We start from the raw sequence: 72,089 nt of genomic DNA, 5'->3' as shown, positions 1-72,089 counted from the left end.
GAAGTTAACCAATAATGATTACATCTTAAATAAATAAAAACAAAAGTGGTTATATCTTAATTAAATAAAAATAAAAGTGATCATATTTTTTTTAATCAGTGATTAAAGTGGATAAAATACAAACATAAGTGATCATCTGTGTAGTTAACCCTAATTTAATTTATATGAATTTTGATAAATTATGTAGTACGTGTAATTTTTATCTAACATTTTCTATTATTTCCTATACTACATAGAGTACTTCAGATGTAAATTGTATAGTTAAATGAACTTTTTAAATGTTATAAAAATAGTTTAGAATGGAAACCGATGATTTTCCCGATATATCACCGGTGACCGGTAATATTACCGATCTAACACCGGTCAAACTATATTTTCCGATCTAACACCCTTAGTAGTAAAGCGCGCCCCCTACACCGCGCTATACGATGATTTGGCGCCACTTGGGGTATAGCGCGCCCCCTGCACCGCGCTATACGGTGAGCTGGCGCCACGTGGGTATAGTACGGCCCCTGCAGCGCGCTATACGCCACATAGGTGTATAGCGCGGATCAGGTACCGCGCTATACCTTTACTCCTAATAATTTTATATAGCGCGGGGCAAGTACCGCGTTTTGTATAACTTTCATCGCTATATATAACATTCTCCGCCGGTTAATTTCTCACATCTCTCCTCTCAACTTATAAATTAATACAACAATTCCGTCAACGAGTCAATAATTCTGGCAATCTTCTCATATTTTATTTAGAAATTCATGCGATTTTTCGTTATAAGGTAATTTTGTTATAATTTTTTTATTTATTGTTTATTATGATTATTTGAAAAAATTATTATACTAATTATTTTCAATTAATTTTTGTGTTTGTAAAATTGGAAAGCGGGAGCATACGTCGAAATAGTTTTGCGGTGCAGGTAATAATATTAAATTATATTATTTAATTTATTTACGTTGATGTGTAAAAATTTTATTGTGTTATATGTTCGTTCATATATAATTTATTAAATCAGGTTTGTTTCATTTTTTTCATATATAATAGTGCCGCACTTTTAAACTCAAATAATGATGCGACTTTCAGCTATTGTTTATTATGATGGTGAAATTCGAAAAGATGAAATCGGCGTTGTTTTCGTATCAAATGAGCGTATTAAAATATCATTCAAGAGAAACATAACTCTTGAGGAGCTTATAATGAAGATTTCGAGGAAGATTCATGTTGAAAGTAGTAGAAGAGTGTCGTCGTTGCAGTATAGATTTCTGTTGAAAACATTTTGATATTTCGATATAACAAATTAAGTTAAATGAATTTTAAGATTTTCCAAATGATTTTCTAAGTATATTCGATAGAATTATTTGAATATCAAAACATTACTCCAAATATTTCAAAGATCATTTTTAATCCTTACTCAAGTGTAAAATTAAGTTTTAATCTTAAAACAATTTCAAAATAATTTTACAAAGTATTTCGAACCATTTCAAAGCCAAAAATTCCAGATTGCTCAGAGGGAACCGATTCCCCCTGAATGGTTTGGCTCCGAGAATTCCAGTATGCTCGGAGGGAACCGATTCCCCCCATGGGGTACCGATTCCCCCCTTGTATAACGGTCGAAATATTTGAATTTTACACTTAGGGAACCGATTCCCCATAGGGGTACCGATTCCCCCCACGCTCCAAGCTGTTTTATTAATTGTTTTCACACTAAAACGGCTATATTATCTTCTCTGAATGGTTTGGCTCCGAGAATTCTAGTATGCTCGGAGGGAACCGATTCCCCCCAGGGGGTACCGATTCCCCATTGTATAACGGTCGAAATATTTGAATTTTACACTTAGGGAACCGATTCCCAATAGGGGGTACCGATTCCCCCCACGCTCCAAGCTGTTTTATTAATTGTTTTCACACTAAAACGGCTATATTATCTTCTCTAATAATCCCCAACATTCAAAAGTGATTCAAGGTGTATTTAAGCAAGCTTAGAAGCCATTGATCAATAACAAGAAACATTAAGCAATTAGAATCAAGAGAGAATCAAAGAGAAAGCATCAAACCTCAAGTTTGAGCATTTCAAGCCTATTTTTCATTCAATATTCATTTTGCTTTCAAGAACACTTATTGTGCTCAATTGTATTTATTCTTGAGTGTTCTTTCTTTGTTCTAGAATTGTGCAAACATATTTGCCTTGGGAGGTTTTTCTTGTAAGTTTGCAAATTTGTATTTCTCTTTGAGAAAAGAGTGTTATCAAGAATTGGGGTATATTCTTGAGGGAGTTGTAAGGTTATCTCTTTGGCCTCAAAAGAAAGAACAAATTAGTGAATTTGTTGGAAAATCCTTAGTGTGGATAGCTAAGGTAGTGGACGTAGACTTTGGTTGATAAAGTCGAACCACTCTAAATCGCTGTGCAATTTCTTTCAATTTTCTGCAAAAGCTTCCACCAAAATTTTTATTGCCAATTCACCCCCATCTTGGCCAATTCAGTCAATCGATTAACTCAACAATTGGCATAAGAGCCTAACTCATTTGAAGGTTTAATCACCTCTTGAGTTGATTCGGGAAGAGTTATATCGATAATCAAAGTCATCAATGGCCTCCGCTTCAAACTTCGACTCCGGTCTCGATTCGATGCCCGTCAACAAGCCTTCTTTCTTCAATGGAGCTAACTATGCCTATTGGAATAATAGAATGATGTACTTCATTCAAGCAAGTGACATGGGAGCATAGAATGCCGTAGAAGAAGGATACATCAAACCTCTCACTCATCCAAGGTTGTGGAGTGAATGAGAGACAAGAATGTTCCAGCTCAACTCCAAATCCATCCATATCATTTTTAGTGCTCTTGGACCAGATGAATACGGAAGAGTTTCATCGTGTACAACCGCCAAAGAAATATGGGACAAACTTCAAGTCACTCATGAAGGTACCGATGAGGTAAAGAAATCTAAAATTAGTATTCTAACGCATAGCTATGAAAATTTCAGGATGAACCCAAATGAAGATATCAAAGCTATGACGGATAGATTTTCAACGATTGTCAATGATCTCAAATCATATGGAGAGATCATTTCAAATGAAAAGCTTATGAGGAAGTTAGTCTACTCCCTCCCAAAATCGTGGCAATCAAAGGAGATGGCAATCATCGAGTCTAAGGACTTAACGTCCTTAACTCTTGAAGAGCTAATTGGGTCACTCCTCACTCATGAAATGATGCTCGAAGATGAGGTGGACCTCGACAAGATTGACGAGACACCAAAGGAGAAGGAGAAGAAGAAAAATATTGGAGTTGCTCTCAAATCCACAAAAGATGAGAGTGATTCGAATGACGATGACGAGGAAATGGCATTGTTTGCCAAATGGTTCAGAAAAATGATGAGACCTTATCGAGGAAGAAAATTCAAACGAAATGAAGGCCTCAAAAATGAACCGAAGGAGAAGGACCCAATCATTTGCTACAAATGCAAAAAGCCAAGGCATGTAAAATATGATTGCCCATAATTGAAGAAAAAGGGTCAATCAAAGAATAAGCACAGGGCTCATGTGGCTACATGAAGCGATGAAGAAAGTTCCGATGAAGAGGAACAAGAAGTAGCTAACTTGTGCTTGATGGCATTCGGGGAAGATTCTAAGGTAACCTCTAACTCATCCGATTTTGATGATTTATCCTATGATGAGTTATTAGAGGAATATAATGGGTTGGCTTCAGATTATGAGAAATTATTTTTAAAATATAAAAATGATGTTTCAAAATTGAAAAATAAAACAAACTCATATCCAAAACCAACAATGATCTTGAAAGTAAAATCAAAGATTTGCAAATCAAACTAGAAGAGTTTGAAAAGAAAAATTTAGATTTGCAAAATTTACTTTCAAAGATCAATGATGATCATCAAAAGAAAATTGATGATCTTAAAACTTCTTTTTGATAAAGTTGGAACAAAACATTTTGAAAAAGGTGGAAATTCAAAATCCAACTTTGTTAGAAAAAGTTTTAAAAACTACAATCATAGAGGTCCCCAAAGAACCTGTAATGGAAAAATCTTTAGAAGTATGTGGGTTCCTAAATAACTCATTACTACTAAAGATAAAAATATCCTACACAAATGGATACCTAAGGGGACTAGGATTTTGGAAACTAATGAATATGGACCCAAAAGAATTTGGGTACCAAAAATAAAAAATTAATCTATGTTTGTAGGGAAAGGAGCATTGCTACAAGGCACGGGAACAAATTCAAATTCATGGTACCTTGATAGTGACTTTTGGAGACAATTCAAAAGGTCACATTGAAGGTATTGGTACAATAGGTAATACCTCTTCCATACAAATTAAAAATGTTTTATATGTGAATGGATTAAAGCATAATCTATTGAGTATTAGTCAATTATGCGATAAAGGATTCAATGTCTTATTTGAAATTAATGGTTGTAAAGTCATTGACATTGCATCTAATCGGATTATGCTTGTTGGTCATAGAATAGGAAACATATACATGGTGCATTTAGATTCTTTTGATATGACTAATTTATGCCTAGTTGCTAAGGATGAGCATGATAGTTGGTTATGGCATAGGAGACTAGGACATGCTAGTATGAGTGTTTTGCAACGGTTAGTTCAAGGAGAATTGGTTCGAGGGCTGCCTAAACTAAAATTTGATAATGATAAAATCTGTGATTCTTGTGCTAAAGGAAAACAAAAGCGAGTTTCTTTTAAATCCATTAATGATGTATCAACTAGTAGAGTTTTACAATTGATCCATTTAGATCTTTTTGGGCTAACTAGAACTACTATCCTGGGTGGAAAACAATATGCATTTGTCTTGGTAGATGACTATTCTAGATATACTTGGGTTCTATTCTTAAGTACAAAAGATGAAGCATTAGAACATTTCATCACATTTTCAAAAATTATCCAAAATGAAAAATGTTACTTTATAACTAGTGTTAGGAGTGATCATGGAACTGAATTTGAAAATCTTGGATTTACTGAATTTTGTAACTCTAACGGTATTAGCCATAATTTTTCAGCACCTAGAACCCCTCAACAAAATGGAGTTGTTGAGAGGAAAAATCGAACTTTAGAAGAAATAGCTAGAACCATGCTTTGTGAAAATAATTTGCCAAAATATTTTTGGGCGGAAGCCACAAATACCGCTTGTTATGTTGTAAATCGAGTAATGATTAGGCCAATTTTAAAGAAAACTCCATATTAAATTTTCAAAAATAAAAAGCCTAACATTAGTTATTTTCATCCTTTTGTATGTAAATGTTTTGTTTTAAACAACGGTAAAGAAAACCTTGGCAAATTTGATGCTAAAAGTGATAAAGGAATTTTTCTGGGTTATTCCTTAAATTCTAAAGCTTATCGTGTATTTAATAAAAGAACTTTAGTTGTAGAAGATTATATACATGTTGTTTTCGATGATAATCCCCTTCCGAGGAAGGATTCTTGTGTGAATGATGATGTAGGTGTTATAAATACAAATGACGTTAGACATAACGTTGGAGAACCATCATCAAAGGAAGAAACGGAAAATGAGGAAACTTATGATCCTCTTGAGAATCCAACCATTGAAGAAAGGGAAGTATCTTATCCAAGAGAGTACAACTATGTCAAGGATGGTGAAATTATAGGTGATCTATCCAAAGGGGTAACTACTCGATCTTCTCTTAGAAATATTTGTAATTATGTTGCATTTATTTCATACATAGAGCCTAAGAACATCAAAGAAGCATTAAAAGAAGAACATTGGATTATGGCTATGCAAGAAGAATTAAATCAATTTGAGAGAAGTAAAGTATGGACATTAGTTGAAAGGCCTAATAATAAAACTATTGTATGTACTAGATGGGTATTTAGAAATAAGCTTGATGAAAGTGGTAATATAGTGAGAAACAAGGCTAGACTTTTTGCTCAAGGGTATACTCAAGAAGAGGGCATAAACTATGATGAAACATACGCTCCCGTAGCTAGGATGGAAGCAATTAGAATGTTACTAGCATTTGCATGTTTTCATGAATTTAAATTATATCAAATGGATGTTAAAAGTGCATTTTTAAATGGTTTTATAAAGGAAGAAGTGTATGTGGAACAACCTCCAGGTTTTGAAGATTCAAAATTTCCAGACCATGTTCTTAAATTGACAAAAGCTCTTTATGGCTTAAAACAAGCTCCTAGAGCTTGGTATGAAAGATTGTCAAATTTTTTAATTGAAAAAGGTTTTTCAAAAGGGAAGGTTGACACTACATTGTTTCTAAAGCATAAAGGTAAAGATTTATTAGTAGTTCAAATTTATGTTGATGATATAATATTTGGTTCTACTAATGATGTTCTTTGCCAAGAATTTTCTAAGCTAATACAAAGTGAATTCGAAATGAGCATGATGGGGGAGCTCTCATTTTTCTTGGGACTCCAAATCAAGCAAAGAAAAGATGGCATCTTCATCAATCAAGCTAAGTACGTCAAAGATATGCTCAAGAAGTTTGGACTGGAAAATGGGAAACCTCATGACACTCCAATGAGCTCTTCAACAAAGCTTGACTTAGATGAAGGAGGTAAATGTGTAGATGTCAAATTATATAGGTTAATGATTGGCTCTTTGCTTTATCTAACTGCAAGTAGACCGGACATTATGTTTAGTGTGTTGCTTATGTGCTAGATTTCAATCATGTCCTAAGGAATCACATTTACTAGCTGTTAAGAGAATCTTTAGATACCTTAAGGACACTCCTAGTTTAGGACTTTGGTATCCTAGAGACTCTAGCTTTAGCTTGCATGCTTTTTCTGATTCGGATTATGGAGGATGCAAATTAGATAGGAAAAACACCTCTGGTACTTGCCAATTCCTTGGAAATATGCTAATTTCTTGGTTTTCAAATAAACAAAATTGTGTTGCATTATCTACCACTGAAGCCGAATACATTTCAGCTGGTAGTTGTTGTGCACAAGTTTTATGGATAAAACAACAACTTTTTGACTATGGAATTGAAGTAGGTACCATTCCTATCAAGTGTGACAATACTAGTGCTATTTGTCTCACTAAAAATCCCATCCAACACTCTAGAACTAAGCACATTGAAATAAGACATCACTTCATTAGAGACCATGTCACTAAGGAAGATGTAGTTCTAGAATTTGTTGATACTTTGCACCAATTAGCGGATATCTTTACAAAACCCTTAGACAAGGAAAGATTTTGGACACTTAGGAGAGAATTAGGTTTGACCAACCTATCTTCACTTAGTGTTTAAAATAATTTTAGCACTTTTAATAATAAATGAAAAATGCTTATAATAGTAATTTTTGATTGCATTCATTGCTATTAGTTAGGGGGAGTTTATGATTCTTAATGAAAAATTAATTTTATGTTCAAATATCATTTAAAGATTAGTTTAATTATTTGAACATGATTAATTTTCAATATATGAGTTGCCAATACCACTAAAGGAAATTAATTTAGCATTTTGAGTGTTTAAAATCGGATTTTAGCATTTTGGTGCAGAGGGAATCGATCCCCCCTTTAGGGAACCGATTCCCCCTTTGAAGGGGAATCGATTCCCCCCACAGGGGAATTGATACCCCCCTGGGGTTCTGGTTATACACGGCAGAACCCTTCAAAATCCTCAAAAATCCTCTCATTTCTCTTCCGTCGTTCCCTCTCAACTCTCTCCCTATCTCCATTCTTGCCTTAAATCATCGATTTTAATCGGAATTCACTTCAAATATCATCTCCTAAACTTGCAATCATCATTAAAATCGTGCAAACAACATCAAAATCCACTCAATCTCATCCTTCAAGGTAAAATTTTCTAAACTCTCTATTTTATTGATTTTGAACATAGGACTTGTTTTAATTAGTTCTAGGGTGAACTTTAGATCGGGCATTGATTGTTTAGTGATTAGAAACTAGATATTACAACCAATTTCATTAAAAACACAAGAATTTTCCAATTTTTTTTTAAATTTTCGAAATTAAAAAAATGTTAATTTTCAAATTATTGTGTTTTGATTAAATTATGTTGTTGTTATGAAAACTATACATATATTGTTTCTCAAAACCATATTTTTTCAAAAGTTTTTCAAAAACTTTGCCCATTAGGATTGATTTAGAGAACCTTGAAATATTGAGGACTCAATTGAGTTTTGGGATTGATTGAATTGCATACATGTGTTTTCTAAATTGCAGGTTATCAATTCTATTCTGATTTCCTAAACCATGTCCAATCCTAAACGTGCTAGGTCATCATCTAGTCGTTCACACTGTCAACCAAATCCACCTCCGAATCCTCCTCCTATTCCAATTTCTAATCCTAATCCCATTGATCCTAACTTGACTATCCAAAATTCATGTTTCAATCATCCTGGTCCTAGAAATCATCGTTTTTGGCATTATCAATATTTCGACTCTTACAAAATCCGGGAAGAACGTATTCCTTCTTGTCAAGCTATGTTATCTATCAATTTTAAATATCTTCCTCTTTTACAAGAGTGGAAATTTGATAAACTCTTTGACCTTGAACCCATCGTTTATCATCAACTTGTTCGTATTTTCTATTCTAATGCCGTTTGTGTTAAAAACCAAACTGAAACCAAAACCATAGGAATTCGTTCCTACCTCCTAGGACAATTCTTATATATTGACTCGGCTTACATAGCCAATACATTCGGATTAGATAATGATGGTATTTCAAATGAAAAACAGGTTTTAGGATCTCGTTATAAAAGAAGGGATAGTGCAAGTGTCTTAGACCTTCATGAACGTTTTCTTCATCTAATGATTTCTTGGTGGTTTCGACCATCCGGAGGTCGTTATTCTACTCTTAGAGCCTTAGATCTTTGGTGGTTACATTGTTTCGAAAACAATATTAAAATTAACCTACCTCAGATTATTTTTGCTGAAATTGTTGAAACCGTAAATCTTGTTCCTAACAAGAAACTATGTTCATCCCTAGTTTACGGTTGCATTTTGAGTAATCTGTTTTCCAAAGCTGGGCTTAGAGTCGGTCTAGATGCCATTTTCCCCCTTAAGAAACAAATTAACCTTATCTCCTTAACGAGAGCGGGATGAATTAAGGATAAGGAAACCGATAAATGAGTTCGATCTTCTGCAAATACTCCGGGAGCTAGTTCTTCACAAGCTCCACCCGAAGCTGACGAAGATCTCGAGCTTGAGCAATTAATGCGAGACATCGATGAAGCCGAAGATGAGCCTGAGCAGCCCGAGGAGCAGCCGAAAGAGCAAGCACAACAAACGCATCAAATGCCTCCATATTTTCAATCCTTTATGGAGACATTCGATTTCCGATACGCTACCATGGATTCATGCTTTTCTTCTATAGAGTCCCACTTATCCACAATGGGAGCTCAACAATTAGAAATTATTCGGGAGATGTGTGCAAACAATGAAGCAACCAACGCGCGTATTAATGACCTCACTCACGATATGACCGCTATGCGAGCTCGTTTTCCTCCTCCTGATCCTGATATGTGATTCTATGTTTTGCTTTGAACTCCAAACTTATTGTTTTAACTTTTTGAATATTTTGGAATGTTTGAATTTGTGGATTGATTGACTTTGAATTTGTTTAGATTTATGAATGGTTAGAAATTATCTATTTGGTGTGATTAAATTTATTCATTATTGCATCATTTACTTCATGATTAGATATATGACCAATTTTGCCATTTCACATTAACTATGAATATTGATTATGAAACTAATGGCTAACGTTTCTCTTGCTTGTGATCTTAGCAGCTTAAAATATAATCAAATGGCTAAATGATTTCAAAACCTTGTTTAATTCTTTAAAATGTCTTTTTGATTTAACAAAAAGGGGGAGAAGTGTTAAATGTGTTAAATGGGAGAAGTGTTAAAGTAATGGGGAGTAATTTCAAAACTTGATTTCAAAATCTCAAAATCTTAAAATTACTAAAATGTTTTGTTATATCAGAAAGGGGGAGATTGTTGAAAACATTTTGATATTTCGATATAACAAATTAAGTTAAATGAATTTTAAGATTTTCCAAATGATTTTCTAAGTATATTCGATAGAATTATTCGAATATCAAAACATTACTCCAAATCTTTCAAAGATCATTTTTAATCCTTACTCAAGTGTAAAATTAAGTTTTAATCATAAAACAATTTCAAAATAATTTTACAAAGTATTTTGAACCATTTCAAAGCCAAAAATTCCAGATTGCTCAGAGGGAACCGATTCCCCCCAAGGGGGTACCGATTCCCCCCTGAATGGTTTGGCTCCGAGAATTCTAGTATGCTCGGAGGGAACCGATTCCCCCCAGGGGGTACCGATTCCCCATTGTATAACGGTCGAAATATTTGAATTTTACACTTAGGGAACCGATTCCCAATAGGGGGTACCGATTCCCCCCACGCTCCAAGCTGTTTTATTAATTGTTTTCACACTAAAACGGCTATATTATCTTCTCTAATAATCCCCAACATTCAAAAGTGATTCAAGGTGTATTTAAGCAAGCTTAGAAGCCATTGATCAATAACAAGAAACATTAAGCAATTAGAATCAAGAGAGAATCAAAGAGAAAGCATCAAACCTCAAGTTTGAGCATTTCAAGCCTATTTTTCATTCAATATTCATTTTTCTTTCAAGAACACTTATTGTGCTCAATTGTATTTATTCTTGAGTGTTCTTTCTCTGTTCTAGAATTGTGCAAACATATATTTCCTTGTGAGGTTTTTCTTGTAAGTTTGCAAATTTGTATTTCTCTTTGAGAAAAGAGTGTTCTCAAGAATTGGGGTATATTCTTGAGGGAGTTGTAAGGTTATCTCTTTGGCCTCAAAAGAAAGAACAAATTAGTGAATTTGTTGGAAAATCATTAGTGTGGATAGCTAAGGTAGTGGACGTAGACTTTGGTTGATAAAGTCGAACCACTCTAAATCGATGTGCAATTTCTTTCAATTTTCTGCAAAAGCTTCCACCAAAATTTTTATTGCCAATTCAGTCAATCGATTAACTCAACAATTTCCAACATCATTGTTGCCATTAACTTATACAACGTTTGAACTTTCGAACAATGATGATGTTGAAATGATGGTTGAAGCTCAAAGTAATTATTCAGACGCCGCTATTGAGATGTATGCATATTTTGTTCATGTGCGTGTTATTCGGGGTCAATCATTAAGCTCCCACTATGGGCTGACTGAACAAGTAGACAGCCCGACGACAGTAATGTGTAATGATTTTAATGCCATAATGGGGAGATATTCATCCGCAACTCCTTACGATATGTACCAAGGTAGATCGACGAACAATCCGTATGACAACATCGCGTCCAGTTCAAGGGGAATGCATTCATCTGCAAATCCCTTTGACCTTAATATGGAGATGTCATCGACGCAACCATCTGTGTAGTTTCCATTTGACGCGATGGCTTCAAGCTCTAGGGGGAGGCATTCGACTGCGAGCTTTTTCGATCCCAATGTCGATATGCCTTCCAGTTCAAGGGGAAGGCGTGCAAGTAGTAGGTTCTTTGACCTAAATGTGGAGAGCATGGAGGAACCATCATCTCCACCAGAAGAACCGCTTCGTGAGCCTGGTGCGGATGGTGCTGAGACTGGACTGTTCATTGACCCAGAATCACCGCAATTCAACTTCGATGATGATGAAGTTCCAGGAAATGTGGCACAAACTGACCCTCCTGCACACATGTATGAAGCTGATTATGGTGCAATGTACGGGCCAGAATTTACGGATATGCCTCATCTCGGTGACTATGGGTGTTACTCATCAATAAATAATGGTGAGTTATCTTTAGGCATAAAGTTTTCAAGCAAAGAAGAAGCGATGATGGCTATCAAAAATTACAATATTCGTAATTCTGTTTAGTCCAGAATAGACCGCTCCACGACCGAAAAATATGTATGCTACTGTGCCCAGCGCGAAAACGGATACAATTGGATGGTTCGCGTATCGAAGAGGAAGAGGAAAAACAACAGATGGGAACTAACAGTATACAACGGTCCTCACACATGTTGTGCTGGAGGGGTCAACCAAGATCATCCCAACTTGGACTCTGAAGTGATATGCCAAGCCATCATGCCCATGGTCAAAGCAAGCTCTCATATAGTTGTTACAGTATTGATTTCAGCTATACAATCGCAGTATGGGTACACTGTCTCCTATAAAAAGCTTGGTTGGCAAAACAAAATGTCATTGTCAAACTTCATGGCAAATGGGATGCATCTTACAACGAACTTCCAGGTTGGTTTAGGCTGGTGCGAACGTTGAATCCTGGGACAATTGTGGACTTCGAAACCTCCTATGCATACCATAATGATCGAGTTCTTCGCGATCGATGTCAATTCTACCGGGTTTTTTGGAGTTGCCCACAGTGCGTTAATGCTGTCAAATTCTGTGTGGTCCAGATCGACGGGACTTTCTTGTATGGAAAATACAAGCAAGTTTTATTATTGGCAGTTGTCCAAGATGGCAATCGCAACATTCTTCCAGTTGCTTTTGCTCTTGTCGAAGGAGAAGATACGACTTGGGCTTTTTTCCTCCGAAATTTACGTGCACATGTTATCACGAGGGAAAACATCTGTGTCATTTTAGATCGCGGAGCTGGGATCAAAGCATCAATGGAGTCTTTGGGTCCAATGTGACAACCACCCTTTGTAAACTGTCTTCCATTATATATCTGCTAAAGAATTATATTAGTAAAATATTAAATAAAGTAAAAATATAATAGTAAAAATATTATAAAATATACCTTAAAAAGAGAGTATTTGAGAGAAATTTAGAGAATTTGAGAGAATTTGGTGTGATAAAATTGATTGAGAATGTGATATTTATAGGGAGGAGGGGTCGGCAGTTAGGGGTATAACGCGCCCCCCGCACCGCGCTATACCCCACGTGTCAAATATACAGGTATAGCGCGCTGCAGGGGCCGCGCTATACCCACGTGGCGCCAGCTCACCGTATAGCGCGGTACAGGGGGCGCGCTATACCCCACGTGGCGCCAAATCATCGTATAACGCGGTGCAGGGGCGCACTTTACTGCTAAGGGTGTTAGATCGAGAAATATAATCTGACCGATGTTAGATCGGTAATATTACCGGTCACCGGTGATATATCGGGAAAATCGTCATGGAAACCCATTGTTTTATGAATATTAAAAAAATATTTTTTTAAATTAAAATATTGAACCGAAACAGTAATAAATGGTTCTCGCTTTGTCTCATAAAATAGGTCTATCATTAACCTTTTTAGTTAATCTTTTTAATCTTTAACTAGTTATTATTTAACTTTTATTATTAGTAAAATATATAAAAATATATTTTAAATGCCTTCAATCAAATAATTATATATATATATATATATATATATATATATATTATAAAATTTAATTTTCTAAAATATTTAAAATAATCTGTTCAGAATTTTAAAAGGTCAACAAGAGACATTTTTCACGAGATGAAAGAATTAAATATTTTAGTTTCTAAAAGATAAAATTTATTTAGACAGTCATAAGACCATGAGTTAAATTAATGTTATTTTTTTTAAAAAAAAAATTAATGTTATTTTGAATATTCAAAAAAATTTAATGTTGTTTTGATTATTTTAGTTTACTTGAATATTCAAATAATTTTTAATTTTATTTTGTAAAACTGTCTTTATGTTTTTAAATTTTGAAAATATTTTTTTTAAAAAAAGGAAAATATTTCGATACAACTCTCACTGGTCAGGTGGAAATTTGAAAAGGACATATCTAACACTAAGATAAAGACCAAACAAACGACCGACCAAAAAACGCACCGACCACTAAAATTTAGGGGCTCAAAACTGTTTGTCTCGTCTTCTCAATTCACCGAAAATTTTTAAAATGAAAAAATAAATTATTTAAGTGGAATGATTCATTCCTTGTGTTCAGCTTTTTGTAGGCTGAAGATCTTCCTAAATAAAAATTTGATCAATCATTTCGTCTTGGACCGTAGCCCATGCTCCTGCTTTTCATCAGACCTAATGTTGTGATTTCATTATACCATACGAATACGAAATATTATAATCATGCATACTTAATTAACCTATTAAATTATCATTTAATAACCTTTTCAAAGGAATACTTTTCATCAACGGTAACAACTTGTGCTCTGCATCTAACCCAAAACAGCTACTCAAATGTCGCAGAAAACGAAATATTACCTTGTAATATCAATTGTTTTTTAATGTTTTTTAACGCATTGGACCGGCAACAGCAGATAACACGAGAGGGAGTCAATCCGGTTTCCTATCCATCGTCGCACAGTGGCACGTTTATCCTCCGACATCTTCCGATGAAGATCATGGGTGTCCCTGAAATACCTCTCGAATGCACGAGGGAGGAATTGTGGGATCAAAAAGCATAGCATATTGATGGAGAAACACATTAGGTTTGCAGAAGCCAGCCACTTCCCGAACCATTCCCATGCAACATCCTACACAACTTCCAACGTCAGGCTTGAGATGCACGCCCAAATTAGCCTATATTTTCTATGCTTGAAACATAAAACAACAAAGTTGCCTATATTTTTGCAACAACTACAATCATTAATACATGATTTTATGTCAAAAAGATGTGATTTTAGAATATTGTGTTAGAAATTTAAGAGTGTTATCGTATTCCTAACATAAAATTTTATATTTCTTATCCTTTTAATGTAATTTCTTAAATTCGTATTTCTGACATAAAATTATGTATATGTTCGTGCTCATTTCGATAAATTTGTTCCATTCGGAAGTAAATGATGAAATTTTGGTTTAAAGAGTTACCTTGGATGGTGCATTCTTGGTCAGAGTTTTGTTGAGCCAAGCATCCTGCACCCAGTCAAGTAAAACAAAGATTCTTCTGCCGGTATACATCAATGGGACCAGTGCTCTAACCGGCGGCGAAAACAACGACAGCCCACTTATTACATTTTCCGTTAGTATTTGAAACGAAAGCAAGAACAAGTGGGGTGTCGCCGATTGAACGGCGTTATCGTCGGCCCTTGCAAACCCACCCAACACATAGGCCAACGGCAACAGAAGCCCTATGGTGGTTCCCAGAATCACATAAAGCTTGAACATTTTGCTTCCATTGAAGATCTCTTGCGACCCGTCGATTGATACTCGGCCGAGCGACGGGAAGGCGAAGCGCGAAAGGGCGATGAGGTGAGCGGAGATGAAAGCCGGGAAGACTAAATCGAGGAGCGGCCCATCACACCGATCACTACTAGTTGTTGCTGCTGCTGCAGGCGGTGGCGAAATTGTTGGTGGTCGGTTTTTTCGCCGGCCGGTGCTACGGTTCTATCTGGCTCGCTCCTTGGAGACACCAGACATTTGTGCTCTGTGTTTTGTTTGTTCAAAGTAAAAAGCAGACTGATGAAATTTACTAAATTATGAAATTTGTGAGAAACGGAGAAGATCTTGCAGTGGAACTACATTATGAAATTGTTGAAGAAGGGTGTATGTGGTTGTGGGTTTACACGTGGTGATATGACGTGCTATTTTTCTTACACGTGGACAGTTGTTACTTACGTGTCACTTACCCTGCTAAAAACAAAATTTTCTTCATGACTTATCTGTCGAGGGAACTTTGATGTATGTTTATTTTATAGTATAATTATGATATATTCATTTTTTTTTGGAAGTATCAATAATGTGGTGTCAAATATAGTTTAAACAATCATAAGTAAAACATAATATTGATCGATTAATAATAGTCTGATAAGTAAAAGTGTAAATAATTGAGGCAACGATATACATAAACGGATCATTCCAATGGCCCTGAGTACTAAACATAAAGGAGAAAAACTTGAAGAATATCTAAAACGGACAAATTAAAAAGCGATCTACTATTAACGGTAATCCATGGCATAGTTAGAAGAAGACCAATATAAATAAACCTACACTGGAAGTTCAAAAACATTGATAGTCATGATCCCTTTATCAGAAAAAGGGTCAAGATAAAACATCATTATTAAAATATATTAAACTATAATTGGAAACTAGTAAAAGTAGATAAAAATTAACATATACGAGGAACAACAACTAGTTAAGGTTGTTTGCGGCTAGTAAAGCTCAATCACTATAGTTTTTTTTCACCTCAGGCTTGTAATAGGGATGTGGTTGTCCTGCCTCCGATTAAGGTGTTTGATGAAGGGATCAAGGCTTGGCAGTTTTCGATGGTGGCTCAATTTCTGGGGTGGTTGCACCCTATTGCTGTTATTTTTAGGTCAGTTAAGCTATTTTGGGGTGAATTTGGGAAATTGGGGTTAAGTTGGCTGGGGAGAATCTGTTTGTTTTCTAATTTTCGAGTTTTAAAACTTGCGACTGAGTCATTTCTAATGGGTCATGGCACTTGCAAAATGAGCTGATTATACTCCGTAAATGGGAGCCAAATATGAAGACTCTAGATTTTAGCTTAGAGAAATTGCTTGTTTAGGTTCATCTGAGTAAAATTCCTTTGGAGCTTTTTACAGGTGTGGGGTTGAGTTACATTGCAAGTGTAGTAGGTACTCCGTTGTATATGGATAGATGTAGTAATCGACAAAAGCTTGCTTTTGCGAGGGTTTGTGTGAAAGTTTCTACAGATTTACAGGTTCCCAGATTTGTTAAGGTTTAATTGTGTGATGGTTCGTTTGCGTCGGTGGTTATGGATGTTCCTTGGCTTTCTCAGTGTTACTTCCATTGTAAGATGTTTGGTCATAATGACAAAGCCTATGAGCATTTAAAATTTGTACCACCATTGAAATGAATGCCTAAGGCGAGTAGTTCTTGGGTGGTGAATAAGGTGGAAGTTGGGGGGTCTAAGTCTCCTTTAGAGATGAAGGTGGGTCTTGAGAGTATGAGGGAGGATGTGAACGTGATTGACATTATCACTCATGTTCCTTCTATTCCCTGTGTTGATAAGATACCACCGATTGAGTATTGCTCTGCAATTTTGATGGTGGGGGTTGTGATGCTGAGAGTAGCAATGGAAAAGGGAGCTATGGAGGTTGTTGCTTGTATTAAGGTTTTTACGAGTGTTTTCTTAGTTGGGGATGGGTCCTCAAGTAATTAGTTTGATGGATTGGCTACGAGCATTGATGAGGAGTCGCGTAAAGTTCGTGAAGCAATTAAGGAAGTTGTTGCATTGGTTGATGGTTTAAAAAATGGTAAGAAAAATCTGAGAAAGGGTAAGAAGAATGGGTCGATTAGTATTAACCCTTATTCCTCATGATTTGTTATTTTTGGAATGTATGAGGGATAAACGACCCTCGTAAGCAATTGTGCATTGTTAATAGACTTAGAAAACTTGATGTGGATGTTGTTTGCTTGATTAAAACTCGGGTTAAAGTTGTGAATAAGCATGGTATTTGGGATAATTATTTTAATGGTTGGATTGGGTTTAGTAACTATGATTATGCGGTAAATGGGAGGATTTGGTTGCTTTGTAAGCCGCATTATGATGTTAGATTGGTGGAGGTGTTTGAGCACTGTATCACTTGTTCAGTTAAGTTGAGGGATAAGTGTTTCTTTTTTCAGGCGTCAATGGTTGTAATATGGATAGTGAGCATGTGCACATTTGGAATCATTTAGTTCGTCTAAAGGGTAGGTTAGGTGATAATCCTTGGATTATTGGTGGTGATTTTAACATTGCGTCCAAGAGTGATAAGAGCTCGACAGCTGTTGGTTCAACTTTGTTAAGGAATATGGAGGATTTTAATTAGTGTTTGGGTACTTTAGAGCCTGTTGATCATGCTTTTATTGGTCTGATTTTTACTTGGTCCAATCGTAAGAGGGACTCTTTTTTTGCACGTAAATTGGACAGGGTGATGGTTTCTCCTAGGTGGCTGGAATTATTTCCTTGTGCTGTGGTGGAATTCATGGCTAATTCCCATTTGGATCATTGTCTCGGAGTGGTGTGGCTGGAGAAGAGGTTTGTGTCTCCTCCTAAGCCGTTTAATTTTTTTAATTTCTGGACAAATGATGCATATTTCTTGAGGATTGTTATGGACAGTTGGCATGCTTCGATAAGGGTTGTTAATTCGATGTTTTTTCTGTAATCTTAAAAGTCTTAAATCTAGTCTTAGAGAGCTTAATTCTCGTTAGTATAGTGGTTTACCTGCTAAGGTTCAGGTTGTGTGCAGTAGATTGGAGTCGATCCAATTGGCGGTTTTGACTGGTAATGCTAGTGAGGATCTTCAGGTTGAGGAGCAAGCTATTTCGGTAGAGCTTGATCTCCTTGTGAATTCTGAGGAAAGTTTCTTTGGTCAAAAGTCTCGGACTTTATGGGTGCATGAGGGGGATCATAACTCCAAGTTTTTTCATTCTATGGTTCAGGTTCAGTAGAATAAATAGTGTATTAAAGTTCTTCTAGATCAGGGTCAGGTCTTGGATAATCATAACTTGATTTCGGCGGAAGTTTTTTTTTGAAAAACACTTGGGGAGGGCTAACCTTGGTGTGGTTGGTAGTTCGGTTGATTGGCTTAGGGACATTTTGGGTTGTTCGGTGGCTGATGAGGCTGTGAATGAGTTGATTCGACCAATGATTAGAGAAAAAGTTACGAGGTCTATGTTTGAACAGTATTCAGATAAAGCTCATGGCTCTGATGGCTACATTATGGGGGATTTTTCAAAGCTGTTTGGACAGTTGTTGGGGATGATGTTATTCGGGCGGTTCTCTATTTCTTTGAACATTCAGAGCTCTTGCTAGCTTTTAATGTCACTACAGTGGTGATGGTTCTGAAGGTTCCTAATTCTTGTCATATGCGTGATTTTCGGCCTATTTCTTGTTGTAATGTAATATATAAATATGTTACTCGCATTATTGTTAATAGGACGAAGGGTGTTCTTCCGAGTTTAGTTTCTTTGAGTCATAGTGCTTTTATTCCTAGTAGAAGCATTGTGGATAACACTTTGATGGCCCAGGAGCTTGTGAAGGGGTATAGTCGTGCTTTGCTCTTTCCCAGGTGTGTTATTAAAGTTGACTTGCAGAAGGCTTTCGACTCTTTAGATTGGAACTCGATTTTGTTGGTTTTGGAGGTTATGGGTTTTCATGAGGTGATGATCGGTTGGATTCGGTGTTATGTTACTTCTGTGTGGTTTTATATTATGATTAATAGTGGCTTCTCAGGGGTTTTTTTAGGGTGCTCGTGGGATACGATAGGGGGACTCCCCTTTCCCATTATCTTTTTGTGTTGGCTATGAATGTGTTATCCAAGATCCTTGATAGGAATGCTGCTTTATGAGTGATTTGGTATCATCTGAAATGTCGTAAGATTTACCTTACCAATCTTTGTTTTGTTGTCGATCTCCTTGTTTTCACTAGGGACCAAGGTTTTATTATGGGGATTTGAGGGGTTTTGGAGCATTTTTATAGTTTGTCGAGGTTGCTACTGAAATCTGGGAAGACTGAGATCTTTTCGTCAGGTATGGATAGTGTTGAGTTGGTAGCGGTTTGTGATGAGGTTGGTATTATTGCAGGTACATTGTTTGTGCATTATCTTGGGGTCCCCTTATCCCTATGAAGCTTTCGGTGAGAGATTGTGCCCCACTTATTGGGAAAATTGAGCAGCGTCTTCAGAGTTGGAATGCTAAACATCTCTCTTATGGTGGCAGATTACAACTGATTCAGTCTGTAATTTTTGGTGTTCAGAGTTTTTGGTGTAAGCAGTTGGTTTTGCCGGGTGTTGTGCTTGACAGGATCAATCAGCTTTGTGCTCAATTCTTTTGGAAATGGGAGGATAAGTCGATTAGAGGGGCTCGTGTTAGATTGGCTAAGATTTGTTGTCCTAAAAAGGAGGGTGGTTTAGGTTTGAAGGACATCTGGAGTCAGAGTCGGGCTTGCCTTTTTTATTTGATTAGAGGCTTTTGATCAATAAGGGTTCTATTTGGATTGCCTAGGTTGATCGATACATCCTAAAGGGCGTCTCCTTCTGGAAAGTGGAGAGCTCTTCTAGGGGCGGTTGGGTCTGGCATAGGCTTTTTTAGCTCAGGTCAACTGGTGTCGTGGTTGGGGATCTCTTGGATGAATTGAAGAGTTCTGTTTCAACTACTTGGAACTCTGTTCGTATTTAGGGGATAGAGTTGGGTGGGAGAAGTTGATTTGGCATTCGGGGTATATCCTAAAATTCTCTGTTATTGCTTGGATGGCGGTGTTAGATAGACTTCCACCAAGAGCCGTCTCATATCTTTTGGTTTGGCTATGGAAAGTTTTTGTCTTGTGTTTGTCTGAATCTGAAACTCGTGACCATTTATTCTTTAAGTGCTCTTATTCTAGATAGGTTTGGGTTAGGGTGTTAGAGGCTTGTGGTATTTTTCGACCGATCATGTCTTGGTCTCGGGAGCTTGAATGAGCATGTCATAACGTTAAGGTTAAGTCGCTTTCCTCTTTTATTTTTAGGCTTGGAATTGTTGTGTAGCTCTGTTGTGGAAGGAAAGAAATTTTAGAATCTTCAGGAGTCTTTTTACCGCCGAGGCTCAATTGTTAGATCGTCTTAAGGACTTAGTCCAATTGAGGGTGGATGGAATGGGTTGCACGAGGGTGGGGTCGCTTAGCCGGTTTTGTTGTAGGAATTGGGGGATGAGTATGGTTAGTGGTGATTAAGTTGTTATTGTATTCTTGTCCAGTTTTGGTTCTTTGGATATAATACAAGCATTTATTCAAAAAGAAAAAGAGGAACTACAGGATAAGGAGACGGTCGTGTAAGGCTACTACCGCTACTTGAGAGGGAGGTTTTCTAAATTTGAATAGTTTCAGAGTTTTGTTATTCGATTAGTCAATTTTACTCTAATTGAAATGTACATGTTATTTTCAGGTCCTTTTAGGAAATGGAATTAGTAATTGAATTGATTAATTCTATTTCAATAAAAGAGAAATCTTTCAGAGTTTACAAAGACCTCATACTCGGAGACATTTCTAATTTAGTCACCAATAATCTTCTTACCATTGGTCGATTCAAGATCTTAGCTATACTAACTCAAGGTAAATTAAATTTCAATTTAAGTGAGAAGGCTTCCATTCTTCAAGTGATTATAAAATAATCATTAAATTTTATCAAATTTTTACAAAGTGATTATTGAATTTATAAGACTGATATAAAGTTTATCACAAAATATAGGGATAATTTTATAACAGTTTTAAAAGTTTAATAATTATTTTATAATTTATAAAATTTAATGACTAAAAAGATCATTTTAACATAGTTTAGTTACCATTTGTATACTTTACCCATTGTTTATCTACTCAAGAAATTTACCTTGAGAGTTGTACCTTTTCTGGAAAAGAAAAAGAAAAACGTAATTCTGAACCTTCCTTCCTTCCGTGGTAAATTTCCAAACCCATAACACCTAACTGAAAAATCTCTACGTATTTCTTCCGTTTCTATTAAGAAGAAAACATTTTTATTTTAATTCCGGCGAAGCTGCGATAGGGGAAAAATTACTCCTCTATGTCTCTTGTATGCTGGATTCTGATTTTAAACCTTTGGATCTTAAAAGCGTCATCGTTTCAACCGGGATCGCGGGCCCTACTTCGTGCGGTTGCTGATAACAACGGTGGCGTTGGTGATCTGAAGGACTACGCCGCTGAACTGAATGCCACGAATTTCGATGCAGTTCTCAAGGACACTCCTGCCACTTATGCTATAGTCGAATTCTTCGCTCATTGGTTTGCACTCTTTTTTAATTTTTCTTAAGCAATTCTTTTTGAAAAAAAATGAACAGAAAACATTAGTCTTTTATTCTGATCTAGTTATCGTTACGACAATCGGAGTTTTTATTTGAGTTGATAAATAACGATAATAACTTTTTTAAGTGTATGGCCATCCAAATTTTTGAAAAAAGTTGAGGAAGATTGAACACTCCTTTGTTGACATTTATCACTTCTGAAACTATACGTCTATACCTAATGGAAAGATATTCATGATAGATCCAAAAATTGGTCTTTCGAGCTAGGGCAATTTTTCCTAGCTTAGCATTTTTTAGTGTGACATTTTCTTTTCTTCCAAATGGGGCCCTCCGGGCTGTAGCATGCTGTGAAATTTGTATGGAATAATTATTTTTGTGCTTTGCCTTACAAGTTGAGATACAAAGATGTCTTCTTTTGGATGGTTGACCACAATGGCAATGGCTAACTAATGTTTAGAGTAACACATGACATTATTTATTTCCTTTAGAGTGTGGATAGAACATAAAACAGTTACATAAGTGACGGTTGATGTGTGCAACTGCATGTACTTCTGGTCAAAGCCCATTTGCTTGCTGATACAAGTGTTCCTTTTAATACAAAGATTCCTAGACAATAAGTTTGCTTTCTTTTACGATATAGAAAGCGAAAATGTAGTACTACAATATCCGTGATAATATGTGGTTAGGCATATGATGTAATGCATCTGTATGTCTCAAGTCTTTCGAGTTGCCATGTCAAACCCCTTTGTTCTTCATGGTTACTTTTACCAGACTCTTGAATTTCATTAGTTGGATTGTTGGGAAAGGGTTATCGAACCAATTATCAGACAAAGTTGTTCACATTTCACAGCCGGATTGTTGTATTGTATTGATTTACTGATCAACATATCCAGGTACCATCAAAATAATTTTTTTTTGATAGGAATGTAGGCCTCGTTAAAAACCCCCTTCATGATTAATGGAACACTAAGTGCTTCTCAATCAGCGGAAGGAGGAAAAGAGTGCCTTAGGATTCATTAAAAACCACAATATACATAATGTTTAACAACAACACATAAACACTCCCTTTACATAATCCAACCCAAAGACTACAAAAGCAAATCACAAATGTAAAACTAGCCAATACCACCTTTGGCTAAACTATCAGCCTCAACATTGGCTAACCATCAAAATAATTTGGTTCATAGTAGTTGCCTGGACTTGTTTGCTTGATATTGCATAACTTATAATTGCATAACTTATAACTACATAACTTATAATTGCATAACTTATAACTGCATAACTTATAATTGCATAACTTATAACTGCCTAACTTATAATTGCATAACTTATAACTGCATAACTTATAATTGCATAACTTATAATTGCATAACTTATAACTGCATAACTTATAATTGCATAACTTATAACTGCATAACTTATAACTGCATAACTTATAATTGCATAAGGTTTTCCCTTTTCATAAGAATGGCACCTTTCTACGCATGGGTGTGTGCAAGCAATGCACTTTCTTCTTTATCCCTATAAAAGTACATGCTTTCTTGGTTAAGTGTTTGTGGCTAGTAGTTGCATTCCATGCTCCAAGCCAGTAATGATGTTGTATGACATTTTATTACTTTTCAGGTGCCCTGCTTGCAGAAATTACAAGGTATCAGATGGTCTATTTTTGTGCTTAGAATTTTTCATATCTTCACGCTCTTATATTTTTGCTGCTTTACATATTAATTTTCCAGCCCCATTACGAAAAAGTTGCAAGGCTTTTCAATGGACACAATGCTGTGCATCCTGGAATTGTATTGATGACTAGAGTAGACTGTGCGTTAAAGGTATTTGTTGTCTTCTGAAAACTTGCAAAGTGCAGCCTCATGGAAATACTGCTATAAAATACTTGTTTCTTCAATAACATATATTTGCCTTACTACCATAATGCTGGGATTTAAGATGAAGTTGAAATATTTCTGAACGTGTGGAATTTTGAAAATAAAGTTTGATGTTTTGTGTTTAATATCTAGAACAAACACTTTGAATTTGTTCCTTCGGTGGTTTTGTTTAGTTATTGCTCCATTCAAGCATTTATTAACACTGCTCAACATTAAAAGCATCTGTTAAAATTCTTCTTTACATACTTGAGAATGGACATCAAAATTCACTTGTCTCTGCTTAAGTGATGTTCGATGGTTTTTCCCTATCTTAAAAATAAAGCTGAACTATATGTAAGTTGAGCACAGGACCTCATAAATGAAAGGTGTAAAGAGGAGAAAAGGTAAAATAGGAAAGAAAAAAAATATCTCCATACTCCAAAGTGCTTGGGAGGCTCTATTAGTTTGAGTCCCTGATTTAGTTTTATCACATAAGTGATCACTAACCTTGTCCACAGGACAACTAGAAACTTTAAATTGGTGCGAACCAAAGGTTCACTGGAAAGAGTGGATTTTGTCGAATGGTCCTCCAAATTTTCAAGAAATGAGAACTATTAGAATCCAAGACTTATATTTAAAATGATTGTAATTGTTATTTGTTAGATAGATGCTGGGTATTATAATTAAAAACATAAATTTCTGTTTTATTTTGGTTGACAAGAAACACAGAATTAAAAAATCTGGAACAAGTGAAACTAACATCTGCTGGATCAGAAATCCTGGAAGTTAAAATTTACATGATTGAGAAAATAATTTCCTTATGATGTTGTTAATGGGATTGTAAAGGTTGTGATATTAGCATTTTTAATTTCTTCTATGGTTCGGGCCTTCTACAGTTTTGGAGTGAAGCTGTTAAAGTGGAAATTCAATAAAGTAACACTTTTAATATGATTAGTGAGCTATTTAGACTAGAATGTAGCCATCTAATGTGGATGTTCATGTTACTCCATGTATTTAGATTTACTACTTATTTGGCCTAGTTATGTTAGCCAACCTCTGTTAGAAGACTATGTTCCATTTGGAGTACTTTTTTGACTATTTTGGTTCTAAAAATGTGTCTTGTTAATTTTACTTTGGTTCTTTGTCTTTGTTTGGCAGCACAGGTAAATACCAAACTTTGTGATAAGTTTTCTGTGAGTCACTACCCTATGCTGTTTTGGGGTCCTCCTACAAAGTTTTTAGCTGGCTGGAGCTCTGATCAAGCAAAAAGTAAATTACGTGTAATCGATGATGCCCGGACCGCGGAATGCTTGCTTAAGTGGATCAATAAGCAAATAGGCAGGTATGAGGTAGCTTCATCCATTACTTATTTAATACACAACATCTTTATAATCCGAACCAGTTCTTTCTTTTACTTTATGGATTTGTAAAGGAAATTATGAGCGATTTACTGAAAGAGGCTATGGCTTTTTCATCAGATGCCGTTCTTTTGTTAATATACATTTAGGAATTTCCCAATCATTGTTTTGTAAAATCATGTTATTTCATAGTAATTTTATAATTGTTGACACCATGTGGAGGAAGACTTTTTGTTACTTAATTGAATATTGACCTAATTTTTAAGTTAATTTTTCATTTGGAATGCATCATATTGACATCACATATAGGATGATGCATTCTACAAATTCAATTGCAGCTTATACATATGATGTACATATAACCATGTTGCCGTATTATTACAAAATCCTTGAGAAAGACTATGATCGAATAGTTTAATGCTTTGCCAGAAATTTTATTGTATGCCAGCGAGTGTATGAGTAGGAAGTGCAGCAAGTCCAGTTCCTGCACCGTTCGGTTTTTTTAACCCTACCTTGACTCAATTCTGCACCTGATTCTTAAAAAGTTAAGAATTATAGTTTATGGGGAAAATACAAAATGAAAGTTGAACCTTTATACAGTATGTAAATCATTGTGTTAGTTTTAGAAAACTGGACTAGGGTACTGAATTGGAACTTTAGACATTTTGAAGTAGTCACGGGAACCATGAGCATGGGGGAGGTTTTGTGGTATATTGAATCCTGTTTCTGTTCTGACATTGTAGTTGTAAAAAAATGGGTGTTTGATTGATATTGTACTTCTAAGTTAGTGCCAAATGTTTGCACTTTCTATGAAGTTTTGACCTTCAGCTTCTCATTTGTTTACTGTTTATACTCCCTTTCAGTTCATATGGCTTGGATGATGAAAATTTTGAAAACGAGCATCTTTCATCAAATATATCGGATCCTGGACAGGTTTCTTTGCGAATTTCCAATTTGATATTTTGAATAATGTATGTTTGAGATTTTGTCGATATGCTTAGGATTCTATCTTCATTGTTTTGATAAAATTTTGAAAGATTGCTCGAGCTGTGTACGATGTGGAGGAGGCAACTGCAACTGCCTTTGACATCATTTTAGAACATAAAGTTGGAATTTCACTATCTTGTGTAAATTTCCCTCTATTTCTCTCTTGTTTGCATGCATATATGGTGGGAAATTTTATTTGTTGTCGTACTAAGTTGCTGGAGATGACGTCCTGCAGATGATTAAATCAGGAACTCGAGCTTCACTAATAAAATTCCTTCAGCTTATAGTGGCTCATCATCCTTCGAGGAGGTAAGTTCCAACCTTTCAAAGTATGTATCTTGGCTTGGCTTTATGTTACTAGAATGCTTGTAACTTAATAACCCCGCTGACAAAAAGGAGATACTGCGGAAAGAAAAGAAAAATAACTCTTAAGATACGTTTGGTTCACGGAATGTAATATTACCTTTGGGAATAAGATTACCGGAATGTAACATTACTCTAGGGGTGTGTTTGGTTAGGGGAATGTGAGATTCCCATGGGAATGGAATCCACATTTCCCCGTTTGGTTGGCCGGGAATATCATTCCCGGTAATCTTACATTACCAATAGTGGATTTTTTGGGGTATATTACCGGGAATGTCATTACCTCCCTTTCCTTAGATATTGTTGAATTACCGGCGTTTTGGACTAAAATGCCTTTAAATTTTTTTTCTTTCAAAAATATCCTTATTCTGTCATTGAATAATAAAAATTCTACGCAGGTTAAATTACAAATTTATCGTTAAACTATTTTAGATTTACAAAAAAAAGTCTATAATTAAAATTTTATATGAAGTTCAAGGGTTAAATTAAAATTTTACCCTTTCATTAAACCTTTTTATATTTTCAATTTTGTAAAAAAATTATATAAATTTTATGAATTTATTTTTTTTTAAAGAAAATATATAAATATTTTTCAACTTGTTAAAAAAATAAATATATAATAAGGACAATTTGATCAAATATACATTTCAATAATCTTTTATTTTTTAACCAAACACGGTAATCTTACACTCCTGTTAAACCAACCAAACATAAAATACAACATTCCCAGTAATCCTATTTCCTGGTAATCTTTTATTCCCACTGGTAATCTTATATTCCGTGAACCAAACGCACCCTAGGGGTGCATTTGGTTGGGGGAATGTGAGATTCCCATGGGAATGGAATCCACATTTCCCCGTTTGGTTTGCTGGGAATGTCATTCCCTGTAATCTTACATTACCAATAGTGTATTTTTTGGGTTTTATTACCGGGAATGCCATTACCTCCCTTTTCTTAGGTATTGTTGGATTACCGGTGTTTTGGACTAAAATGCCCTTAAAATGTTTTTCTTTCTAAAATATTCTTATTCTGTCATTGAATAATAGAAATTCTACGAAGGTTAAATTACAAATTTATCCTTAAACTATTTTAGATTTATAAAAAAAAATCTATAATTAAAATTTTATATGAAGTTCAGGGGTTAAAATAAAATTTTACCCTTTCATTAAACTTTTTTTTATTTTCAATTTTGTAAAAAAAATATATAAATATTATGAATTTAATTTTTTTAAAGAAAATATATAAATATTTTTCAACTTGTTAAAAAATAAATATATAATAAGGACAATTTGGTCAAATATACATTCCAATAATCTTTTATTCCTTTAACCAAATACGGTAATCTTACATTCCTGCTAAACCAACCAAACACAAAATACAACATTCCCAGTAATTCTATTCCCTGGTAATCTTTTATTCCCACTGGTAATCTTACATTCCGTAAACCAAACGCACCTTAGGAATATTGTATTACCATGTTTGGTTTGCTTAGCAGGAATGTAAGATTACAGTGTTTGGTTGGAAGAATATAAGATTACTTGGATTCATATTTTAAGAAGTTATCCTTGTGATATATAATTTTTTAACAAATAAAATTTAATATTAAAATTATAAATATTTGAATGAAAATTTATAAAAATATTTTAATTATTACACTATATAAGTTTAAACATATAATTAATATAATTAGTATACCAACTTATAATTTTAAATAATTTTCATAAGTATCATATTTATTTATATAAAATATGATATAACATGAAAAATAATATTGTGATCTCGAGTAGACAAATATATTATTTTTTTAATGTATAAGATCTATTTTTTAATAACTCAAAATTAAATATTATTTTAAATATTTACATTTTTACGATAATAATATTTTCATCTCATAAAATATAGAATAATTAATATATTAAATATTAAAAATATAAAATAATTTTAACTACTCAAATTTATTAATTTTTTATTAAATTAAACTCTTTGTATTATTATTATTAAATTTATAATTTAGAGTAAAGCACGAAGAATAAGAATTAAGGATCCATATGAAAAAAAAATTATTATTTCAAGGGTATTTCTATCCAAAATTGTGGGAATTGCTCATTGCCTAAGAATTTAGAGGTAATGACATTCTCACCATTTTAACCTAAAAATGCTACTATTGGTAATAAGTTATTAAATGGTAATGATCTTTTCCGTGAACCAAACATGGGAATACAATTCCAGAAAAGATCATTTCCCTTGGTAATGATCTTTTCCGCGAACCAAACGCCCCTTTAATGGCTACTGATATGACCTTGAATGCAAAGAGGGGCATATGATAGCTCTTAATTGCTAAAACAATATGTCATGATACCATTTTCATCAAACGTGTCCTGAAAAGGAGCATATGATTGCTTTATCAGTTGAGTTTTAAAACAATTGCCCAAAAGCTATGCAACTAGGAATAATTTATTTTCCAAGTAAAAGATCACGAGTGATATGTAAGAAGAACCATGCCATTTCTAGGAAGCACGGGGAAGGTGGTATTGGAAATAATTGACGTGAGACAATGTAGCTCATTATTAAACAACTACACCAAGAGAATGTACTAGATGATTCAATAACTCAGTTTAAATCAGCTTTGGTCAAGGGGAAGTTTCCAGCAACTTCGAAATTGATTAATGATACCCAATACATGAGGAAAAACAATTCTATCTCTCTCATCAAAGTGATATCAAAGTGGCAGAAAGCCAAATTAAGAAAAAGCATAATGTAGAGAGAAGAAAATAAGTTGTGAAAGTGAATAACTGAAGCACATGCAGAAGAGTGAAATTATCAAACAAAAATCAATTCCTTGTCAGCAAGCTGAAAGTAATTCTTGAATTTGACATCAACTTCTCCTTGGCTTTGTACTAGGTGTCGGAAGGGAAGCGCAGAAATACTTGTCAATTTTGATGACTTGTGCCCATTTGATATTTGGTCATCAACCAAGTATGATGTTGACACCACGAACATGATAGGGGTTCTACGCAACTTCCATATTTGTGGAAAGGATGTTCCCCGTGGATATTGGGTAGGTACTAAAAGGCAATTTGGCCTTTTCTTTTCTTTCTATTTGTATATTTGAAGCTATCAATATATTAGGAAGCATCATCCAGGTTTTTAATTTTCTTTCTTTGCATATATTTGAAGTTTGATCGAACTGGAATGCTCTAATGCTACAATTGATGATTGTTAGTTACCTATAAGTAGTTACAACACCCGTTTTATGCGATCCATTGCCTACACACACACACACACGAATAAGACAAATCATGAGCTGTTTTACAGCTGTGAGATTGTCAAATTGATAGAACCCTATAAATATTTATTCGTTTTATTTTCTACAAGATAAAACATATTCTTTTGAAATTTTCACATCGATTTTCTTTTAATGGTTTCTTTATGTCACATTTGGATGTTCTTTTTTGCAGATGTTTTGTCGAGGCAGCAGGAATGATACCCGGGGCTTTAGGTAATGATTTAAACACAATTTTTAGCTCATGCAATTTTTGAAAGAACTCTTTAAACTTCTCCAATCTGAAGCCTTTCACCCTCCTTAGGCACTGCTTTTGGTTTCAAATTATTTCCCTTCTCTATGAATTCACATAGTAGTAGCACCCTTTCCATAGGGTCTGGACATGAGGGATGGCTGGTGTTGCAAGTAGGATTTTTACAGATTTGAATGTAATTATTACTGCTTATGTACTTAAATTCATGTTTACATTGTGACATATTGTGTTGAATATGTTATGCTGATGCATTAGAAGGAGGGCTAGTTGCAATTAATAATATTACACTGGTTAGTGTTAATTTTGTATTTTAACCTTAGAACAAAAACAATAAATTAAGCCATTTTGCAATGTATGATGTAAAAGAATGAGGTTTTTGCCATAAAACATGTTATACTCTAATACTCTATCTGACTAGTCTTCTTCCATAGTTATTTGTTCCTATAATTCTTTTTTCAACAATTCTCAGCCTTGCATATGATGTCAATCATAATAGAGTTTCCTTCAGCTGTAATCGATTTTATAGCTGTCAATAATCGTACATACTTTGTATGCAGTTGTGGCTTGTGGGTTTTAATGCATTCACTCTCTGTGAGGATTGTGGATGGAGAGAGCCAATCTGCATTTTCATCTATATGTGATTTTATTCACAACTTTTTTATTTGCGAGGAGTGCCGTCAACATTTTTACGAGATGTGTTCAAGGTAAATTTGATTCCAAAGCAAGTTATTTTCTAAAATATGCAAGTTAATTCCATCTTACAGAAAAAGTTCAATTTGCAGTGTTAAAAGTCCTTTCAAAACAGCTCGTGACTTTGCCCTTTGGTTGTGGAGCGCACATAATCAAGTCAATGAGAGGTTAATGAAGGAAGAGGCATCTCTAAAAACTGGAGACCCTAAATTCCCAAAGATTATTTGGCCTCCAAAACAGCTTTGTCCTTCGTGTCAACATTCCCAAGGTCCCAAAGATAAAGGAAGCAGTCTGATAGAGTGGAACCAGGATGAGGTGTTCAAGTTCTTAATAAGTTATTATGGAAATACGCTGGTATCTTTCTACAAAGAAAATGGTCTTCGAGCTGAAGATGAAACCGGCGTTATTCTGGATGATTCAACTAGCGCAATTGTGGTTCCGGTTGGGGCTGCATTGGCTATTGCTCTTGCCAGCTGTGCATTCGGAGCTCTCGCTTGCTACTGGCGTTCTCGGCAGAAGAATCGAAAGTATTTCCATCAACTACACTCTTTAAAGAACATATGATAGTTCTGAGGATGAGTTGTTTCAAATAGGATTATAAGCATTTGAGTGGAAAGAGGAGAAACTGGGTGAAAGGGGTTGTGGGAGAGAGAAATTTTCATATTTAAGATGCAACTTTCTCATCTGATTTCCTTCCACCGCTTTTCAGGCCGAGGAGAAGCTGGAGTTAAGATTACTAGAACACACAATCCTTAAAAGATGACCCTGTCGAAATATGGATGACCTCAAGGTCCAAGCGGAAATCGAGATTCCGACACACATGAGGTCCGATTCATTTACCAGTTTTCCATCAAGACCATCCTGAATTTTGGGTTCCTAGAGATTTAACACCCCTAATTTTATCTGTTTTCTTAATGTCCCATTCAAATTTGACATGCTGCATGAACACTTTAGAATGAGTTTTGATACGAGTGTCGGTCCAGTTCCTCCTCTCCACTTGATTTTGTTCTTCATATGATTAAACATTGAAGAACTGTGGTATAATTTGAATGTGAGAATACCGTGGACCTGTTTTAATAGTTATTTAAGAAAACATATTTTCATTATTGCTTTGGCATTCAGCAAGTATTATATCCTTCCCATCATTTTGCTGGGGACAATTTTATAGGTTGCAGTTGAAAGCTTTCGGCATTCATAGTTTCTATATCATGTATTGATTTTCGTATCTCTTTAGGTCTAATTTTGCTTTTAGTCCCTGTACTCATATATTCAAAATTCATTCCATCTACTTTTAGTTCTAGGAACTTAAGACAATTTTCAAAATAAGTTTTTTTAACTAATACAAGTAGTTGGTTGTACCAAATAAATAAAGAGGGATCATGATAAAATCACATTTTTTTTTCATCTAAAAAACAACCTATAAAAACTAAAATAGACTAGTTACATTAACTGACCATTTTCTGTAGAGTTAATTGTATTAAATGTCCTTAAACTATGACCCTCATTCTAAATAGGTTCTCAAAATCTTTGAACATTCTAATTCATTCTTAAACTATGACTCTCATTCTAAATTGATCCTTAAACTTTTGAGCATTTCAATTCCAACCCTAAACTATGATCCTCAATCCTCATTCTAGAATAGTCACCGACTTCTTGAATGTCTTAATTTCAACCCCAAACTTGTAAGTGATTTGAGGGATGATGTTGGAATGTTCAAAGGTTTGAGGATTAATTTAAAATGAGGATCATCGTTTGGTGATGAATTTAGAATGATCAAATGTTTAGGTACCAATTTAGATTGAGAGTCATAGTTTAGGGATGGAATTAGAATGTTCAAAAGTTTGAGGACTAATTTAGAATGAGAACCATAGTTTGAGAACGTACAATGCAATTAACTCTTTTCTTTATGATCATCAAAGAACACAAACTAATGAAAATTGGATCATACAAGGAAAGAAAAAAAACTTATACTAATAATTCAGTGAAAATAGAAGTTTCGAATGAATCATGAAAAATTGAAGATACAAATAAATATTACAGTTATTAGTAAGTGATTATATTAATTTTCACGAAAATATATATAACCACGATGATATATTAACAACTTATTTTGGATTCTAAATTTGTATTTAAGCCTCTACTTTTCTCCAAAACAATGTCATTTTAAAGATAAAAATATATTCATTTGTATTGCTGCTTTCTTTTATACATTGTACGATGGTTCATATACACAAGTACATTCTTTGTATCTCTTTCCCTCAATGTACATTTTCTTCAGATATATACAATTGGGATCATCCCCAGAGTTGGTCTGTACAGTAATAAAAATCAATATTCATATATCTACCAATTTCTTGTAATGGTTTTTACTGCATCTGTTGGCATTCAAGGAATGTTGACTATGTGAGGCTGAGTTTGCATGACCGACTGCTCAATTTCTTCATCTGATTGGGTAAACAATGGATTTGGAGACTCCTAATGGTTAACCAGAAAAACCACTCAGCAAAATTTGTTTTCGAACTAATAGCCAATAGGTGATAGGAATTATGAGTCGATTTAAAGAGAAACTCTCACCCGCTGTTGCCCGCGGTGACGGAGGGCAGTCGTTGCTTTCATCACGACATAGATTGGCAGGATAATCCCAACAGTTGGAAGTAATAACAGCTGTACAATGTAAGACGGTTTTGGTTTATATAGTCCGGAAGTCGATATGTTCAAAAGAAAAGAAGAAAACTTACCATGAACAACAGGAAAGTGTAGTCATTGGTTCCCGTAAGTATGACAGGCAGAGTATGCCGTAAAACCAAAAGAAGCATGAACTGCAGATGAAAAGAATAAGAAATCAGTCGGCAATTAGAGCAATCAATAAATTAGCACTTGAGTGTTACACAAGAGCTTTAAAGTAGACGTTTTACATATTGATGTCCCACAATTTTCAGCATAAATTTAGAACTTAAAAGTTCAGCTGCCATTGGAAGAGTCATAACTGCTTTTAATAATGTAGTTAGCTATGTCTGTCAAAAGGAAGCATACTTAGCATGGTGCGACTATATTCCTCTGCATTACACTAGTTTTTAGGACAGTGAACTTGATTTAGAGAGTGAAAGTTACCACTATTGCAACTGTTCGGTAACATATTGAGCTTCTTGTAGTCGAAACTGAATACTCATCATAATGATGATCACTTGATACTACTGCTATAAAGCGAGAATTGTTTAACTCCCTCCTAGAGATCTCCCAGTTTGCCCTGGTAAAAAGCATAAAACTTAAATGAAGCTTTATTAACCAGATAAGAGATCGCTAAAACTTTAGCATACACGCGTTACCTCAAATTCATTGGAAAACGGCCGATTTGGAACAAAGGAGGTGGTGCAGTATAGCCCGGCTTGAATTGCTGAAATGCAGAAGATCTATGATCAGATAAGTTAAGTATAACATGTACGAGATAAACTATACAACAAACAAAAACTGTATAATACTAGAAGAAAATGAAACTGAAAAAGAACAAAAGAGTTTTAGTTAGAACATGGCACATTGAAATGTAAAATAAATAACCTGATGGCATATTTCACAGGTAGTGTTGCCCTTCTCGTTGCACCATCTTTGCACACATCTTCGATGAGCATACTGTAACAAAATAGAGGCGTTGCAAAATTAGCTCCAAACAGAAGTTTACAGGATACATGAATATTTTGTCGCATCGAAACGGATTTTAGAAGTAAAAAGATAATAATAGTTGATTGAGATATGCCTTTTAAGGCCTATAAAAGATGTTCACTACATGAATCACCAAAATTTGGAAACAAAACATGCATGGTGAAAGGATTCGGGGGGTTATCTTTCATAAATAGAACATGAAACATATGCATAAAAAAACAGGTTGAAGAAACTTAAAACTCAAATTTAATATTTTTGAACTGAAACAGCCACTCAAAATAAGCCTGAACCTAACCTCCAAGCTGCCACAGCAAGAACAAGGGGTCTCCATGTTAGCATCTTCATCCTCATCTTGGCATATCCTGCATTCCACAATTTTCCTTGGGGACAACAAATCCACCTTCGGAGAAGAATCGTATACTTTCTTGTCATTGACTGCTAATGTAGTGGTCTGCAAAGAGCGGTTTCGGCTTTCGATTGCAGCTTCCAGTGTGGATTCCGTCAACAACCGATCCACTAGCAATACAAAATGATCCCCCATATTCGGATATACTAGAACTCAACAATCAGACCAAAGCCAGAAACCAATTGATCTACTTCTCTTGTTTACTTTTTCTCCCGTTTAGAAAAGCTGCAATTGATCAGAAACAACCTAATAAGCTTTTAAATTAGGTGTTGACAAATACATTTAACTTTTCAACTGAAATTAGGAACTGGGGACCCCTACAAATTCATGTAATAAGGATGGATAAAGCCATCTCATAGAGCTGACACCAATTTGGCTCTAACCATCAAACCAAAAGGAAACATCTGAAGGAAAATTGAACAGAAATGAATGAAACAGCTTCAAAAGCTCAGTAGATTGGAGAAAATAAAGATATATATATTTTCAACAACGAACACACTTAATTACACAACTGCATACAAAAAAGAAGACCCGAAAAAAAAAACAAATGAAAAAACAAATGAATTGGTATAAACCCATTGAAGAAAGTACTTCCAAAACTTTATAAAGTAAAACATAAAGGAAAAAGGGGAAATACACAGAAAAGTAAAAGAGGAATGAAAGAAAACAAAAGCATCTCCAGATGCCAACAAAAAAAAACGAGTGCTTTACCCAATCCAGAGCAAAAGTATAAAATCATAGCACGAAAAGGGTTATAACAGAAAGGGTATAAGAAAAAAAAAAGAAACTTACAAGAAAGGGATCGTTTTTCTTGAAGCAAAGGAACCTTCTTTCCTTTATCATTTGTTGTTTTAGTGCAAAATTAAAGCTTATGGTTTTGAGGAGAAGCAAGAGATTGAGTGCAAAACTTGTAGCAGCTTCAAATTGTTGCCCCCTCTTTGGTATCGTAGGTTTGAATCTTGGGGGAGTTTGTTTCTGGTGTTTAAAGGTCGACGCAAATTCGATGGAAGTGAAAGGGAAGATTGATGAGCGTCAGCCCGCGCTTTCAATTTACATAAAACGGTTGTATGGTTAAAACTATTCTCTCCTCTTTATTAAGCAGTTTTGGCTAATTATTGATTCGTGACCAGATTCCTTTGGATACTTTCCTTTCAAGCAAAAGCAAATATTATTGATGTGAAGTGTCACTATAAAGAGAAGTTTAGAAGACGATGATAATTATAATAGAGGTTGTGATATTACTCAATTTTAGATGATATGTTGTTTATATTATTAATTCTTTAATTATTTTAATTTTATTATTAAATATAAATATAAATTTTAACTATATTATTAAATCATTAAAATTTAAATTGTGTGATGACACGGACAAAATAATATTGTATTAATACGATTATTAATGTCCAAAACAATAATCTTATGGTATATTGATTTTATCAATAATCTTTTAAATAATTCATTTTACATTGCACTTTTTTTATCATCGCTAATAATGAATCATCGTCCGTTATCAATTGTCTCTTGCGACAATATTAGTATTAAAACATTCAAATTCACTTATTTTTCTTATCTTAGAATTGTTTTCTCATGAAACTCATTCAAAATCAATAAAACTAAAAAAAATTAAGAGTTTGTAGGCTTTCTCATATTTGAGGGAATTGAGGTGTTTATTCGGAAATTTGAACATTGAGAAGTATTATTTTAAGAATGAACAACATATCTTAAAACTAATCTCATCAAAAAATCATAAGAGAATATTAGAGTAGTAGTATATCAAAATTTTAGATGAATTTTCATCGATTTTGAATAAATTTCGTGGAAAATCAATTCTAAAAGAAGAAATATCAGTGAAATGTGAACGTTTTGGAATCGATATTACCGTGAAAAATAATCGATGACAAGCGAAGATTGACTACCAACAACGGCCGAAAAATTTTAGTGTTCAAATTGATATACCAATACTAAAAGTTTAATGTCTAAAATGATATCGTTTTGAGTATTAATAGTTGTGCCAAAAAATGTTATTTTCTCCACATCATCATAGTGACAAAAAGATTTAGTCATGTTATCGAGCCATTAAAATTTAACGACTCAGTAGTGTAATTGAAGTCAAAATCAAAGTTTAATATTATAATTGGAATAATTAAAAATTTAATAGTACAAATGATACACCATCTAATATAATATTCAACTATATATGTTGTACTTTATTCTTATAACAGAATAACAAAATAAGTGAAGTTAATGTGTTGGTATCTTATGCAAGAGAAAGCTAGAAAAAAAATCTTCAAACTCCCTAGTAGGAATGAACCTAGGCAGGGCGGGTGAGGCGGTATGCTCCCTGAAAATTTAAAATTACTATATATTTTAGATTTTTTTATATATTCTCTTGAAAATCTATTTTTGTCTCCTAGAATTTTATAAGATCAATTCGTCTCTTGAAATTTTATAAGTTCAAGTTCACCCCGTAACATAAAATATTGCATTCGTCCCTTCTCCCTAATCAACGTAGACCATCAATCACACAACCTTCATTGTTTATATATATATATATATATATTAAAAAAGGGAAATATCTCGAATTACAGTGGAGATTTACAATCAAAATCATGAATTAAACACATAATTAGGACATTTTCTTAAATTTATTGACACAAAATTAACAACTTAAGATCACATAAGGACCATACAAGAAAAGATTAAAAAACCTCACCAAAATTCGAACAATGATAGATACAAACATATATGATTGGATCAGGGAATGAACTGCAAATCAAGCTATTGAAAGTACCACCAACAAAACTGCAAATCGGAGTAAACAATATGGAAAAAAAACTATCCACGAATGCAAATCAAGTATTTAAATCCAATTCGAGAGTCTAAAATAAGGAAGATCAACAAGATAACAGATAAGCGTCATCTTGATCAATCATGTTGATGTCGAATCAACCCTTAAAAAGATAAATGAAAAACGACAGTCAAATGACTGAAAACGTAACAAAAGATCGAGAAAAACTTACTATAAATGTAGATGAAAATATGTCGTAAAGACATACTTATTGAAAATTGAAAACAAAAGAAAAATCAAGATGCAATATAAAAAAAAATAAGGACAATAAAAAAACCGATGATTGACAACCAACATCAAAATTGATACCTCCACCTATTAACATAAAAGAAGTAAGAGTGATACACCATAAAAAAAATAAAAAAATAGGGTACGTGACCTTTTTGAAGATTTGATAACTCCACTTTATCCTTCATTGTTATTAGTTGTCCTTTCTACACAGACAACTTTTTACTAATATAAGGTTAATACAATATAGTATTTATTTAAAAGATTTTTAATTATTTGATAATAAAAGTTCGTATATTCTTATAAATGCCATGCTTAAACGTAAGGCTTTAATAGATAACAATAATCATTTAATCATTAACAATTTAATACATAAATTTATCAATTTTCATATTTAAAATTTGGGTAGACTATATATTTAATACCCCAATTATCACTTTTATTTCATTTTAATTACCAAATTATTTTTTTCCAAAATTATATATAATATTATGTTTTTGTCAACCGCGAGTAGAAAACTAATGTGATGATGATATAATATATTTTATTATTTTTTAACATTGATGTGTCATTTTTAATTATTTTTTATTTTTCAAATCAGCAAACCATATACGTATATATATATATATATGTGTGTATGTATGTATGTATATGTATATATTTTATGAGAATAAGATAGAAATGGAGTGCGAGTTGCATTTTGAACCCTGGTACCTTTGGAAGAGGTTGAAAGCCTGGCCCGTGCTTATTATTTATGTTTTACCAGAGTATATATTAGCCCATGAACAAGAAGAGTTATTCCCATTTGATATGCTTTAGAAATTTTACAGATTTTATTCTTATCAAGTTAAATATATTCTCTGGTAAAACATAAACTATAAGCATGTATCCGTGAGATTTTGTTGGGATCGATATTGATCTTTTAATCATTGTGTTTGAGGGAGGAAGGTCAAGATATATTGAAAAGCATGTTAGCTTGGATGCTAACATGCTAGATCGTTCTAAATTTTATTTGTTATTATGCATGAATTTACGTAGCGATGGTAATTTCCCCAAATTTGATTCGACTTTATTTAATATGATTGAATTTTTTTCTAAAAAAAATTAAGTTCGGATTGGGTCGGATCAGGTCTTTTAATGAGAGAGATCGGGTCAGCTCGGTTTCAGGTGGAGGGTAAAAAAATTCTGACCCGACCAGAGAATAATAATGTAATTTTATTTTAAAAAATTATTATTATTTTAATTAAATCATTATTTTATATCGGATCGGGTATAGTTTATACTCTTAAAACTCGGTCGGGTCAAAGTCGGGTGAATGATATAAAAATTTTAGGTCGGGTTATGGTGGATGATATATATTTTTGGGTCCGATAGGGTTGATAAAAAACCCAACCCTAATCTGACCCGTTCCCATCCCAAAAGATATGAACCAAGTTATCTCCATACTTAAATGAATAATTGTTATTCCTAAATATTTGATGTTTAAGCACAAAAAATGGTAGGACATTTAAAAGTTTATTATCAAATGATTGAGATTATAAATTTTAATATAATAATATTTATCACTATATTATAATTGTAGACTCAATATTTAAATATGGTTAACTTTTTTTATATATAAAATCACTTATATTAAATTTATTAATATGTTAATCTAAAATTCTAAAACCATATATTGTAGAAGTTTAATATGTATATACCCTTTCAATTCATTTTATTTCATATGTATAACTTTATTTAAATAATTTAATGTCTCATTTCATTCGATCAACTGTTCTGGGTTGCGATTAAACTTATTAATCAAACGGTTTTGCAAATTCAATATGAAACTCCCTCGACAAGTATCGGACAAACCGAACGGTACTTTTTCAACCTATCCGGTTTTCCTTTCACACAACATTACTTGTTGGTAGTGAAGGGATGAAAAAGTAGAAATAATTTTATAATCATTTGGTCCAAACCAAAAGGTCGGGCTAAACCGTCGGATCTAAAAAGCGGGTCTCCAATCCCAAAGCCAATATGAAAAAAGAACCGAACCCGATTCACATTTACCGCGAATCAAGCGCGTGATAAACGGCGGCGATCATAGCATCTTTGACCGACGACCTCAGTGGCTTTTCACGGCGACTCTTTATTGGGAACGCGACGAAAATGGGACCCCTTCCTGCTTTCTTTAATCACGCGCCATAACGAGTATTATAATAAATTATCAGAAAATCTTCTACACAAAATCTACGCATATATACCAGAGTCATACCAGACCGTTGTATCTGTCCATTGATAGTTTTACGATACGACGTCTTAGTATACGTCTAAAATAATGTATTATTAATTTTATTATTATTTAAAATAATAAAATCGGTAAAAAATATTAAAAATATTATTATTTTTACAGTTTTAATTACTTATATAAATAAAAATAATAAAAAAAATTTGGTACCAAAAATATTATTTTGTGACCGAATTTTTTTTACCACATTTATCTATATAAATAATTAAAATCAATAAAAATAATAATATTTTTGATATTTTTTTATCAATTTTATTATTTAAAATAATAATAAAACTGATAACACTTTATTTTAAGTATATAATAAATCGTCGCACATGAGTGTTTTCTCAAAAATTGTGGGCGGGTCCCACTTTCGCTTTATTAGTGTAACGGAGTCGTAGGATCATGATGCTACGGTGCACCTAATCACAACGGAACCATCATTCGACAGAGATTATGTTTAGAACATCAAGGTTTTAAATATGAATTAAAAATTCAAAAAATGATTGCATAAAATAATAATACCGCCATGACTTTCTGAGTTAATACTATACTTTTGTATTTTTCCCATACGATATATTATTTTCTAGATATGATAATAAAATTTTCTTAATTTTTAATTAAATAATTAGTTTGATCTATACATATTTTTGGAATAATTTAGTATTAATGTTTTATTTTGGTAAAAAAAACTCTTGAATAAAAAATATTTAATTAATAAACCATCATTTTAAAATAAGATCTTATGAGATAAGGTGATACGTTGTATTTCAAAATATTCTAAAAAATATTTTTTTTATTAAATTAAGATGATTGTAAAGTAATAAATGTTATATATATTCTCAATTATTTTATAGCGAACGTTCTATCACACCTGCTACAGTCGTCGGTGCTCGAAAACAAAAGGTTGAATTGTTTTTTTGAACAACGTTTGATAATTAAAATGTTAAAAGAAGAGTAAAAGCTAAACTGTCTATTAAGTTAAATGCTAAAAGATTTTTTATTCTAAAATAAAACGTTTGATGTTTTAAATGTTAAAAAAATATATATATCTAAATGATTATTTAATCAAAAATTAGAATTATTCCTATATTATATTTTTTTAATATATTGATCTATTAATTTAAATTTCGTATTATAGAAGTTTAATTATAAAGATGCTTTTGCATGAATCAAGAGGTCTTGATAATAAATAAGTTGTCATTATTTCTAGCGGTGAATCCAAAAATATTTTTTAAGGTAGACACTTACATATTAAATATTGAAAATTTTTGTATGAGTAGGTACAAAGAAATTTCAAGGTCGACATCCATAATAAAATGAACAATTAATACAAAAAAATTCAAATTTCAAGGAGGACACGTGCCTACTCTGAATATGCTTTGCATCCACAATTGATTAAGGACCCACATTCGAACACCATAAATATTAAAAGTGTGAAAGTTCAATTTCAAATGATTGAGAGTATCTTTAAATAAATATTATATTGTATTTTTACTAGATTAATAAAAAAATATGGTATTTTATGATTTAATCCTTGAATTGTATAAATACAATATAATAATTAAAAATAAAATAAACTAAATGATATTTAGCAATCTCAACCAAATAAAATTTAAAGGTATTTAATTAGGTGTTATCATGATTAATTAAAGTTAAAAGAGAGATTGAAAGCGCCAGTGTGAATAAAGTAGTTAGAAAACATGAAAGGTTAACGATGATAAAGTAGGAAAGGACAAAATAAGTGGGTAGAAAGCAGCAAATGGAAGGGAAGGAAACCCATTTGCAGCTGATTTCGACACTGTAATTTGTTAACTTCTATTCTTTTGCTTAATCCACTTGAAAAAAAGGAGATATTTTTAAGAAGAAACTCGCTGTTTAAGCTTATATATAGCTCGGCAAAGGTTTAAGTTTTTAAAGAGAGATACATCGATAAGCAAAGGGTACTTAATAAGATTGGTTAAGAAATAACACTGTTCCCACCCGCCTTTTCGGTCTCCTCCTTCCCATGTGACTCTTTCTTCAAATCAATCCCCATCCATTAAATATACTTCTTCATAATACTGTAACCATTTATTAAATCTGAAATCTCTAAGAGTTACTTCTTCTGTCTCTTTTGACACTGCCACTGCTGGTTTGGGTTGTGGTTTTTTTTATCCCGGGAATGTTTCTAAGGTTTGGGGTTTTCTGGGTTTTTTGTGTTGGGATGATGAGTATGAGTTTCCATTGAAGTTCTGCTTAAAGCCCGGAAATGGAGAGGGTTTTGTTTGGACACTTAGTTTTATTGCTTCTCGTTTGCTTCGGCTGCTTGTTCTCTGTTCCAGTTTCGGGTCGACATGGACCAATCTCGGATCATGCCAAGTTCATTTTTGGTTGGTGTTTTTTTTACATCTCTTTTGATTTGGGACGTTATTGTTTAATCTCAAACGTTACTTGGTTTTATTCATATATGTTTCTGTTGTGATTTGATATTCATTGTTATATTTGGTTGTGGAAGAGAAATGGAATTTTGGGTGCTAGGATTAGATCTCAAATGATTATTTTGATCTTGAGTTCTTAACCTATGTAATCAAGACAAAGGACTGATCTTTATTGCTGTTTGATATCTCTAATTGTTTCGTTTTTGTTTCGGTTTGTTGAGTATGCAGGAGGGGTGAATTTAGGTCCATGGAAGAATGGAATATCTGAGTTGGCACAAGCACCAGCTCCCACGGATGATGAGCCTCCAAATACGCTGGTTTTGGCAGCCAAAAGGACAAATCGGCCGGACATTCTTCGCCATTTCAAGCATTATCTCGGTGGGTGGGATATTACCAACCGTCATTACTGGGCTGTAAAGTCTTGGCTCTACCCTGCATTCTTGTTAGTCTTTGGATTGGTTTGTTGAATATGATTGCTTTTAGAGCTGGTTTATCCTCTGTATTGTTGAAATGTAAATATCATATTAGACTTTGTAAAGACTATATCTTTAAGCCAAAGTTCGAATCTGTGTCAAATAAGACTGAATCCTATTTTTGACAGATATGATAGAGAGAACCGGATAGAATTTGAAATAGAAATTGTAGTTGTTTGGGACTTAAATGCTAGAGAAATTGTATGACAATAGTCAGTACCTTTTTTACCGATTTTTTTCAGGAAGATATGCATTATGTTTGGATTTTTTCAATGAACTAAGGTAGGAGGATTATGGCTATGCTAAAAGTAAATACGGTCGAGCTGGTAGCAGATTTTCTTAGATGAACTATGATCATTTGCTAACAAGGCCTTTTTTATCTATGACCCACTCACACTGCTTTCAAAGCTATAATTTGCATGAATTATTGAGATTTCATTGCAAATTATGATGCTTCAACATACCTCTAATTGACATTTTGACTGTGGTATCTGCAGTCTGTTGGATTTACAGGTGCTGTTGGATTCATTTTCGCTGTTTTATGGTTTGTTTCTTTCGGCTTGGTTCTTGCGGTATATCATTGTTGTGGATGGAGAGTAAACATCGAAGGAAAAAGATCAGATCGTTCCCAAAGGATTTGTCTTATAATGCTGATATTGTTCACAAGTGTTGTAGCGTAATGATCCAAACCCTAGACCTTCTACAATTAAGATCTTTGTCGAGCTTTTTATTTCTGTGCATATTTTTCTCTTGAAAGTAATATATTAACCTCTTTTAGGCTAGTTTTTTCTGACCCTAAATCTCTTACTGAGCAGGACGGGATGTGTTCTTCTTTCTGTTGGGCAAGATGAGTTTCATGATGAAGTGTTGCATACTTTGAAATATGTTGTAAACCAGTCAGACTACACTGTGCAGATATTAAAAAATGTTACACAGTACCTATCTCTAGCTAAAACCATTAGTGTGGCTCAGGTGTTCCTTCCTTCTGATGTTATGACTGATATTGACAAGTTGAACATAGATCTGAACTCAGCAGCTGATAAACTTACCGAAAAGACCAGCGAAAATGCTGTCAAAATGAGAAGAGTCTTCAATGCTGTGTATGGTCCCCCTAAACAATTAATATTACCTCTTCACTTTAGAATTAATTTGCAAATCGATATGTTAATACTTAGTCTGTCAATTTTAAATTTATTTTCAGGCGATCAGCATTGATCACAGTGGCAGCTCTAATGTTAGTTTTGGCTCTGCTTGGTCTTGGTAAGTATCAACAGAAGGTTTTGATGACTTTTATCTCATTGCTCTGTATCGTTTACATGGCTGAAGCCTATCTGAAATTTGTGCCTTATTTTGTTGCAGTGTTGTCTGTTCTAGGGCACCAACATGTCATTCACATGTAAGTTCTTTTGGGGCCGGTGTACTTTTAGTGGAAAAGCATGTTCTGAAACTAAAAATCCCCTGTGGTCCTTGGCAAATCCTCTACTTTCGATTCTACTACAACTTCATATGTTTTTCTGACACTACCAATCACTTGTTGCAGGTTCATAGTCAGCGGATGGTTACTAGTAGCTGTTACATTCGTTCTTTACGGTGTTTTCGTAATCATGAACAAGTAAGATTTTCGAAGTTTTCATTTTTGCTTACTTATTAAAGAATCTAAAACCCGGTTTGGCATCCATCACACTCTTAGTTTGTTTATATACAAAATGCACCGGCTCCCCTGCCTTCAATTCTTCAAAGTTGCTTGCTGATACAATTTTGACAATATATCAGCTTTGACATCTGTAGTTTGTTCGAACAAATTAATTCCTCCATGTCATTGCTGTTGCTTTGTTTCCTCCCTTAACGTCATATATGATTGTTTGGCTATATTTTGTCTGATGGATGTATGATCTCTTGTGTGTTTCAGTACAATTTCTGACACTTGTATGGCCATGGAAGAATGGGTGGAAAATCCCCATGCAGAGACCGCTCTTAGCAATATCCTTCCTTGTGTTGATCCTCGAACGACAAACCATACACTCACTCAAAGCAAACAAGTCATAACTAGTATAGTAAATGTTGTCAATACATACATTTACTCCATTGCCAATTCAGATCTTTCCCCTGACGACGATCGTTACTACAATCAGTCCGGGCCTCCAATGCCTCCTTTATGTTACCCGTTTGACTCTCAGCTCCAAGATCGGCAGTGTGGGCCTTACGAGGTTTCCATGGCAAATGCTTCTCTGGTATGACTGTCAACTTTGATAATACCGTTGCTGGATAAACCTTCATCCTGCAATAAAAACAGTTGCAAGAAAAACTCGACCACACTTGCGTTTAACTCTTTTATCTTTCAGGTTTGGCAGAACTATACGTGCATGGTATCAGAATCCGGTCTATGCAACACCACCGGAAGGATAACGCCAGACAGATTCACACAGCTGGTGGCAGCGGTCAATGAGAGTTATGCTCTCGAGCACTATACCCCACCATTACTGTGCCTGCAAGATTGCGATTTTGTCCGAGAGACATTTCAAAATATCACGTCGAATTACTGCCGTCCATTGGAGCATCACCTCAAGATAGTAAATGCAGGACTGGGGCTAATCTCGGTAGGAGTTTTGCTTTGTCTAGTTCTCTGGATCCTCTATGCAAACCACCCCCGAAGGGAGGAAGTGTTTGTGAAGATGCTATTGCCGAAGACGCTATTGTCGAGCTGCAAGAACTTTTTCAGCACAAACGGCAAGAACAACACAACATCGTCGATCACAAATGGTGTCTAAAATTATAGCAGCAAATTAGGTTGAAGTAAATTCTTTTCTTTTTTTTACTGGGATAGAAACCAAGATGGGGAAAAATCCCATTTTTGAGTTGGAAGGGTGATCTCCTGTCGTTTTCATATATATATATATATATGAATATGGGAAGTAATTGATTGTTAGTCATCCCAGCTTTAGATGATCCCTTAATTTAGTAGAAAATGTTATAGTTGTAGGGACATTGGAGCTACTGTAAGAAGGGGGGGGGGGGTTAAAGTATATTGATTTCTTTCAAAAGTCGAACCTTAACAAATCCTCGTCCCATGATGAGCCTTCCTCTACATAAATATATACGTACTCTTGCATCCTTTTCCTGATATAAGGAGCCAACTACGACCTCACATCACTATTGTTGAGACAAGTCAAAATACATAATGCGTTATCATCATTGCCATAGATTTTATGTTTCAAAGCTTGGCTTAGGTTATTTGCTACAGCTATAACATCATCATCTCTATCATGATGATCATCCTCGTCGTTGTCATTGTTCTGTCTTGCAATAAAATACAAAGTTCGATGATTGTTTTATAGGTTTTAAAAGTTCGGTGATCAAAATACAAACATCTTAAAATCTAAAAATTATTTGTATAATTTACATGTATATTCAAAACTAAGTTAATAATATTTTTTTTATTAATTTGTGATAAGTACAAGGTAATTTCTGTTAAAAAAATAAGTCTCAATCATTTAAAATTGAATGCTCATACTCTTGATGTTTTCGGTGCTTCAACCCAAAACCTTAAAGGATAACAATAATTCTTTTATTACCGACATAGTTGATTTATATAAATTAATAATATTAAATTTACTTGTAACACTAATTCGGTTATCCGTATACAATAAGTATAAATGATAGTTTTAAGTTTAGTGGGTTGTTGTCTCTCTTTTTATTTCCTTTTTCCTTTTGTTTAATTTTTTATTTAGGTCTAAATAATCATTTTTCTTGTTTTAATTTAATTTTAAATAATCATTCTCTATTTTGATTTTTTTGGTATAGTTTTGAAGCATTGTTTCTGTTTGTTTTTATGACATGATTGTTCTTTTGTTTTTATACCATGATTTTATCTATCATTATGATAGTTTGACATTTCATGTTGCATTCATCACGACACATCTTGTGATTAGGAAAGATTAACGGTTTCGAATAGTTAGATCCCATTTGTGTCAATTTGTCAATACATTTAGAACCGTTCATATAGCAATATGTCAGATTGATTCTCTTATTCTCCACACTTACATCAATATTGTATCTAGGTTCGAATAGACGAGGAGATTATTAATAGTTACTAGATTTTTCTAGAAGATAAAATATGTATTCAAAGAAAATGTTTTAATGTTATTTTTCTCCAAGTCCTTTGTACTTTCATGTTGAGATGGTATTGTCTTTATTATATCTTACCTTTTATTTATATTTAGTGAAAATCTAGTTTATTATTAAAAGAAAACATTAAAAATAATATTAAATTTTAAAAAATGAAGAAATATTAAAAAATATAAGAATTTTCTAATTTTTAAAATTTTAAGGATTTTTAATAACTTTATACTTTTTATTTTTTTAAAATAAGCATATATTTAAAGTTCAATTTGCAAAAAATAATTTTGATAATTTTAATATATCTATTAATATATTTATGTTTTACTGAATATCTATTATTTCTTATTTAATGTTTTTCTAGTTTTTATTATATGCATAATATATTTTAGGGTTAACTACATAATTGATCAGTTATATTTGTGTTTTGTCCACTTTTTCTCATTGATTTAAAAAAAACATAATACGTGATTACTTTCATTTTTATTTAATTAAAATATGTTACTTTTGTTTTTATTTAAGATATGGTCACAACATGTTAACCGTCGTTAACATTTAACAGATTAAGTGATATGATATTTTGGTATAATCACACATTTAATCCATGCTATTTATATATTTTTCAATTTAATATTACTTTTAATAAATTAAAATAAATTTAATCATCCAATCGAATGATGTCACATATCTATGGTGCCACATGTCACCATTCAGTTAGAGTACTAACTGCAAAATATTTTAACATAAAATATATATTTTTAAATAAAAATAAAAATAAAAATATTTAAAAAAGAATAATAAATATATTAAATTAAAATAAAGTTAGTCATCCAATCGAATGGTGACACATGACATGGAACGCGATACCAGTGACACATGGTATCATTCGATTGGAGGATTAAATTTATTTTAATTTATTAAAAGTATAATTAAATTGAAAAATATATAAATAAAAGAAATTAAATATGTGATTATATTAAAATATACTCGTGATATGAAATCTTAATTAAATAAAAATAAAATTATTAATATATTATATTTTTTAAAATTAATGAGAAAAATAAATAAAACACAATATAAATGATCAATCACCTAATTGACTTTATATTTTAATGAGAAAATACGAGACTATTGTGACGAATAGAATGAAAGTGAAGAGACTAAATTGAGTAATAAAATAGATATTAAATTAAAATATGTTAAATAAAGAATAAAAAAGCATTACGTAATCGGATTCATTCATGAACAGTATTATTAGCTGTAGATATGGAACGCGGCAAGAATCTTGGAAAAGTTGAAGACCAATGTCCACTCTCCCATTGGATGCCTCGTAAAAGGCAAACTAATATACGACATTATTAAATACATTAAAAGATATTTAATAAATTTGATTTAACGCTACCGGAAATGTTGAGTAATAATAATATAGTAGGTCTAAATCATGAAGAAATATTAAAAAAATTGACAACCGGCAAACTTAGCTTGTCGGTTTATGTCAATATTTTATAAAAATGCATCGATCTACATCAATATAACAGGAAAAAAATATGACAAAACCGATCACGAAAAGACAAAACTGGTAAAACGCTACCGGATATATTAAAAGTGTCGATACGTTAATATAAGTATCGACACATTGTGAATTTAAAGGAGAATCAATTTTAGCACCTATAAAGTGTCGATTCTTTATAAATATGTATCGATCCACAATGATATAACAGGTAAAAATATGACAAAACTGGTCTCAAAAAGACAAAATCGGGTAAGGCGTTACCAAATATATTGAAAGTGTCGATACTTTAATATAAGTATCGACACTTTGTGAATTTAAAAGAGAATCAATTTTAGCTTTTATAAAGTGTCGATATTTTATAACAATGTATCGATCCACAACGATATAACATGTAAAAATATGACAAAACCAGTATCTAAAGGACAAAACCGTTATAGAGCGACCAAATATATTGAAAGTGTCGATACTTTAATATAAGTATCGACACTTTGTGAATTTAAAAGAGAAGCATTTTTAGCGCCTATAAAGTGTCGATACTTTATAAAAATGTATCGATCCATAACGATATAACAGGTAAAAATATGACAAAATCGGTATCTAAAGGACAAAACCGGTATAGAGCGACCAGATATATTTAAAGTGTCGATATTTTAATATAAGTATAAACACTTTGTGAATTTAAAAGAGAAACAGTTTTAGCGCCTATAAAGTGTCGATATTTTATAACAATGTATCGGTCCACAACGATATAACAGGTAAAAATATGACAAAACCGGTCTCGAAATGACAAAACCGGTAAAGCGCTACCGGATATATTGAAAGTGTCGATACTTTAATAAGTACGTGTAATAAATTATTGATACTTTCAAAGAAATATATAATTATACTATCGAAAGTATCGACACATGACATAAAAGTATCGACACTTTTGTAGTTGTATCGATTAAATATAAATAACATATCCGGTCAAAATATAAAGGGCATAATTAAATATCCTCTGAAAAATAGATAGAACGAACGAGTTTTTGAAATCGAAGCGTAATTGTTGCTGCATTTCAGAAGGCGTTTCTAAAGCGAAGTTTGTTTGTTTGTTGCTACAGTCGAATCGAAAAGTACGTTGTCGAAACACTAGTTTTTTATTATTACAGTAATTAGAAATAGGGTTTTTATGTGTTGTTTGGGGTTTTGGAGTAAAGAAGCATTTGAGACCGATTACAGGTAGAAAGTGATATTCTAGGTAAAATATAAATATCGATACTTTTATTAAATATTATAGGTAGAAAATGATATTATAGGTTGTATAAATGTGTCGATACTTGGAGTATTGAGTGTTCCCATTCATTTGAAGGAAATAGGGATTAGGGTTTTTAGGTTTGGTTTGGGGATTTCGAATCGAAGCCAAGAAGGATTTGGGACCGATTATATAATATTATAGGTAGAAAATAAATATGGATACCTGTATATAATATTATAGGTAGAAAATGATTTTTTAGGTTGTATAAATGTGCCGACACATTTTGTAGTGGCCATTCAAATTCTTTTGAAGAAAACCGTTTTACCACAAGAGTAGTTATCTATATTTGTATATTGAATAAAGTGTATGTAACAAGTGTTTGATTTGATTTGTGTAAACTGATATATGGAGGAAAAATGGAGTCAATGGGTGGAAATATTGTTGGTGGCGCAGATGACTTTGAAATTGAGGCCGAGACTCGAAAGCAACCAAAGGGTGGATATATGTACTTCTAGTAAGTATCAATGTCTTTTTGTTATTATTGTTGAAATGATAATTGGATTAAAATATTTAAGAATTTTAAATTGATGACAAATTTTAAATGTTGACAGTATGACCGAATGCAAAAGGATGAAGGAAGGTGGCGAACACATCGATTCGGTATGTAAATTGAAATTGACATTGAGTATTATTTAGCGTTAATGTATTGATTAAAAACGTTTATGCGTAATATTAGGTGAGAAATGATGTGTTGGAGAAATGGAATTCGTTGACTGATGCTAAGAAGGAACCTTACATCGCACAATCAAAGATGGATAGTGAAGAATACAAAGAATGGAGGAAAGCACATGAAAAGAAGGTATTCATTAAACTTGTAAATACGATACAAAATATATAAGAACTATAACATTATATATTGCTAAAAAATGTAGGAAGTGTCGATAAGGTGCAGCATTAAAATGGTGAATTCATTAATTATACACCTTAAGGAGAAGGATCAGTTGAATGTGCTGGGAGAAATGAGGTTTGGATCGTTGGTAGGAGTAAGGGATCGACCTATTCGGAAGGAATTGTGTCGATCCTTGATGGCGCAATTTGATGTCAAACAATGTATTGCTAAATATGGTGATTTTTCATTTCCTCTCGGGATCCCATGTGTTGCAGCCGTCTTGGGGGTAGGAAATGAAGGCAAAAGTGTTGTAGAAGTCTCTAAGAGCCGAAGGCCCGAGTTCTATTGTACCTTGTCGGGATCTTTCTTTGTCCAACGGGTGATACATCAACGAACAAGGCCTATATGAAGCTCATTTGCGATGAAGGCTTGAAGGGTGAATTTAATTGGGCTGAATATGTCCATTCGAGATTGATTGAATCAATAATCACCTTTAAAAAGGGCAGCCAGAGATACCTCAAATGGTGCATAATAATCTTAGAGGTAAATGAGTTCAAGAACGTTTTTTTATATAAAATGATAATATAGTTATTATATAAAATTATAAATTTTATTATAAATGAAGGTTGCACTGTTCGATTTTTGGTTGGACTGTGAGGCAGTGACTGGTTATGAAAGAATCAGAGTGGAACACATCCATGCATGGGGGAAGGAAGAGGTGGTTGTTGAAAATATTTTGATATTTCGATATAACAAATTAAGTTAAATGAATTTTAAGATTTTTCAAAAAGATTTTCTAAGTATATTCGATACAATTATTCGAATATCAAAACATTAATCTAAATCTTTCAAAAGTCATTTTTAATCCTTACTCAAGTGTAAAATTAAGTTTTAATCTTAAAACAATTTCAAAATAATTTTACAAAGTATTTCGAACCGTTTCAAAGCCAAAAATTCTAGATTGCTCAGAGGGAACCGATTCCCTCCCTAGGGGGTACCGATTCCCCCCTGAATGGTTTGGCTCCGAGAATTCTAATATGCTCAGAGGGAACCGATTCCCCCCAGGGGGTACCGATTCCCCCCACTGTTCAACGGTCGAAATATTTGAATTTTACACTTAGGGAACCGATTCCCTATGAGGGGTACCGATTCCCCCCACGCTCCAAACTGTTTTATTAATTGATTTCACACTAAAATGGCTATATTATCTTCATTAATGATCCCCAACGTTCAAAAGTGATTCAAGGTGTATTTAAGCAAGCTTAGAAGCCATTGATCAAGAAAAAGAAACATCAAGCAACTAAAATCAAGAGAGAATCAAAGAGAAAGCATCAAACCTCAAGTTTGAGCATTTCAAGCCTATTTTTCATTCAATATTCATTTTGCTTTCAAGAACACTTATTGTGCTCAATTGTATTCATTCTTGAGTGTTCTTTTCTTTGTTCTAGAATTGTGCAAACAATCTACCTTGTGAGGATTTCCTTGTAAGTTTGCAAATTTGTATTGTTCTCTTTGGGAGAGAGTGTTCTCAAGAATTTGGGGTATAATTCTTGAGGGTTTGTAAGGTTACTCTTTGTCCTCAAAAGAAAGACAAATTAGTGAATTTGTGGAAAATCCTTAGTGTGGATAGCTAAGGTAGTGGACTTAGACTTTGGTTGAGAAAGTCGAACCACCTAAATCGCTGTGCAAATTTCTTTCAATTTTCTGCAAAAGCTTCCACCAAAATTTTAATTTCCAATTCACCCCCCTCTTGGCCATATTCGTCAATCGATTAACTCAATAATTGGCATTAGAGCTAACTCATTTGAAGGTTTAATCACCTCTTGAGTCGATTCGGGAAAAGTTACATCGGTAATCAAAGTCATCAATGACCTCTACTTCAAACTTCGAATCCGGTCTCGATTCGATGCCCGTCAACAAGCCTCATTTCTTTAATGGGGCTAATTATGCCTATTGGAAAAATAGGATGATGTACTTCATTCAAGAAAGTGACATGGGAGCATGGAATGTCGTAGAAGAAGGATACTTCAAGCCTCTCACTCATCCAAGATTATGGAGTGAAGGAGAGATAAAAATGTTCCAGCTCAACTCCAAAGCCATCCATATCATATTTTGTGCTCTTGGACCAGATGAATATGGAAGAGTTTCATCTTGTACAACCGCCAAATAAATATAGGACAAACTTCAAGTCACTCATGAAGGTACCGATGAGGTAAATAAATCTAAAATTAGTATTCTAACGCATAGCTATGAAAATTTCAGGATGAAACCAAATGAAGATATCAAAGCTATGACGGATAGATTTTCAACGATTGTCAATGGTCTCAAATCATATGGAGAGATCATTTCAAATAAAAAGCTTGTGAGGAAATTAGTCTACTCCCTCCCAAAATCGTGGCAATCAAAGAAGACGGCAATCGTATAGTCTAAGGATCTAACGTCCTTAACTCTTGAAGAGCTAATCGGTTCACTCCTCACTCATGAAATGATTCTTGAAGATGAGGTGGACCTTGATAAGATTGAAGAGACACCAAAGGAGAAGGAGAAGAAGAAAAATATTGGAGTTTCTCTCAAATCCATAAAAAATGAGAGTGATTCGGATGAAGATGACGATGACGAGGAAATGGCATTGTTTGCCAAACGGTTTAGAAAAATGATGAGACCTTATCGAGGAAGAAAATTCAAACGAAATGAAGGCCTCAAAAATGAACCAAAAGAGAAGGACCCGATCATTTGCTATGAATGCAAAAAGTCGGGGCATGTCAAATATGATTGCCCATAATTGAAGAGAAAGGGTCAATCAAAGAATAAGCACAAGGCTCATGTGGCTACATGGAGCGATGAAGAAGGTTTCGATGAAGAGGAACAAGAAGTAGCAAACTTGTGCTTGATGGCATTCGAGGAAGATTCTAAGGTAACCTCTAACTCATCTGATTTTGATGATTTATCCTATGATGAGTTATTAGAGGAATATAATGGGTTGGCTTCGGATTATGAGAAATTGTTTTTAAAATATAAAAATGATGTTTCAAAATTGAAAAATGAAAATAAACTCATATCCAAAACCAACAACGATATTAAAAGTAAAATCAAAGATTTGCAGATCAAACTAGAAGAGTTTGAAAAGAAAAATTTGGATTTGCAAAATTTACTTTCAAAGGTCAATAATGATCATCAAAAGAAAATTGATGATCTTAAAACTTCTTTTGATAAAGTTGGAACAAAACGTTTTGAAAATGGAGAAAATTCAAAATCCAACTTTGTTAAAAAAAGTTTTAAAAACTACAATCATAGAGGTCCCCAAAGAACCTCTAATGGAAAAATCGTTAGAAGTATATGGGTTCCTAAAGAGCTCATTACTACTAAAGATAAGGATATCCTACACAAATGGATACCTAAGGGGTCTAGGATTTTGGAAACTAATGAATATGGACCCAAAAGAATTTGGGTACCAAAAATTAGAAATTAATCTATGTTTATAGGAAATGGAGCATTGCTACAAGGCACGGGAAACAAATCCAAATTCATGGTACCTTGATAGTGGATGCTTAAGACACATGACCGGAGACAAAAACTGGTTCATTGAGCTTAACGCCAAAAATGGAGGAGAAGTGAATTTTGGTGATGATTCAAAAGGTCACATTGAAGGTATTGGTACTATTGGTAATACCTCTTCCATACAAATTAAGAATGTTTTATATGTGAATGGATTAAAGCATAATCTATTGAGTATTAGTCAATTTTGTGATAAGGGATTCAATGTCATGTTTGATATTAATGGTTGTAAAGTCATTGACATTACATCTAATCAGATTATGCTTGTTGGTCATAGAATAGGAAACATATACATGGTGCATTTAGATTCTATTGATATGACTAATTTGTGCCTAGTTGCTAAGGATGAACATGATAGTTGGTTATGGCATAGGAGACTAAGACATGCTAGTATTAGTGTTTTACAACGGCTAACTCAAGGTGATTTAGTTCAAGGGTTGCCTAAGCTTAAATTTGATAATGATAAAATCTGTGATGCTTGTGCTAAAGGAAAACAAAAGCGAGTTTCTTTTAAATCCATTAATGACGTATCAACTAGTAGAGTATTACAATTGATCCATATAGATCTTTTTGGGCCAACTAGGACTACTAGCTTAGGTGGAAAACAATATGCATTTGTCTTGGTAGATGACTATTTTAGATATATTTGGGTTCTATTCTTATGTACTAAATATGAAGCATTAGAAAATTTCATCACATTTTCAAAAGTAATCCAAAACGAAAAATGTTACTCTATCACTAGTGTTAGAAGTGATCATGTCACTGAATTTGAAAATCTTGGATTTAATTAGTTTTGTAATTCTAATGGTATTAGTCACAATTTTTCAGCACCTAGAACCCCTCAACAAAATGGAGTTGTTGAGAGGAAAAATCGAACTTTAGAAGAAATGGCTAGAACCATGCTTTGTGAAAATAATTTGCCAAAATATTTTTGGGCGGAAGCCACAAATACCGCTTGTTATGTTGTAAATCGAGTAATGATTAGGCCTATTTTAAAGAAAACTCTATATGAAATTTTCAAAAATAAAAAGCCTAACATTAGTTATTTTCATCCTTTTGGATGTAAATGTTTTGTTTTAAACAACGGTAAAGAAAACCTTGGCAAATTTGATGCTAAAAGTGATGAAGGAATTTTTCTGGGTTATTCCTTAAATTCTAAAGCTTATCGAGTATTTAATAAAAGAACTTTAGTTGTAGAAGAGTCTATACATGTTGTTTTCGATGATAATCCCCTTCTGAGGAAGGATTCTTGTGTGAATGATGCTGTAGGTATTATAAATACAAATGACGTTAGAAATGACGTTGAAGAACCATCATCAAAGGAAGAAACGAAAAATAAGGAAACTCATGATCCTCTTGAAAATCCAACCATTGAAGAAAGGGAAGTATCTTATCCAAGAGAGTACAACTATGTCAAGGATGGTGAGATTATAGGTGATCCATCCAAAGGGGTAACAACTCGATCTTCTCTTAGAAATATTTGTAATTATGTTGCATTTATTTCATGCATAGAGCCTAAGAATATTAAAGAAGCATTAAATGATGAACATTGGATTATGGCTATGCAAGAAGAATTAAATCAATTTGAGAGAAGTAAAGTATGGACATTAGTTGAAAGGCCTAGTAATAAATCTACTGTAGGTACTAGATGGGTATTTAGGAATAAGCTTGATGAGAGTCGTAATATAGTGAGAAACAAGGCTAGACTTGTTGCTCAAGGGTATACTCAAGAAGAGGGCATAGACTATGATGAAACATACGCTCCCGTGGCTAGGATGGAAGCAATTATAATGTTATTAGCATTTGCATGTTTTCATGAATTTAAATTATATCAAATGGATGTTAAAAGTGCATTTTAAATGGTTTTATAAAGGAAGAAGTATATGTGGAACAACCTCCAGGTTTTAAAGATTCAAAATTTCCGGATCATGTTCTTAAATTGACAAAAGCGCTTTATGGTTTAAAACAAGCTCCTAGAGCTTGGTATGAAAGATTGTCAAATTTTTTAATTGAAAAAGGTTTTTCAAAAGGGAAGGTTGACACTACATTGTTTTTAAAGCATAGAGGTAAAGATTTATTAGTAGTTCAAATTTATGTTGATGATATAATATTTGGTTCTACTAATGATGTTCTTTGCTAAGAATTTTCTAAGCTAATGCAAAGTGAGTTTGAGATGAGCATGATGGGGGAGCTCTCATTTTTCTTGGGACTCCAAATCAAGCAAAGAAAAGATGGCATCTTCTTCAATCAAGCTAAGTACGTCAAAGATATGCTCAAAAAGTTTGGACTGGAAAATGGCAAACCTCATGACACTCTAATGATCTCTTCAACAAAGCTTGACTTAGATGAAGGAGGTAAATGTGTAGATGTTAAATTATATAGGTCAATGATTGGCTCTTTGCTTTATCTAACTGCAAGTAGATCGGACATTATGTTTAGTGTTTGCTTATGTGCTAGATTTCAATCATGCCCTAAGGAATCACATTTACTAGATGTTAAGAGAATATTTAGATACCTTAAGGATACTCCTAGTTTAGGACTTTGGTATCCAAGAGACTCTAGCTTTAGCTTGCATGCCTTTTCTGATGCGGATTATGGAGGATGCAAATTAGATAGGAAAAGCACCTCCGGTACTTGCCAAATCCTTGGAAATATGCTGATTTCTTGGTTTTCAAAGAAACAAAATTGTGTGCATTATCTACCACTGATGCCGAATACATTTCAACTGGTAGGTAGTTGTTGTGCACAAGTTTTATGGATGAAACAACAACTTTTTGATTATGGAATTGAAGTTGGTACCATTCCTATCAAGTGTGACAATACTAGTGCTATTTGTCTCACTAAAAATCTCATCAAACACTCTAGAACTAAGCACATTGAAATAAGACATCACTTCATTAGAGACCATGTCACTAAGGAAGATGTAGTTCTAGAATTTGTTGATACTTTGCACCAATTAGCGGATATCTTTACAAAACCGTTAGACAAGGAAAGATTTTAGACACTTAGGAGAGAATTAGGTTTGACCAACCTATCTTCACTTAGTGTTTAAAATAATTTAGCACTTTTAAGACTAAATGAAAAATGCTTAGAATAGTAATTTTTGATTGCATTCATTGCTATTAGTTAGGGGGAGTTTATGATTCTTGATGAAAATTAACTTTATGTTCAAATATAGTTTAAAGATTAATTTGATTGTTTGAACGTGATTAATTTTCAATATATGAGTTGCCAATACCACTAGAGAAAATTAATTTAGCATTTTGTGTGTTTAAAATCGGATTTTAGCATTTTGGTGCAGAGGGAATCGATACCCCCATGAAGGAACCGATTCCCCCTTTGAAGGGGTTCTGGTTTTATCGGGCAGAACCCTTGGTTTTAGCTCAAAACCTCTCTTCTCTTCCACTGTTTCCCCTCTCTACTCTCCCTATCTCCATTCTTGCCTCAAAACAACGTTTTTAATCAGAATTCTCTTCAAATATAATCTTCTAAACTTGCTAGCATCATTAAAATTGTGCAAACAACATCAAAATCCACTCAATATCATCTTTCAAGGTAAATTTTTCTAAACTCTATTTCATTGATTTTGAACATATGACTAGTTTTAATGAGTTCTAGATAGAAATAGTGATCGGGCATTGATTGTTTAGTGATTAGAAACTAGATATTACAACTAATTTCATAAAAAACACAAGAATTTTCCAAAAATTTTGAAATAAAAAAAATGTTTTTCAAATTATTGTGTTTTAATTGAATTATGTTGTTGTTATGAAAACTATACATATATTGTTTTTCAAAATCTTATTTTTCAATAGTTTTCAAAAACTTTTCCCATTAGGATTGATTTAGAGAACCTTAAAATATTGAGGACTCAATTGAGTTTTGGGATTGATTGAATTGCATACATGTGTTTTCTAAATTGCAGGTTATCCATTCTATTCCGATTTCCTAAACCATGTCCAATCCTAAACGTGCTAGGTCATCATCTAATCGCTCATACCGTCAACCAAATCCACCTCCAAATCCTCCTCCTATTCCTGAAATTCCTAATCCTAATCCAATTGATCCCAATATAACTATCCAAAATTCATGCTTCAATCATCATGGTCCTAGAAATCATCGTTTTTGGTATTATCAATATTTCGACTCTTACAAAATTAGAGAAGAACATATCCCTTCTCGTCAAGCTATGTTAGATATTAATTTTAAATATCTTCATCTTTTACAAGAGTGGAAATTTGATAAACTTTGTGACCTTGAACCTATAGTTTACCATCAACTTGTTCGCATCTTTTATTCTAATTCCGTTTGTATCAAAAACCGAGCTCAAACTGAGACCATAGAAGTTCGTTCCTACCTCCTAGGACAATTCTTACATATTAACTCGGCTTACATAGCCAAGGCATTAGGATTAGATAACGATGATATTTCAAATGAAAAACAAATTTTAGGTTCTCGTTATAAAAGAAGGGATAATGCGAGTGTCTTAGACCTTCATGAACGTTTTCTTCATCTAATGATTTCTTGGTGGTTTCGACCATCCGTAGGTCGTTATTCTACTCTTAGAGCCTTGGATCTTTGGTGGTTACATTGTTTCAAAAATAGTATTAAAATAAACCTACCTCAGATCATTTTTGCTGAAATTATTGAAACCGTAAATCTTGTTCCTAACAAGAAACTATGTTCATCTCTAGTTTACGGTTGCATTTTGAGTAATCTTTTTACTAAAGCCAGGCTTAAAGTTGGTCTAGATGACTCATTTCCTCTAAAGAAACAAATTAATCTTCTTTCTTTAACGAGAGCGGGATGGATAAAGGATAAGGAAACCGGTGAATGGGTTCGATCTTCTGAAAATACTCCGGGAGCTAGTTCTTCACGAGCTCTACCAGAAGCTGACGACGATCCCGAGCTTGAACAAATTAATGCGAGACATCGATGGAGCCGAAGATGAGCCTGAACAGCCCGAGGAGCAGCCCGAGGAGCAAGCACAACAAACGCATCAAATGCCTCCATATTTTCAATCTTTTATGGAGACATTCGATTTCCGATATGCTACCATGGATTCGCGCTTTACTTCTATAGAGTCTCATTTATCCACAATGGGAGCTCAACAATTAGAAATTCTCCGAGAGATACGCACAAACAACACTTCGATGAATGAACGTATTGATGCACTCTCACATGAGATGGCCGCTATGAGAGCTCGTTTTCCTCCTCCCGATCCGGATGTTTGATTCTGTGTTTAGCTTTAGAACTTTGAACTAAAAGATTATTGTTTCAACATTTTGAATATTTTGGAATGTTTGATTTTGTGGATTGTTAGATTTTGGATTTGTTTGGATGTTTGAACTTATATATTTGGTGTGGTTAAATTTATTCATTATTGCATCATTTACATCATGTTAGATATATGACCAATTTTGTCATGTCACATTAATTATGAATATTGATTATGAAACTAATGGCTAACGTTTCTCATGATTGTGATCTTAGCAGCTTAAACTATATATAATCAAATTGGCTAAGTGAATTGAAAACCTTGTTTAAATTCTTTTAAAATGTCTTTTTGATTTAACAAAAAGGGGGAGAAGTGTTAAATGTTTTAAATGGGAGAAATGAGAGAAGTGTTAAAGTAAGGAGGAGTAATTTCAAAACTTGATTTCAAAATCTTAAAATTACTAAAATGTTTTGTTATATCAAAAAGGGGGACCGATTCCCCCCACTGTTCAACAGTCGAAATATTTGAATTTTACACTTAGGGAACCGATTCTCTATGAGGGGTACCGATTCTCCCCACGCTCCAAACTGTTTTATTAATTGATTTCACACTAAAACAACTATATTATCTTCATTAATGATCCCCAATGTTCAGAAGTGATTCAAGGTGTATTTAAGCAATCTTAGAAGCCATTGATCAAGAAAAAGAAACATCAAACAACTAGAATCAAGAGAGAATCAAAGAGAAAGCATCAAACCTCATGTTTGGGCATTTCAAGCCTATTTTTCATTCAATATTCATTTTTCTTTCAAGAACACTTATTGTGCTCAATTGTATTCATTCTTGAGTATTCTTTTCTTTGTTCTAGAATTGTGCAAACAATCTCCCTTGTGAGGATTTCCTTGTAAGTTTGCAAATTTGTATTGTTCTCTTTGGGAGAGAGTGTTCTCAAGAATTTGGGGTATAATTCTTGAGGGTTTGTAAGGTTACTCTTTGTCCTCAAAAGAAAGACAAATTAGTGAATTTGTGGAAAATCTTTAGTCTGGATAGCTAAGGTAGTGGACGTAGACTTTGGTTGAGAAAGTCGAACCACTCTAAATCGTTGTGCAAATTTCTTTCAATTTTCTTCAAAAGCTTCCACCAAAATTTTAATTGCCAATTCACCCCCCTCTTGGCCATATTCGTCAATCGATTAACTCAACAGTGGTTAAAGTGATAGTGAAGTTGAAGTTGGATAGACTGAGAAAGCAAGAAAGGGTAACAAATGAAATTAAATAATATTAAGAATATAATCAATGTCTTAATATTGTAATTTAATTTTAAAGGTTATTAGCAAGGATGTAGTGGAGGCAGTAGAGGTAGAGGAGAAGGAAGAAGAGATGGTTGTATTGGGGGATGACGGTGAGGGAAATCAGAGTAAATTTGACATTTTGATGTCTGAATTGGCTGATATAAAAAAATCCAATTGATATCATGCAAAGACAATCAAGAGTCGAAGAGAAACTTGAGAGAGTCGAAGAGACACTTGAGAGGCATAAGGGAGAAGTGGAAGGAAAAATAGATGGAGTGGTGAAAGAAGTTGAGGTGTTGAAGGGTGAAGTGGTGAAAGAAGTTGAGGTATTGAGGGGTGAAGTGGTGAAAGAAGTTGAGGTGTTGAGGGGTGAACTTGAGATGGCGAGAGGTAAAAAAATTGATGGAGTGATGAAGGAGGTTGTGGAATTGAAGAGTGAACTTACGGGGGTGAATGGGGTGGTTGATGAATACTTGGATGAAGGGGAAAAATTGAAGGGTGAAATAAAAGAGATGAAGAGCTATGTAGAGCAAAAATACGATGAACTGAAAAAATATGAAGAAGAAAAGAGGGAGGAAATGAGGAGGAAGTATGTCGATGTGATCTTTACACCGGAGAGTGTTATAGATACAGATTTAGATTCGGAATGTCCTGCACCCCAGAAGAATAAGCAGAAGGTAAGTTGAATAAAATAAAACTTAATTTGATCTTTATCATATTGTTGTGACAAAAATTTGTATGCAAAATTGTAGGTTGAAAAAGCAGATATTCCAAGCGGAATTGATGACATCGAAGCTGCAATTTGTGATTATTTATGAAATAGTGGGTTAGAATCGGGATAAGTGAAATATATTGTTTTGTGAGTGATATTTAAATATTTAATGACAAGATATTAATCCTAGTGATTCATATAGATATTATGTAATCTCAATGGGAAATCATTCGCTAATATATCTGACGTTGCAACATTGAAGCCTACGGAATGGGTTGGCGGTGTGGTAAATAGAAAGTACAAAATGTTAAAACCTATTGAATATGTTCTGATTGTGTAATTAATTTTGTTAGGTTATTGATTTGCTCGCCTGAACATTATGCTACGATTCGAAAAAGTCACTCCGGAGGATTGGCTACCTTCCATACCATTTAGCGGTGAGTTAAATTAATAAATGTTGAAAAGTAGTGTTATAGGCGGTAAATTAATAATGATTGTTGCATAATTGCAGCAACATGAGTTGAATGCCAACAACAAAGTAAATGTTGAGAGTATTACTACCTTTTGGGGTCCCATATTGGGTAATTATGTGAAATTCACCGACTGTGAGAAGGTAAGACACCATACGAATTGCAAATGATGTTTTCAGATATAAAATGTTGAGTTTTGTCAAGTTGGGTGTGAAATTTGTTGCAGATCATGATCACAATAAACTACCTTAATTCACATTGGTATCTGTTGGTGTTTGATATGGTATATCATGTTGCAACAATATATGATAGTCTGTTTACATCTGAAGCAGCTAAACAGAGAGTGAATGATGCTAAGAGATTGGTATGTATGAAAGGACATTATGTAAATTATAATGCATATTTTGTTTGGATCATAACTTCATATTTTTTAATGCAGATGAAAATATTAGAAATTATAATAAGAAACGCAATTGGGTAGAAGAATGTGGATTTCTAGGAAAGTTCCCCTTGAAAAATTTCAAATTTGTGGAGCATAAGAAAAATGAGCAAATGAATGTGTCGTAACCGGTTTTCGCCCGGGCACGAATTTTTACTTGGCGGGAAAAGTGATGTGAATAAATAGTTTTTTTAAATGTTTTGGGAGTCACCATCGGCCTTTTGGATCAGGTAGGTCGAATACCTAAAAATTATCTTTTAAAAGAGTTTTTAAGAAAACATCAGTTAAAAGATAAACTGGTCTGCGTTTTAACCAAAAATTCGTTCTTTTTAATAATAAAAAGGGATTCGTGGTCTATTACGTTTGTGGAAGGATTAGCACCCCCACAATGCCCAAAATTGGTACTTATTAATTATAAATTGTCTCTATTATTAGAAATTTAAAAATTCAAAGATATATATTTATTTTATAATCTTGTTATTTAACATTTAGTACTATAATTAAAAAATCTATTAATATATAAATAAGGTGCTTTAAGACAGCTCTTTTCTTAATATAAAAAAATAAATAAATATTAATAAAACATTTATATATATAAAAAATAGATTTATATATAATTTATAAAAGTAAAATATTTATTTTTATTTAAAAATATCAGAAAATGGACATTCAGTTGCTTTAAGACTGCCCTTTCTTAATATTGATAAATATATATTAAAATATGATTATTTTTTAATAAAATAATTTAAATAAAACAATATGTATTTTTTGTTTTTATAAGTAAGATATTTATTCATTTAAAATACCAGAATAGGTCATCTAGTTGCTTTAAGACTGCCATTTTCTTTGATATTAAAAATAAATATTATTATATATATATATATATATATATTTATAAGACTAAGATAAAAATAATAATAAAATAATAACTAAAGCAATAATTAAAATATAAAAGTAATAATAAAATAATAATGAAAGTAATAAAAACAAAATAAAATTACAATAATGAGTAAAATAAAAAGAATTAAAAAACTATAAGATTAAAATATAAAAGTAATAAAACTTAGGGTCAAAATGAAAATTTATGAAAAATCAGTGACTAAATTATAAAATATAAAAATTAATAGACATAATTAATAATATTATGTAATATAGGTATGAACAGCGTGATTTAACCTAAATGTTAATACGGTATTAAAATAAATTTTAATTAAATGAAAAGGGACTAAATCAGTTATTTACCCTAAATATATAAGCCTATACTGGACAGGACTAAAATAAAATAAAATAAAATTCAGAGATCAAATTAAAAGTTTAGAATTCGATTTTAATGACTAAAATGGAATGTTACAAAACCTGAAGGGTCGCGGACGGGGTTTACCATTAGAGAAATTACACACATACCCCTCCCCAAAACGACGCCGTTTGGGAAGGGGTATATAAACCCAACAGCCGACCTTTATGGGCCATTTTTTTTCATTTCTTTCCTCTCTTTCTTTCTCTGAGAGAGAAAACTCTCTCTGTTCTCTCTAGACTCTCTCCCCGGAGAGAGAGCCGGCTACCGGCCGGCAGCCATGATCTGTCGTCAAGCATCGCAAACCATACCAAATCAAAGCTCTTTTAACCCTAAAGCCAAATCTGGTATCCTTTTCTCCTAAAACCCCATAGTATTTCCTAGATCTAAGGATAATACCTTCGGTATTTTAACGGTTCGATGATGTTTTGGAGGGCTCCGATGGTCGTGGTAAGTTTCTCTCCTCTCTCGGTTTATTTTTCGTTGTTGGTTGGTTGTTGGTGATAGCTTGCTGTTGGTGTTGGTTCTTGGTTTTGTGTTGTTCTTGCTCTATGTCTTTGGTTGTTAGTTTGTTCTTCCTTCCCTCCTCTGTTGCTATTCTCTCTGTCTTTCTCGGTTGTTCTCGCCGTTACTGTTTCTGTCCGTCCTCCTCTTTTGTTTTGCAGGTGTGGTGAGGCTTTATAACTACCCCGGTGATGGCTTCGGACCAGTCCAAAAGGGGCTCTTTGGTGAGTCACCGGACTATGGTGGTGACTCACCATAGAGTTGCAACGTGGAGGGGCAGCTGGATCTTCTGGAGTGTTCTGGCGAAGCATTGGCAGCATCTTCCTGAGGCGGCGGGGTGGTGGCTGCAAGGGAAGCGGCGACGTGGCCCTAGGGTGTTGATACCCTAGGGTTTCCTCTGGAGGCTTCTGGACCGTTGGATCTTGCCAGATCCAATGGTTGAGATTGAGGCGGCTAGTTGTTGAGGTAATGGTTTAGGGTTTATTGTTAGGTTTGGGCCAGTCTGGGTTGTAATCGGGCCTTTGGTTTTACTGTTGGGTATGTAATGTAAAATTATTTATTATTTAATAGTAAAAATAATATTAATAATAAAAATAATAAATAAAATATAATAATAATAAAAATAAAGTTGGGACAAAAATTTAATGTCTACAGCTGCCCCTCTTTGCTCATTCTTGTATTAACAAGAATAGGGCAAAGATGAAAAGACAATAAATTTTTGTTCAGTTGACTTCTCCTGATTAAGATGGAAATGTTGAACAAGTTCTTCTTAATATGAACTCTTCCATTTTTCCACTGGGGATGATAATCTATCTTCTTTTGTGATGTAATTTAGCAAAAAGTTGAACAAATTCTTCTCATTATGAACTTCTTCTTCTTTTTTAGATGAGTTCTTCTCATTATGAACTCCTTCTGGAAATGCAGATCTTCAAAAGAGGGGTTATTAATTTAGCTTCATATGTGATGAATTAAATTAATGTTGAACAAGTATTTCTCATTATGAACTTCTTTTTCCTCTTCAGATGAGTTCTTATCATTATGAACTCTTCCTGGAAATGGCTCTGCTGCTCTATCTCTTTCTGGAAATGGAGTCAAGCAAAAGGTTGAACAAGTTCTTCTCATTATGAACTTCTTCTTATCTTCAGATGAGTTCTTCTCATTATGAACTCTACCTGGAAAAGTTGATCCATTGATCAAGCTAAAGTTGAACAAGTTCTTCTCATTATGAACTTCTTCTTCCTTCTTCAGATGAGTTCTTCTTATTCTGAACTCTTCCGACAATGATGGTCCATCGAGTGATGAATTCGAGCAAAAGGTTGAACAAGTTCTTCTCATTATGAACTTCTTCTGAAAATGTTGATCCTCAAATGAGGTTCTTCTTTCATTCAACTCCATAGGTGATGAATCAAGCTAAGGTCGAACAAGTTCTTCTCATTATGAACTTCTTCTTCCTCTCCAGATAAGTTCTTCTCATTATGAATTTTATCTGGAAATGTTGGTGCTGATCTATCTCTTTCTGTGATAGAGTCAAGCAAAAGGTTGAACAAGTTCTTCTCATTATGGACTTCTTCTTCCTCTTCAGATGAGTTCTTCTCACTATAAACTTCCTCTGGAAAAGTGGTGGTAATGCTAATCCATTGGGTGATGAATTAAAGTAAAAAGTTGAACAAGTTCTTCTCATTGTGAACTTCTTCTCCTTCTTCAGATGAGTTCTTCTCATTATGAACTTTCTCTAGAAAAGTTAATGCTGATCTATCTCCTTCTGTGATAGAGTCATGCAAAAGGTTGAACAAGCTCTTCTCATTATGAACTTCTTCTTCCTCTTCAGATAAGTTCTTCTCATTATGAACTTTCTCTGGAAAATGCTGATCCATCAATTGATGGATTCGAGCGAAAGGTTGAACAAGTTCTTCTTATTATGAACTTCCTCTTCCTTCTTCAGATGAGTTCTTCTCATTATGAACTCTATCTGGAAATGTTGATCCATCAAGTGATGGATTTGAATCTTTGCTAAAATCTTTGAAATTCATGTCAAAATTCAAAATGGATAAAATGGATGAAAATGCACCTATTTTTGCAAAAACCTAAATATGATGCATGAATGTTAAGTTCATCTTTATTTGATTTCAAAGTGGTGAACTCAGTCTTCCTTCACTTGGTCAAAATGTCATTTCAAGCTGGCATTTCTGATTTGGAAGAGCAATATTTGTGTCTTCTTTGTTTCATGAAAGTCTCAGAAGAAATGTTCCATTCACAAAATTCTTGTTGCGATCAGAATTATGACCTTGTTGCCCCATCTTATCATGGATAACATCGACTTTCTTTGCTTGGAATTGTTTAGAAATCCAATAAATCTTTCTTCTTTGAAAAGAGAATCTATCATCTTCGAAGAGTGTAGATATAGATATGCCTAACTCAGCAGGGATTAATTAGGAGAGTAGAGTCTGTTCTGATTTGACTCTTGAAACACATCATAAGGAAGATTTATCTTAATTTCTTTCATGTCTCCACATCTAACTGGATCTCGAACAGAGTCACTCAAACAATATCATGTCGAGATGCTTAACAACAACCTATCGTTCAACCTCATTTGGCTCCACTAGTTTCTTGTTGTTAAAATTTCCGCTTCCCTTCTATGGAAAGAAATTTTCATCATATCTCATTTCAAAGCTTGGTGTTGAAGAAGACAGACTTCATCTTGTATTCATAAATGGAAATGCCATATGAGTGCAACATTGGTTCAGCACCATAATTACTAGTTCTTAAAACACTTGACAACACATTCATTATTTCTTGTGGCTTCTGCTCAGATGCTTGTAAAACATTTGACAACACATTCATCATTTCATGTGGCTTCTTCTCAGATGTTTGGTCATGGAAGCTCTTTTATAGTTGTTCAGAACTTTTGTATGATGTCACAAGACCACTTGAGAACAAAACTCAGTAGGAATACAAGTGAGATATTGTCGTGACCAAAAAGCTGGTCAAATTCACAAAATATGTTAATGCTGAATTGAATAAGAGATACCAACTGATCTTGATATCATCTCAGGCAGGGTGATATTGATCACGTTTTCTTTCATAATGAGTTTTATAGGACGCAGAAACAAATACGCTATAGGAGCCATGTACAGAACGATATCCATGGAATTCTGTCCGCTGGGGATGAAACGCACATGATAAAACCAAAATAGATGAAAAACTCAGTTTACCTTGACTGGTAATGATAACCCAGTAACAATGAGAAAGAGCAATATACGTAAGCTGTGCCTCTTTATTCAATGTCATCAAGTAAATAAAAACTGTTGTGAAAAACAACTTCGTAACTCCAACAGTATGGTTGAAACTAACTACCAGGAATCTCAAAGAAATATTTCCAATAATCATCGACACAGAGAATGCAAAATTCAAAGCTGAGATTTTGAGGAACTAAACCCTGAATTGAATGGTCTACCTGGGGACCATATTTATCCTTGCAACCGTGATGTAGCTTAACAAATAACATGTTGTAATATGACACATGGTTAAGAAGATTGGGTATTTGAAACTATAATTGCTGAGTAGATATTTGTTCAACAACAAGACCCTGATGAAACTGCCTGATGAATAAAGCAATTATGTACAGTCAGCTTGATTGTCACTGTTTCACTATTTTCATTCTTCATACCTTTCTGTCTCATTGAAAATATTTGCTCAAATGAATAATCTTTAACACATGATGAAGTGGGCCTTCATCATGCCCCAGCATTTGCGGATATGAACGTTCAAAATACACCAATATTCCTGATTATGTTTGAAAAGGGTTTTTAGCATGCCCCAGCATTGGCTAATACAAACGTTCAAAATGCATCAACATTACTGATTCTGATTGAAAGGGGTTTTCAGCATACCCAACATTTGCTGATACATATGTTAAAAATACATTCACATTACTTCTTGTTGAGATGAGCCTTCAAAAATGCCCAAATATTCATATTGACGTGGGCTTTCAGGATGCCCCACATGAAATATTTCTGTTTGAAGTGGGCTTTTGAGATGTTTCAATATTCTGCTTCTGATTCACTCTCAATGTCTGTTTGACTGGAATATCATGATCCCTACGAGGTCCAATTTTGACAATGCACTGTTATGGGTACTTGTGGCTTTATTCGTGCCCCAAATCTGTTTATCTTGAATACTCTCATTCTAGTGTCACTAAATAGCAGTGTTGTCAAGTAATTGAAGGAATTATCTTCCTGTTATCACAAACTTAAGAAGTGTTCAATCATTATGACGAAAATGTCTAAAATATGTGCATTTTCTGAATGAGGTGCCCACTTTTTAGATCTGGAAGGATCTAGTCGAACAGAGTGGTATAAATCGCTTGGTAATTCATTCTAGGTTGACACAGTGAACCTTGTTTTCAGTGAAGGCTATTTTTGGAATATACTTTTCTGTAGGCGAGAAACCAATTTATGTGAACAGTAATCTGATGCAATAGTAAGACTACATGTACAGTGGTACAAGCTCTTGAAAAATCTACACCCATGCAACATGTTGACTCTGATAACTACTCATCTGATTATGAAGCGATCTTTCAGAATGATTTCACAGATATTGATAGTTCTTCTGATACCGAGGAAATCCTGAATTCTGATTCTGATGAGGAGAGTAAACTGTTATACTTGACGAAAATGGGGTACTCAGATGCTGAGTCTTTAATAGTCATAGAGAGATGTGGTCCGGATTCATCAATTGTAGAGTTGACAGATTTTTTATGTGCTGCTCAAATGGCTAAAGCTGATGACGCACTCATTCCGGTAGAAGATAGGAAGCCATTATACAATGACCCCAATTATAAGAAAAGGCGAAACTTGGGCTATGATTTTTTTTGAAAATGAAGAAACAGAGGAAGCTTGAAAAGAAGCTTCTTAATGAACGATCATGCAGTTCATCTTCTAAATCCAATGTTGGTTTTGGGGTTCTTACCAAACCATATCAGATAACTCAAAGAACACTTCCAGAAGATGCTATTGGGCTTCTTTATTTTTACTATGAGAACGTGGTACTTGCTCAAATTGGTGTTTGGACCGAAATGTCACGGTACTTATACGATGTAGAGCCAAAATATGTAGATTCAAAGTATTTTTGTGCTGCTGCATGGAAAAGAGGCTATATTCATAATCTACCAATTGAGAACATATTTCCTCTTATTCCGCTTCCTCCACGCACCATACATGATGCTTTTCCATTGAAACAAAAACTGATGGCCTTCCTAGGATCCAAGAACAAAGTTGAATTATTTAAAAACATGTACAGAAAGTGCCAAATTGACAGAAAGAATCTGTAATGCTCTTGAGGCTTATGATGATGAGCTATCTTCAAGTGTTCAGAAGTATGTTCTTAATGAGTACCGAAAATGGAATCTGGTATGGGTTGGAAGGAATAAAGTTGCTCTACTTGAACCTGATGTGGTGGAAATGCTTCTAGGTTTCCCTAAAAACCATACATGAGGAGAATCTGCTAGAGACATGTTCCCCGTGGTATCAATGTCCTGTCTTTTTTCTCTGGGATCAGTGAAGCAGAGGTTGCCTTCTACTGTCTTGGCATACCTTTGAAAATAGATGCACAAGAACTGAATGGTGATCGGTTGGAGCAATTGATGAGTATACTTGTCGAATTTGACCTTGTTGTCGGTGGCATCCAGTGTATCAACCTTACTGAAAGAAATAAACATCATCGGGATGAACTAGAAGATTTTTGTTAGTGCATTTTCTTGAAATGACTGCTACAACGAATGTCTCTTCTGCTGCTCCAAAATACACACTACCATATCCCACTCTTCCCGAACCATGGAAATGTTTGGCTGATAGTAATACTGGTTATCTCAACTTTTGGATTCCTGTAACCAATGTTACCCAATATGAAGGGCATAAAAGTGTAGAATCTGTTCCAATGTCTTATTCTGTGCCATAAGTTCTCAATTTCAAATTCAGGACATAATGGATATAATCTTGACAAGGAAAATGATCGACATGGAAGAAGCTGCAATGATATATCAAGACTTGAGCCAGTATCACAGTATAACCAGAGTGCAAGTTGGGGACTTGTTCATTCCCATAATACACTTAATGGGACTTATAGCTCTGTGATGTAATCTTCTAGAGAACATGGATTGATGGCTGGGGAAAATAATTTTTTTGGTGATGCTTATCGCCCTCAGCATGAGATAAGTGATAATCTTTCTTGATGGATTGCTAATGATGTCACAGGAGAGCGTCACAAGTTCAATTATCTGGATTTTCTGGACTCTCAGACCCCTTGCCTTCAAGAATGTGAAATGTTTCATCATTTTGGCATCACTTTCTTTTTCTACAATAGAAGTAGAATAAGCAGCAACTTGCTTCAAAGACCTTTCTCATTTGAGACTGTCATGTTTGAAAATGTTTTTCCCCTTTCTTTATCGAAGAATGACAAAATTTTGTAAAGTATTGCCTATTACAGGTTCACAATAGAATTAAATCATAATACATGAAATTAATGAATATCAAATAAATCAACTACTCTTTTAAATCATTCAAAAATCATAGTCTTATGGCAAGTGTCAAAATTATTGACTGATTTAAGGTGTAGGTTGATTCTGGTAAAGTAAGGTCTCTCAGGTTATTCCAGCATATATGTCTCTTTGGGCTTCCATTAACTTGAAGAATGATTGTTATTCTCATCTGGTAGAGATATTTTTCATTGTTATGCTCATCTTGTAGAGATGCTTCTTGTTTCTAGACTTTCAAGAACGTCTTTGGGATGTGTGGTGCTTCATTAAGAGCTTAAGATCGTCTCTTATGTTGTTGTTGCACCATTCAATATTCGAGCCACCTTTTCAGGTTTTCAACTCGAATCCTCATTTGGTTTCACGATGTTATTTAAAAATTTACATCTTGAACACCCCTTTTATCATTTTTCATATCATGCATTAAAGATTTTAAAAACCAATTTTTGCAAATAAAAATCAATCTTGATAGGCGGAATGAATTCTGAAGATATTCTCTTTAGATGTCTTCAATCTTGCTTTGTTTGACTTGGATCTGCTTTGCTGGGGATTTTTCCATCATCAAGATCCCTCTAGATTGCCAATTTTTGGGTTCATTTCCATTTTCTCATATCTCCATCATTTCTTGCGTTTCTTGCTGAATATGAATCTTTGAACTAATTGCACTTGATCAACCTTGTAACTTGAGGCTCCATGAGTTACCCATCTTGATTCAATTTTTTCCCTTTTTTTCTTTTTTTTCTTTTTTTTTTTTTTTTTTTCTTTTTTCTTTTTTTCTTTTTTTCTTTTTTTCTTTTTTTCTTTTTTTCTTTTTTTCTTTTTTTCTTTTTTTCTTTTTTCATTTTTTTTCTTTTTTCCTTTTTTCCTTTTCTCCTTTTTTTTCAAGTATAATATTTCTTGACAGAATCTGAGTTTATTTGGTTTCTTAGAACTTTCCCATCCATTTCTGCCAAGATCAATGCTCATCCGGAAAAGGCCCATTTTTTTTACAACATATGACCTTTCCCAATTAGGCATTCATTTCCCATGGAAATCTTTATGTATAGGCAAGATCCTTTTAAACACTAGATCACTCTCTTGGAACTCTCTCAGATGTACTTTCTTGTTGTGATCTTTCATCATCAGTTTCTGATGCATCTGCCCATGGTAAATAGCTTTCAATCTCTTCTCATCAATAAGGTTTAATTGATCACATCGAGCTTGGATCCCTTCAGCCTCCTCCAATTTTTCTTCATTCAAGATACAAAGTGGTGGGATCTCCACTTAAATCGGTAAGATTGAACAATAAGGTGTTGCCCTAGTGATGTTCGAACATTATTTCGATATGCATATAAGGCAAAAGGTAGCTTCTCGTGCCAATCCTTGTAAGTTCCAGTGGTCTTTGTAATGATCATCTTAACGTTCTTATTTGCTCCTTCAACTGCCCCATTCATCTTTGGGCGATATGTCACTGAATTTGCATGCCTGAACTGTGCACAAAGTTCAGTCGTCTCAAATATAGAGGTCTTTGTAAAAAGAGATATCTCCAGGGGGATGAATATTCAAGATTAACTTTCATTTACATGAAAA

At 33.7% G+C, this 72,089-nt stretch overlaps 4 protein-coding genes across 11 annotated transcripts; 2 read left to right on the top strand and 2 right to left on the bottom strand.

Moving 5' to 3' along the window:
• Positions 1 to 14,191: 14,191 nt before the first annotated feature.
• Positions 14,192 to 15,326, bottom strand: LOC120178875. The gene is made up of 3 exons (XM_039184650.1): positions 15,320 to 15,326; positions 14,778 to 15,235; positions 14,192 to 14,443 (listed from the first exon to the last, which is right to left on the bottom strand). The coding sequence occupies exons 1-3, from the start codon at positions 15,324 to 15,326 to the stop codon at positions 14,192 to 14,194; spliced, it is 717 nt and encodes a 238-aa protein (XP_039040581.1).
• A 5,967-nt stretch (positions 15,327 to 21,293) lies between these two features.
• Positions 21,294 to 31,196, top strand: LOC120178858 (sulfhydryl oxidase 2-like). 4 transcript variants are annotated; one of them, XM_039184633.1, is made up of 12 exons: positions 21,294 to 21,639; positions 23,283 to 23,307; positions 23,393 to 23,485; positions 24,682 to 24,860; positions 25,740 to 25,809; positions 25,914 to 26,003; positions 26,099 to 26,172; positions 29,128 to 29,284; positions 29,685 to 29,725; positions 30,320 to 30,466; positions 30,545 to 30,979; positions 31,162 to 31,196. In XM_039184633.1, the coding sequence occupies exons 1-12, from the start codon at positions 21,422 to 21,424 to the stop codon at positions 31,181 to 31,183; spliced, it is 1,551 nt and encodes a 516-aa protein (XP_039040564.1). In that variant the 5' UTR covers positions 21,294 to 21,421; the 3' UTR covers positions 31,184 to 31,196. The 4 variants fall into 4 exon arrangements, with proteins under 4 accessions (XP_039040564.1, XP_039040563.1, XP_039040566.1 ...); XM_039184635.1 differs by having other exon boundaries at positions 21,296 to 21,639; positions 25,914 to 25,982; XM_039184632.1 differs by lacking the exon at positions 31,162 to 31,196 and having other exon boundaries at positions 21,295 to 21,639; positions 30,545 to 31,135.
• A 1,455-nt stretch (positions 31,197 to 32,651) lies between these two features.
• On the bottom strand, positions 32,652 to 35,567 carry LOC120178847. Of its 2 annotated transcripts, none has more exons than XM_039184623.1 (8): positions 35,308 to 35,567; positions 34,405 to 34,740; positions 34,008 to 34,079; positions 33,779 to 33,846; positions 33,564 to 33,699; positions 33,191 to 33,271; positions 33,027 to 33,116; positions 32,652 to 32,927 (listed from the first exon to the last, which is right to left on the bottom strand). In XM_039184623.1, the coding sequence occupies exons 2-8, from the start codon at positions 34,648 to 34,650 to the stop codon at positions 32,838 to 32,840; spliced, it is 783 nt and encodes a 260-aa protein (XP_039040554.1). In that variant the 5' UTR covers positions 34,651 to 34,740; positions 35,308 to 35,567; the 3' UTR covers positions 32,652 to 32,837. The 2 variants fall into 2 exon arrangements, with proteins under 2 accessions (XP_039040554.1, XP_039040555.1); XM_039184624.1 differs by lacking the exon at positions 35,308 to 35,567 and adding an exon at positions 34,837 to 34,918.
• Positions 35,568 to 41,809: 6,242 nt separating this feature from the next.
• LOC120178859 lies at positions 41,810 to 45,776 on the top strand. 4 transcript variants are annotated; one of them, XM_039184636.1, is made up of 9 exons: positions 41,810 to 42,235; positions 42,512 to 42,696; positions 43,254 to 43,432; positions 43,572 to 43,856; positions 43,958 to 44,016; positions 44,116 to 44,152; positions 44,297 to 44,368; positions 44,666 to 44,987; positions 45,099 to 45,776. In XM_039184636.1, exons 1-9 carry the CDS (start codon positions 42,115 to 42,117, stop codon positions 45,522 to 45,524), a joined length of 1,686 nt encoding a protein of 561 aa, XP_039040567.1. In that variant the 5' UTR covers positions 41,810 to 42,114; the 3' UTR covers positions 45,525 to 45,776. The 4 variants fall into 4 exon arrangements, with proteins under 4 accessions (XP_039040567.1, XP_039040569.1, XP_039040568.1 ...); XM_039184638.1 differs by having other exon boundaries at positions 42,109 to 42,235; positions 42,512 to 42,661; positions 45,099 to 45,771; XM_039184637.1 differs by having other exon boundaries at positions 42,135 to 42,235; positions 42,505 to 42,696; positions 45,099 to 45,774.
• The last annotated feature ends 26,313 nt before the right edge of the window (positions 45,777 to 72,089 follow it).

The sequence above is a fragment of the Hibiscus syriacus genome, unplaced genomic scaffold, assembly GCF_006381635.1.
Source record: "Hibiscus syriacus cultivar Baekdansim isolate YM2019G1 unplaced genomic scaffold, ASM638163v2 tig00112383_pilon, whole genome shotgun sequence".
Classification (NCBI taxonomy): Eukaryota; Viridiplantae; Streptophyta; class Magnoliopsida; order Malvales; family Malvaceae; genus Hibiscus; species Hibiscus syriacus.
This window is presented reverse-complemented; position numbering and strand designations above follow the sequence as displayed.

What these genes read in the sequence shown, in the direction of transcription:
- LOC120178875 (XM_039184650.1), bottom strand. An exon ending in CCAAGAATGCACCATCCAAG is followed by an intron (nt 14,444 to 14,777) that starts GTAACTCTTTAA and finishes GAAGTTGTGTAG; the next exon opens with GATGTTGCATGGGAATGGTT.
- LOC120178858 (XM_039184632.1), top strand. Translation starts at nt 21,422, where the DNA reads ATGTCTCTTGTATGCTGGATTCTGATTTTAAACCTTTGGATCTTAAAA. An exon ending in ATGTTCCCCGTGGATATTGG is followed by an intron (nt 29,285 to 29,684) that starts GTAGGTACTAAA and finishes TCTTTTTTGCAG; the next exon opens with ATGTTTTGTCGAGGCAGCAG. An exon ending in AATGATACCCGGGGCTTTAG is followed by an intron (nt 29,726 to 30,319) that starts GTAATGATTTAA and finishes CTTTGTATGCAG; the next exon opens with TTGTGGCTTGTGGGTTTTAA.
- LOC120178847 (XM_039184623.1), bottom strand. Translation starts at nt 34,650, where the DNA reads ATGGGGGATCATTTTGTATTGCTAGTGGATCGGTTGTTGACGGAATCC. An exon ending in CTTGCTGTGGCAGCTTGGAG is followed by an intron (nt 34,080 to 34,404) that starts GTTAGGTTCAGG and finishes ATTTTGTTACAG; the next exon opens with TATGCTCATCGAAGATGTGT. An exon ending in ACACTTTCCTGTTGTTCATG is followed by an intron (nt 33,117 to 33,190) that starts GTAAGTTTTCTT and finishes TACATTGTACAG; the next exon opens with CTGTTATTACTTCCAACTGT.
- LOC120178859 (XM_039184636.1), top strand. Translation starts at nt 42,115, where the DNA reads ATGGAGAGGGTTTTGTTTGGACACTTAGTTTTATTGCTTCTCGTTTGC. An exon ending in CACCAACATGTCATTCACAT is followed by an intron (nt 44,153 to 44,296) that starts GTAAGTTCTTTT and finishes CACTTGTTGCAG; the next exon opens with GTTCATAGTCAGCGGATGGT. An exon ending in CCATGGCAAATGCTTCTCTG is followed by an intron (nt 44,988 to 45,098) that starts GTATGACTGTCA and finishes TTTATCTTTCAG; the next exon opens with GTTTGGCAGAACTATACGTG.